The sequence below is a fragment of the Stylophora pistillata genome, chromosome 9 (assembly GCF_964205215.1).
Source record: "Stylophora pistillata chromosome 9, jaStyPist1.2, whole genome shotgun sequence".
In the NCBI taxonomy this organism is placed as follows: Eukaryota; Metazoa; Cnidaria; class Anthozoa; order Scleractinia; family Pocilloporidae; genus Stylophora; species Stylophora pistillata.
This window is the reverse complement of record NC_142527.1, coordinates 8,085,031-8,150,200: the sequence shown is the minus strand read 5'-3', so window position 1 is coordinate 8,150,200 and position 65,170 is coordinate 8,085,031. Positions and strand designations below refer to the sequence as shown.

Genomic DNA, 65,170 nt, shown 5'->3' with positions numbered 1-65,170 from the left:
TATCCCGTACATTTTCCGCATAATGTAACATGGAATTTGTGAAACACCTTCAAAGCTTTCATCAGTCGTGTAATAAATCTCTTATTAACCAAGCTTGCTCGGGACCGTACTGGAAGAATATCGGTCCTCGGTCTTTCTTGTACGGACCTCGCTACGCTCGGTCCGTACTGTCAAGACCTCGGGCCGATATTCTCCCAGCACGGCCCTCGCGCTTGTTTAATGAGATATATATATATCACCATTGCATCCAGTAACTTAATTGGAGATGAGATTGAAGAAGGGAAATATTTTTATTCATAAAGTCCAAACCAGAGAACACTCAAAAGAAAACATGCCACATTGCACACAGCAAGCTGTTTGTAAACATCTTTTTCACGCGCCTTGCGAAATATTCAAAGGATAATATTCAAAGGATAATATACACAGTAGCATCTATTTTGAGGGAGAACATGCTTGTATATTCTACCTTGAACATTGTCTGTTTCTCTTTGCTTACTTCATTTTCCGTAAAGTAATTTTCGTAGTTACTGAATTCCACGCTTAGGCAGTTTTTTTGGTCGATCACATACTCTACTAATATAACAAAGTTGGTCTCTGGGTTTCATCTCCTTTCAGGCCTGATTTTTTTTTCAAGTCTGATTTTCGCTATTGCATAGATAGCGCTCTCTACTTCGAGGATCGTGCATCATACGTATCTATAGTCGAAGTTCAAAATATACGAACTTCATATATTCATCATTTCTGATTTATCATCACGGGTTTATTACGAATCAACTTAACGGCCTGCTCCCAGTTGGCTTGTTAGCTCAATTGGTAGAGCGCTGCACTAGTATCGCAGAGGTCAGTGGTTCGAATCCCGTACAGGCCTGATTTTTTTTTTTCAGGTCTGATTTTCACTATTGCATAAATAGCGCTCTCTACTGCGAGGATCGTGTATCATACGTATCTCCTTTCATGTTGATTATTTTTCCAGTTCTCAATGATCTTGTAATATAATCAAAAAGAATAATTTCATAGGCGCACTGAGCCCATCCGCTGGAGTGCGGTTGAATTGTCTGCTTCATTGGGCCTTCGGCGTTAGACAGTCGAAATTTAAACCCAGGTATCGGATGGTGTCCTGTTTGTTTCTTTCTTTCATATATACCGGTTATGAAGTAGAAGACAGAAGAAGCATTCGATTCTGTTTAGAGAGTTATCCAATTAATCAAGTTGAATGAATTCGGATTTTTCAAGTAAAATCCATTCTCTGTAATCAGAAATCAGACTTATCTGGAAGACCACATCTAGAACTCTTATTTTACTGAAGTATTATGCCAACCAGTATGGCTGTTTCCATATGTTTCCGCGCAATAGAAGGATGGCAAAAAATACCACAAAACACGATTTATCGATTCTTACTATTAGATGTCTCTCACAATGAGCTCAAACTTTAAAAACGAAATTCATCGTGATTTGCGTTATGATATAGGTATCAGGCACTTAAGCACTTATCGTATTTGACGTAGCCGTCAGCACAAGGAACACACTCATGTGTTTTGGACAGTAATGCAGTAATAAATTTATCGTTAGAGCGAATCTGGAAGTTTCCTTGGCAAAGCTTTACAATCTTAAGTAACTCAAACCAATAACTGGTAACAATATACTTGCTCGGCAGAGATTGTTTCAGCCGTGTTTACTGCAGTCGGCGTTCGGCTTCTAAGAACCTCTTAGTCGTTCATCTTGATATTAGGAAGGGGCGATTAAAGACAATCTTGATTGATATGCGAAGTCGATTTTTTTTCAGCTTAAGACCACCGTTGACTCAATTCTTGGATACTAATTCAACAAAAGAAAACAAACAAAACGAAAGGGAGTGGATAACTATCGTCATGATGACAAAATATTATATAACAAGCTTGGCTGTAGTAATAATCTCCATCTGTTTCAAACAGTAGCATCAGCATTAATCTAAGAGTGAAACAAATCACTGCATACTTTCTTTGGCTAAATATCGATTTATTTTCGAGAAAATCGATAGCAACTGAATTCCGCCAAAATATGGCTTTTCAGGCTCAAACTTTCAGACGCATCTCGGAGCGTCGCGTCACAAAATGAAAAAACCTGGCAAAATAATTAACTAGAAATCTGGGTTTTGGTGGTGGAAGTTAGTTCTTTTGGATCTTCAAAGGATTTTTTTGGGAAATTATTAGGGGCGATTTAATCAAATTTTAAAGTTGGATAAAATACGCCGATTCGACGGTGTCGTCATTAATGGATAATTAGTGAGGCATATGGCATTATGCTATGTGCCGAAGTAATTATCTATTATAATTATTGATCCCCATGAAATCCTATTGTTCTGTGTCTGTTTTCAGTCGCACCTATGTGGGATAATTTTGATGCTCATTGCTGTATTTCTTAGTTGTGATGAATATATCTTAGATTTTAATTTTGCCGAGGGTTGTTATTGTAGCTCGTTGTTATAGTTGTTCAAAAAAGTTCAAGGCGTGTTACACTGGTAATTTGCATACTTTATAAGACAGAGAATCCAGTCATTTTACTCAGTGCGAACCTGGGTTTACAAAGATGATGGATTCGTCGGAAGACGAAGGATTATTTATTACACAGAGCTCTACGAAGGCAGGTATTTCAGCAGAAATCGAAGATAATGTAGTGTAACCTTTGGACATTTCTGTCAGTGCTTTAATTCTTTATCGACTTCTAAAGGCGGCGTTTCCATTTTCTTTTTTTTAAATAGAGCAAAGATTTAGAACGCCAATTACAGCTTCAGAATGCGAGAAATTTGACAAAAGTTGGGTTTCAGACGCTAGCCGCCGGAAAAGGGCGTGGGTTTTAAAAGTCTTTAAGTAGGGGAAGAAGCAATATTTTTAATAATTGTAACCTGCACACTGCAATATTTTGATATTGCAGCATGCTTATTTAGCGCGTTTAATTATATTACCCCTGTAATTTCCCTGCAAACAAAAAGGACCGCCTCCGCTTTCCTCATATAGTTGTTTTGTCATCTTAAAGACGACAATCATTGATTTAATGCAGAGAGAGAAGAATAGAATTTCATGGGGATCAGTAATTATTTTAGTCGAAAATGTACAAATACTTACGCAAACTCAATTTTTCCCATTTTAAGTCCAATCTACTGCTTATTTAACATAATATGCTCTTACCTTCCATGTTTCTGAGGATTGCAGTCCTGTAATTGTTGTATCTCCCTCACAATAGCGATGTTACTTAGAAAGATAGTCAACGCCTCCTAATAATGATTGTTCACAAAGCGTATCCTGTGGTTTTTCATTTGAGGTTTCTCTGTTCCCATTTCGTTGAGAAAGAGGCTGTAATTACTTCACGTATGAGATCTTTGCTTAAATGTTAGTCCATAATGTATCCCTGGCTATTTATTCACTAGTTTTGGCTGTTTAATTTAACAATAACTGTTGTGGTAATTCTGTCTAAAAATTTTAAGCTAAATTAGTTTCCTGGCTATTTATTCACTAGTTGACTGAATAATTTAACAATAACTGTTGTGGTAATTCTGTCTCATTTTTTACGTAAATTGGTTTGAAATCTGGATATTTTAGATTATGGTGACTTATGAGCATACAAAAGTAACCAAAATGACTATTGTGTTTATTGCAAGGGATTCTGTAAATATTTTGAAGTTTTATGGAGAGACTGTTGCTAACTTTGATTTTATCACTTCAGTCAAATAAAATCACTGTAAGTCGCCTTAACTTACCTTAACCCGCCGTTAAGGAGGCTCGAAAGAGTTTTTTTGACCGCGCGGAAAATGGATTCCAAGATACACGCAAGCAAATTACTCGCGAGAGAAATAAGCGATGGCGCGCGCGATCAGATCCGTTGGCGAGTTGTAAACCAAGATGGCCGCCATGAGCGTTTCAAAATTGCTGGGTACCTCTATTGTTTCCAGCGGAAGTGGTTGTTTGAGAAACAAAAATTGAAAGTTTACTTCTTGAAAGTAGGTAGGAAAATGTTTGGATGGCAGGACTCTCGCAGAAAGTGGTCTAAAAAATTAACGAGCTAAAGGAGGGTGGTGAAGTCGACACCCCATCAATAAAGTCGGGACTAGCAGGTCGTACTTTATTCCGCGAAAAATTTAAGCGTATGCTTCTAAGTGCTATCATTTGTATCGCATTGAATTTGATTCTTAATAAAATGAAATGGCCGAGAACTTTCCTAAACAACTCTCTGGAACATGAAAAAGAAAATGAAATCATTGTTGGCTCCAGGATTGTAAAAATGTACAGTTTTATGAATGGAAATGGAGAAGTGTAAGTGTTGCCATAAAAATAAACATAATTTTCAGTAAACAAGAGATCGTGAAAATGTAGATGAGACTTTAATTCTAATTCAACCACAGACGGTAAAATTAAAATAAAATACTCATCTTAAACTTGTGAGAAAGATTGTTGATATTTCCCCCGATAAACTGTAAATTACAACTACGAAAACGCAAACTCGCATTTGTTAAGAAAGGATTGCAGAATTTGTTCTGTTTTCCATTAAAACGGAATAATGAAAGTTCACGGTTGTGACAGTGGCAAAGAGAAAAAAAGAAAAATTAAGCCAAGGCTTGTTCATACCTCTTATACCTCGAAAATTAAAGAAATTTGCGAAATCTGTGACGGCCAACAAATTACCGTTGAAACTCTGATTTCCGCTAAGTTTGACTCTCAAGACAATCTGGAAGACGTCAACGCAAATAATTTTCACTCCAAATTGTTTTCACTCCTCCACTTCAAATTGCACTTAAAAAAATGATATCGGTCAATCATGGTAAATGTGCATCGCCCAATAAGGCCTTCGATCAACTCATCCTCTCGGAACAACGACAAGATACCATCCAGACGTTCGATGGAAAGCTTCATCTTTCGACAAACATGGTCCGGAAGCTGGCAGATGCTGGTTTGTCGGCAAGTAATTTATGGCAGTCCCCATATAGACTCCCTGGTCCTGGTACCCCTGTGTACCCATGTATACTGTTATGTTACCTATGTTACCAATGTACACCTGTGTACCCTGTGTACCCTGTGTACCCTGTGTACCCATGTATACCCTGTGTACCCATGTATAGAAATGCCACACCGATGAACAATATTGGAAGTACAGTAAGATGAAGGCCTTATACAATTTGACCAAAGTGGCTTTAGAGATCAGTTTTCTAAATCTTATCGTGACATTTAACTGATTATTGATCTTTTTGCATATCAAAGATACGTGTTTATCAAACTGTAGTCTATTGTCTTCTGAAACTAAGGATTTCTTAAATTAATTTTCTCATCTACTGCTTTGCGTCAGGGTGGACTCATGAGCCACAAACACCGACTACTACACGTATCAAAGAATCAACAACGAGGGCGACAATACGCTCCACCCAACCAAGTGTTGGAACAACTTCTGCACTGCAAATCCGATCTACATTTAATCAACCAACAAAAGGTACAATATAACTATCTTCATGTCGTCTGTGTCTATATTATAAATGTTTACATGCCTCTGTATTAGCTGTATTGTACGATCGATTGATCGATTGATAGATTAATCAATGGATGAATTGTTTGATTGACTTGTTCACTAATCGATTCATGAATTCACTCCTTCCTTTTATGAATGTCTCATAACCCTTTTGGTTAGTAAACTCCATTTTAAAAAAAATATGTTTCGATTCATTTCTATTTTGGTAGCATATAAGTGAAATAAATCGAGTTATATGACCGTGAGGCACGTGGGTGATTCTGAAAGTAAGTAAATAATTATAATAATAGTCTTTATACAGGGGGTTCACATCACTGGAGAGTGGTATTCTGTGAGGCCCTGTTAAAATAAAATTAACTAAGATAAAATTCATCGTAAATAGATTATAAATTATAAACAGTTTACGATCAATAGATTGATTAGTTGTGAGATTAATCGTTATTTTTATCGTTGACTGTGGTTCGCGGTCGACTGCCTTTCAAGAATAAAGATTCATGCAAACAGTCAACTTTGGTTTGTAATTTCGATCTGTAAAATAGTCCCAAACATCTCGTTAATCGTGTTTTGGAGTGACACCCCCTTGAACTTGAGAATTTAGATTTTTGGTCGCCGCAAACGCTACAGAACACAAGCAAATGATAGGAAAACTCCGGTGTCGCTCTTTCTCTGAATGATAAGGTATCAGTAGTTCATACTTGGCATCAATAAGTAGTCCATTGAGGGATGAATAAACCTCAGTCTGGCGCGGGTTTACCCATCGACGGTAATGATGACGATTCTTGGTCACCACTAAGGGCCCTAAACAGTTTTGTCTAAGCCATTTTATTTTGACTTAGATTTTCGACATTTTTCGCTTGTAACAATTGAAATTAAACAGCATCGTCCTTTTTTTTTAACCTTCATACACACCTTTTCCCCTTTTTCTTTGACCTAGTTTCCTGCGAGGGTTCAATAAGGTTACCGTTGGTCTTAGATTAACGGGGCAAGAAAAGAAAAAAAGCTGTTCAGCGTAGAAATTGAAACATAAAATACAAAATCAACCGCTATCGTTAAAAGTTAACTGTGAAAATTATTCTGGTAATCCAAAGGAAAGAATTAAGGTGGCTAAACACAGTTTTTGATACCTTTGTTACTTTCACCATTTTCTCTAAAACCCTTGATCTCTCGGTCGCCAAAATTGGCAGCAAGCAAGTTAACAACACAAACTTTGTTTTTTCGATAGTTTGGCTGACGCATATGCCGTTGCCATGGCGACATGAATAGATATAAAAAGGCAATTAAAATCGGTTTTGTTTCTTTGTAGAAAATCTAGTAATAAGATTTTCTTTATAATTTGCTTGAAGCGAGCATGTAACAATACTCACAAGTTAACACAATTTTGCTAAGAGTTTAACAGAGAGATCTTTGATTATCCCTTGTTCAAGGTTCACTCGATTTTCTAGAATTTCCTTCGTTCAAAATCTTTTTTTTTCAATACTCCAGTTACTTATTTCCTAAAGAATTTTTGTGCCAAATTTCGTTAAATTGTAATGAGTGGTTCTCAAGAAATAGGCATGTTTCCGAGAAAGCAATTCCATTCAATCGCAATTTTTTTCACTTGCTACGCATGCGCTGCATTTAACTGGTTTCGGTAACGACAAAAAAGCGGAGAACTGCTGGGTTCTTTGCACCTTTTCTAACATATCTTTGTGATAAAAGATTAAATCCCTCTATACACTCGCCAACTACAGAGAAAAAATAGTACAGATAGGGCGGGTACGTGTTGTGTAAATGAAATGACCGCTCTGTTGACGGCATGTTTGTTTTTTGCAATCCTTGTGCGCGCGCTGAGTTGCATCAGCAAAAGCACACGTGAAAATTGTGTTCAGCCACCTTAACTGCAGCAGTGAAACAGTGAAAATCTCAACATTTAGCTGTAAAAGCCATCACCCCATTGCGACCAACCTGTTTCTTCTCTCTGGCTAATTGAACTGTTTTCTCCAAAAAAACCTTATTTAACCCCCTCCCGGTTAGCTCAATTTGTTAGAGCGCTGGACTGTTGTGCGGGAGGTCGAGGTAGATGGTTCGAGCCCCGGCCGACTTCTCAATTAATCTGCGTTTAAAAGCTTCGATTGGGTTACAAAGTTTAAAAGAATTGTCCAACCTAAATCAAGTGACTATACGGAAAAAAAGGAGCATGGTTAAAAAGAGACGATAACATGCCAAACCAAGAACTTGCCTCCATCAACTGGTTGTGCTAGTAAGAGACAGATATTACAGTGTATTGACATGAAATAGTCCTATTCGCAAGGTACAGAATAAAATCATTTAACCCTATTTCGTATAAACAACCGAAAAATTCCAGTTCGACCAGGTCATGCACACTGTAACATGATGAGAAAAAGGGCACAGATTTCGTCATTTTTCTTTCATTATCACAACTAGTGATAAGCTCGCAGTAATTACGCTATGCATTTTTTGCGTAGCAATTGAAAGAAAGTGTAATTTGATCATTCCAATCCCGGTCAATCAAAAGGACTCAGCAGAATTAATCACTTTTAAATTGCTAAAAAAAAAATAGTAATAAAAAACCAGCAGGTGATCAAACAGACAGACCCATGAGCTAAGAGATGACTAAAGCTAAGGGTATTTAAACATTTATAAGACTTGTAATACACAATTGGATGACATTAGGTCATCATGACCTTAGATATTACATTTACGTCGGTTTATTACATCTACGTCGGTTTTTGGGTAGATTCACCCGATTGTGATGCGCTGGTTACCCACTTGTAGCCTTTTCAAATAAGTCATTGTAATCCTAACATACAGGTAATTCTCTCAAAATTTTTCAAAATCAGTTGACTTTGAGGAACACAAAAGTAGCATAGATTAGAAAAAACCTTAAAATGCCGGGAAATGAAAATGCAAAAGTCTATATCTTCATAATCTCTTAGGGGAATCCCATACGTCACCGCATCAGAACGAGATGGTATCCCTGTAGTACACATTATCTCTTTGCTACGGTTAATCGCCAATTTATTTTGTTTGTTATTGGCCATGAATGTGTAATAACCATTTAAAATTGACATAATGCTTAAAAAGAAGAGAAATAATTAAGCATGGCGTATAGACATAATGGAGGCTTTCCCATAGTGCAAGATCTTCTGGGGCCACGGATAGATACTAGTGTACTTTACCTGGAAATTCTTCGATCATCACTTACCTGCTGTCAAATTACACCCATAAAGCTCAAATTTTAGAGCAAAACTGTTGGAGCAGATTGTTGGGTTCAATCTTATGTGCTGAGCTACGAGTGAAGTATTGAAAAGAACTCTTTTTGTATCACCTATGTTGCCTTGAAACACCTGAAACAAAAATATTTCAAAGAATGAAACTCATTTTGAACCGTAAACCTACCTTTCATAAAATATATGCAGTTACTGAACCTCACACTGCACCTAAATACCTATGAACGTGTTCGCCAAATAAATATTATCCTCTCTTAACCAACACCGCCCTCTCCAACCCCCCACCCCCACCCCACGACCCATTGAAAATAGCACAAATAAAATAACAAGGCGTGTACCAGACATATGTCCAGTTATAAGTGAACTATATATTCAACTAGTACCTTAAGTTTCCATTGCTCCATATGGTTGTTCCACTTGTTTCCATCATCACTGCAACTCACTTAATAGCGATTAACAAAAGAGCCAGAAATACCTTGAGTAGCAATCGCAGTGATATTTCTTGAATGCTGTAAATTCACTTGTATCCATGGAGCTGTCATTTTTATCAGGAGCCCACGCTTTGCTTTTGCTTAGCCGTGCATAACGAGGAAATGAATCAGAATTCTGTGCTGATGACGCTATGATATATTTGTTTGGAATTGTACCAATTCAAGGTGAGGAACAACCTATAAAAGCAGTAATGTAAATTACAGTCACCCTAGCCTCTACAATAGATCATGAAATTGTTTGCACTCACGTACCAGGAGCTCACCCACATAAATAGACCCAAGCTAGTGGATGAATAGCAATCAGATGCAAACCTAACGTAAGAAAAGCCATGAAATAGTTGAAAAATATATGTCCAGTGACAGTGCAAGTTCGCACTTTTTTTTTTTTTTTTTTTTTGAAGACATGGTTTTATATCTATGATGTTGGTCATATTCGAGATTGGAAATTCAAAGTACGATTATGGAGTCTAAGAAAAATGTGCTTACCATTGGCAACTTGCTCTTCAGTAATATTAGTAACACCAAAAGTGATAAGAAATATAGTGCAAATAGCAGTCATCATGATACTTTGTAGATTCCAACTTAACGCTGGTATGGTCGACATTGTTCACTGTTGTTGAAATCGAAATTTTATAAGGTGTTTAGGGAACAAAGCTGACAACAGGAAGTTTTTAATTCTTTATGACGACTTCCTAGAATTATTTTTGTGAACCACGTGCTTCAGTTTGGTGAAACAGAAGCTGCAAGAAAAAAAAAAAAAAAAAAACCGAAAAACCGGATTCATCCCGTTGGTTCTGTCGTTATAGCAAGTTTCGATATCATCGCTATCGTCCAATAGAAAGTCTTCTCCGAACATAAGTCAGTCACCACAACTGTAACGTACGTAGCCACAATTTGATGGAATATTTCCCGAGCGGAAAAACCTCTTAAATTGGACAAAGCAGGTCTGGAATCGAGTTGTTTCCACGATTGAAGAAATGCGTATCAAAATAGATTCAGCAATAACGTTAAAATTATTCAAGAGCGTGCGACACTGGTAAATCGTAATTGAACACTCCCAGAACTTTATTTGGCAGTTTCTATTTTAATTAATCATGTTTTTTTAACGTCCTATGATGCTAAATAACCATGTGGTACTCAGCCTCTTTATAGATGAAAGTCCTTGTGGAGTTATAAACAGTAATATCAATCAAACCGGATTCAAAAACTGACTGAGGGAACCGATAAACCGGTGAGTAACGCCTGCGCTGTTTCATTTTCTTTTCTCTTTATTACAGCCTGTAAACGTATTTAAGCACATCACGTTGGTTTAAACTAACACAAAATTAAAAACAAAGCTTCAGGGGAATTGTTTGAACAGCATGCTTCCGGCCAAATTAGCTCATGGTGGCAATCATTTCTTAATTTGTATTTGTACTATCTTATCTTTATCCAGTGGAGACCTTTTTTTAAATGTTATGATAGAAAACGCAAAATTCTGGACACCATGATGGCAAAATGTCAGTGTTTATGATCAGTGAGGCACTTCTATCTGAACTTTGAAACTATTCCGGGGGCATACGTTCATTACCATGACCTTTGATTCCTTTCTCTTCAATCTAAAATTTTCATTGGAAAAATGACAAAAAAAAAAAAAAAAAAAAAAAAAAAAAAAAAAAGAAAAGAAAAACAGTGTGGCCCCTTAAAAGTAGAATAACTTAGTGTATCATTGTAACAACAGAGGCAGCTGATTGAAGCCGGTTTTTCGTTTGTTATGTGTTATTAACGTCGTTGTTTTTGTTTTGAAAAAATAACGCGCATAATACCTAAAAATAAATCCAGGTAGTATTATCACCTCGGAAAAAAAAAAAAAAAAAAAAAAAAAAAAACTTCCGTCAGCTCTGTTCCTTAAACACGTTATAAAATTTCGACTTCAATCTTACTGACCATTTTCGAACGCATCGGCAGTGAATTGGAATCTACGGGATATTATGAGGACCACTGTTTGCACTTTTTTGCTGTTTGCCTTTGGTGTTACTATTACCACTGGAGACCAAGTCACTAATGGTAAGCACATTTCTCCCTAAGTATTCTATAAAACTTTGAATTTATCATTGTTAATTATAAATTGGAGGTCAGCAAACATGTACAGTGTAAGAATATTTTTCTCGAGAGGATTCCACTCCGATTGTTTCAGTGCTTTCCTTTGAAAGTTTTGTATACATTCGACAAGAAAAAATGTCTCACGTTCTCGCTACTTATACATGTAAAACCAGCGCAGAGTAAATTAGGCGATAGTGTTAAAATTACTCAAAAGCGAGACAGATCATGGTTAATCATATGATCGAGTTCTTAAAGATTTCATTTGGCATTTATCCATATTTATGATCATGAAATGCAAACATTACATGATACCAAACAACCCACCCTCGTTATAAATGAAATTATTAATATATTTCTTTTAATTAAAGTTTATTGCTAGTTTTTTCGCCGTATATAAACAGACTTACAAACGCGTGATTGGATAAAGGGCTCTATTTAGTAACATCAACCAAAGCAAATTTAATAAGTAGCTATGAGGGAAGCAATAAACGGTTGCGTAACTACAAAGCCTGTTCTGTTTTATTTACGTTTAATATAGCTCCATCCTTATTTACTACGGCCTAAACTTATTCAAGACCAAATCAATTTAAATGAATACGAAACCTAAAAAAAAAAAGCTGCTTAGAGAAACTCTTTGAGTATTACGACCTATCTATCGTCCCTGTAAAGCGTTTTTTTATTGAAGGCTAGTATCAATCAAAGTGAGGGAACCAATAAACGGGTGAGGAACGCCTGCATAGAGAGCACAACTGATAGACACCGTGTAAGCAAAATGTTAGTGTTTATAGTTAGCGAGGTACTCCTCCTATCCAAACTTTAAATAATAACCTTTCCTATAGCATAAGGTCCATTACTACAACTTATACCTCTTTGATTCCTTCGCATCATGCTGAAATTTTTTACTAAAAAAAAATAATAATGGCAAAATCAGTCTTAGCGCCTTTAAATAAAAAAAAAAAAATATATATATATATATATATTAGTTTTACATCGTAAAGCAACCAATTAAGACGGCTTTTCGTTTGTTTTGCGTTGTTAGTGTCACCGTTCCTGTTTTGAAAATATGAAGCGCATAGTTCCTAAAAATAAATCCAGTAAGTATTGCAACATTGGAATAAGAAAAGCAAACTAACAAACAAACCAGCCGAAAAAACTTCCGTCAGCTCTGTTCCTCAAACACCTTATAAAATTTCAATTTTAACCTCACTAAACATTTTCGATTGTATCTGCCCTAATTTTCAATCTACGGGATATTATAAGGACCGCTGTTTTCACTTTATTGCTGTTTGCTTTTGGTGTTACTGATGCTACTGAAGACCAAGTCACCAGTGGTAAGCACATTATAATAATAATAATAATAATAATAATAATAATAATAATAATAGTGATGATGATGATGATGATAATAATAATAATAATAATAAACAACAATAATAATAATAATAATAGTAATAACGGTTTATTCACAGTACATCCACATAAAAAGGTGTGGCTCTTCATCTGTGAAGGCTTACGATACTAAAATTTAATATTAAATCTAAATTATAATGACTAACTAAATTGTAATAGAAACTATACATGAAAGTCAATATGCACAATATATTGGTTGGTTGTAGTGGTTGTTTCTATATCTTTAAAGGAAGACAAAGCGCACGCCTTTAAGAACGCCCTGCAGAGCCTGCAGTATTCTTTAAAATCTGTACAATTCCTTATATTTGCTGGAAATTCGTTAAAAATCATGGCTGCTGAATGCTGAAAGGTGCTTTGTACAAATGGAATATAAAGCCTTGGAGCAACACTAGAACGGAGATGCCTAATGGGTTTTACGACTTGGAAACTTTAATGGGAGGGCCAGTTATCAGAATACAGTGCTTTAAAAATAGCCTTTAGTAGCGAGTAGTCCCTTAGCACCAGGATAGGTAGCCAGCCAAGATCCAAAATGGTAGATATACCGGTTTACCTATTTACAAGTGATGAAACTAGCCATAGCGAACTGGAGCCTTTGTAGTCTAGCTGAGAGGAACTTTGGTAGTGGATAAAAACAATGTCGCAGTAGCTTATTTGAGACAGAATTAATGTTTCTACCAAATGTTTCCGCAGTTTAAAATTAGTAGACTTCCTTATTCTTCTTAAGGTTCTCAGAGTCGCATAACATGATTTAAGAATAGAGCTGATATGCAATTCCCATTTAAGATTTGAGTCAATGTGTACTCCCAGGAGTTTTGTAACATTTATACGTTCCAGTGGTTTACCGGAGATTTCTACTCCCAACTCCAGATTTCCGAGAGAATGTAAATGAGCCTTCTGTGAATAATGTACTTTGAGCCATCTGTGGAGAATGTACATTAGCCATCTGTGGAGAATGTAATTTTAATCCATCGTTGTGTAAATAGAAGCTGAAGGCATGATCAAATATGTACACTGTAAGTGTATTTTCCTTGCGGGGATTCTGCTCAGACTGTTTTGGTGCTGTCCTTTCAAAGTACGTTTGGTTTGTATACATTCGGCAAGGAAAAGCGAGCAGGGTCGACGGATTGGTTGGGAAAAGTTTTGAAAAGGAAATGAGTCTTCAAATGATAATCAGCCTTACGAAATCAGCAAATCAGCCTTGCGAAACTTACAGAATAACGTTGTACGTGACTTATAAAACCAGCAAAGCGTGAGACACTATGATAAATCACTGAGTTCTTCAAAAATTGAATTTGGCGTTTTCCATATTTATGATAATGAAATGTAAACACCCCATGATACCAAATGACCATAGGCGAGTTACCCATCCTCTCTTCGGATGAACGTACTTCTGGATTCTTTTAATTAAATTCTGTAGCCAGTTTTTCTCGACAAATACAATCTGACTTATACACGTGTGATTGAATAAATTGCTTGATGTTATAATATGAATCAAAGCGAATTCAATAAATGGCTGAGAGAACCAATAAACGGGCAAGCAACGCCTGTGCCATTATATTTAAATTTTATATATAGTTTTATTCTTGGTTGTTGCAGCCTAAGCGTATTTAAGATCAACTTGATTGAATTGGATACGAAACGAAAACAAAAAAAAAAAAGTTGCATATCGTGGGAAATTATTTGAGTATCATAGTGTATCCACCTTCCCTGCGAAACATAATTATTTCATATGGGTTTGCGGACAAAAGCTTGTGCAAAATGCTCCAACCAAACAGCAACAAAATTTTAGCTCCACCAAAATAGTACATTCAGGAATACACTTTTCAGTTATTTCACTGAACATTTTCGACGATATCTGCGCTAAGTTAGAATCTAAGGGATATTACGAGGACCTTTATTGGCACCTTATTACTGTTTGCTTTGGTGTTACTAATCCTACTGAAGACAAAGACAACAATGGTAAGCAAGTTTCTCTTTAAGTGTTTAGTTAACTTTGAACTCATCGTTGTAAACTATACAGTTAGAAGTCATCGTTGTAAAACATAGACTGAAGGCCATCAAACATGTACACTGTAAATGTAACTTTCTTGCGGAGATTCCGGTCCATTTTTTTCAATGTCTTCGTTTGAAAGTGCATTTGGTTTTATACATTTGACAAGAAAAAGCGAACAGGGCCGACCGATGGTTTGAACAAAAGTTTTCAAAAGGATATGAGTCTACAAATGATCGTCAGCTATGTGGAACCTACAGAGAAACATATAAGTTCTCGCTGCTTGTAAAACCAGCGCGTGGGTAAATCAGTTGTACGTGACTTATAAAACCAACAAAGAGTTAATTAGGCGATAATGTTCAATTTATTTAAAAGCGTGAGACACTATGATAAATCATATGATTGAGTTCTTCAAAAATTGAATTTGGCTTTTTCCATATTTATGATCATGAAATGTAAACGACTCATAATACCAGGTAACCATATCGGGATTTCACGACCTCTTTATGGATGAAAGTCCTTGTGGATGTCCTTTAGTCAAAACTTATAGCCAGTTTTTCGCGACGAATATAACCTGACTTACACACGTATAATTAGACAAAGTGCGTTATCCTTAACATAATGTGATTTAAACAACAAACACATGAAATACATATATATGAACTGCGGTTATGAAACGTATCTGTCCACGATCCTTCGCAGTAAGGATAATGTGATTTTATTGTAAATCACATAATGGGATTTACAATAGAAAAAGGCAAGAAATAGAAATAACTTTTTAATGGCAAAATGGTCGAAGAGGCCGAGAGCCAATCAGATGACGCGTATCGCTTTTATCACGTGTGAATAAAAAGTTACGCCAAATCAGGAGCGGTGTAGCATGGTTTTCAACGTATGGAGCGTATCGAAGCGATTCACCGAAAGCCTTTTGCTTTTTAAATCGTTCGGAAAGTTATCAAAAGTCGCTGTTTATTAAGTCAATTTACTCACAAAAGATGTCTGAGGAACTTCTGCGAGGAATATGTGGAATAGAGTGCATGCACAACAAAAACACAAAAGAGAAAACAATAAAAAAAATCTAAGCGGCCAGATTTGAAACTGTTCAAATAGTTTTTGCGACGAAAAGCACGAGACTCTTCACTCCTTTTGACGAAAAGAAAGAGAAGATTACGAACTAGTAAGCTTCGTATGCTTTTTTTCAATTATTGACAGTTACTTAACTATTTTAATTTTTCTATTTGTTTTTTTACCTTGCTGTCGGTAGTGTTGCATTGTTTCTATCGGAAAGGCTATAAAAACTGGTTAAGTAAGTATTCCTACATCGACCAAAAAAAATAAAGAAAAATGCAAAGGGAAAAAGCCTTCGCAGTTCTGCTCCTTTAACGCTCAGTCAAAATTAGATTTCAACCAAATGAACTATGCCAGACCAAATAATTACGCGTTGTACATACTCCTCAGATGCATGCTCTCTTCTGTGCTGGTCGTGTATTTCTAATAGGCGCCAAACTTGTTTTTATCAGCCTAGAGTCCTTGGCTTCAGCCTACCTTATTAGAAGGGAGAACGGTAGACTAACGATACCGAAGGCAGATGCAAACTTAGAATAAAGACCTTTCCCTTCAGTGGGGGGTAAATTTTTTAATGAGATGTATGCCTACTGGTATCAAGAAACTGCAGACGTGTAGACTTTCCGTCGCTGCGAAAACACGTGTCTTTTGCAGTTGTAATTTTTTGAGAAGTTTTGGAGTAAAATTAAATTTTGAATTCAATTTATCAGTTTTTGACAAATTATAATCTTAACTTAGTTTGGTACAGGGTCCCTATGAACCTGTGAATACCATCCTTAAGAGGGAAGGGGAGGAGGGAAGGGAGATAGTGGATGCCACCGCTCGCAGGTTTTTTTTTTTTTCTTTCAGAATGATATTATTCAGGAAATTCTCAATTTCATCACCCAATTCCTTTTCCACCAGGATGGTTTTTGCTCATTTCTCTTTCTGTGTTGCTACTTCTCATTCTTGAATGATACATAATTATAATTGTAAGTAAATTTAGATCGTAAATGCTTTTGTTCTTGGGCCATCGTAATTTGATCAAAAATAAGACACAAAAAGCAGTGATAAAAATATTGAACTTGCACATCTTGATTATGACTTGACGTTTCGTATGCACTCAACATACATTTTCAAAAGTAACCGTTGAAATTTAAAACAGCTATGTATATAACTCGCGAAAAATGAGAAAAATGACAATACTTCAGCCATTGCTGACCATGTCAAAGCCACTGGACATAATATCAAGTGGGATCATTTTGATATTTTGGCGAAGGGCAAAACAGACTACCATTGTAAAATCAGACATTACTCATTCAGGAACTTGAGCCAGCTTTCAACGTGAACATCGGAAGTGAAAAGCTGTTGCTTTATTAATCTGCTCTAGTGTTATTGTTTATTGTTAAGTTTTATGCTTAATCTTGGTTCCAGTCCCCTCACCTCAGTTATATATATACATAGCTGTTTCAAATTTCAACGGTTACTTTTGAAAATGTATGTCGAGTACATACGAAAAGTCAAGTAATAATCAAAATGTGCAAGTTCAATATGTTTATCACTGCTGTTTATGTCTTTTTTTGATTAAATTTAGATCATTTTTCTTGATTTTCCTTTTTTTTTTTACCTCAATTGGTTGGCTTCCCATAACGCAGGAGTCATGATCTGCTCCAAGTATACTTTTCACACAGAAAAAGGTAAGTGGAGTGTAGCCATGAACAGTTGTAAAAAAAAAGGTGGTTCTCTTGTCTCCATGGAAACCGAGTCAGAATGGCATTTTGTCAAGAACTTAGCCGGGGAGCAAGATGAAAAAACACCGCGTTGGTTTATTGGCCTACAGAGGGTTGAAGAACCTCAAACGTGGTGCTGGTTGAGTAAAAAAGTTGCCTGCATCGCTGGAACAGCAAATGGAACAGCAAAGGGAACATGGCGTTGGAATAAACACGAACCCAATCATCCTAAAACAGAAAAATGTGTAGAGATGCTGAACAATGGAAAATATAACAACATACAATGTCAAGCAGAAAACTATGATGACAATCCAGGATATATATGCGAAAAGCATTTCAGTAAGTAAATGATTATGCCAAACTAATTTTATTAAAGTTGCAGTGCGTAATAAAAAGATCCTATCGGACTTTGATTTTAAAGCAAGCCTGATTTAAACTCATATTTTTGTTCTAGATTGTTCCATAGTTTCAAAAAACGAGAGTATTTTCGTGGAGGAGAAGACAGGACCTGTATCAACCAACCAATCGATCGCAATCAAGGCAACTGCCAGTTCTCCAAGAACACAATTAACAGATGGTCATAAGATGCTCTCAGAAGGTAGGATTGAATTCGTCGAAACTTGGATATCTAATTTGTACCAAAACTACTGCAGACGTCATGTTGGAAGTTACACTTCAACCTCTTACCACCCCTATGGATGAAAAATTAACACAAACAACTAGACAAGCAAACAAACAATTGAACAAACAGGATAGAATATTCAGTTATTACAACACCCTATGGTCTTCCATAATTAGCGCCTACTCCTACTACACGCACTACAGCGAAAACACACACAGGACGATGAATATTTTTATATGCATGTTTTGATATAGAGATTTTGACGCTAGGAGAATTAAAAATATATCTATATAAACAATATTTTTAGCATTTTACGGGGCTATTTTGCAAGCGCAAACGGCTCGAAGTGCACAAGACAAAAAGTCTCTTCCACCACTAAAAGGAAATATCTTATACTCTGACCATCCGGGGAAGGGACCGTTCTTCAACCAATTTATGATTGGTCGCCCAAGCAACGACTGTCCGATTCCATTTTTCATCCAATTTCGATGACAGTTTGTTTCGAAAGGTATTAGTAATAGTCTCGTAATAATTCATTCCGAAAGCCTATTCAAAGCTTTTTTCATACATGGCGCGCCATACAACAGCATTCAAACTGAGTCCTTGCCGTACTGACCAAACGATAGCGAGGTCAATATGGCTACGCCGAGGTTTGAGATTTCCTCTTAACGACCGAACGTCGAGTTTATTAGTTAAGTTATTTGTTAAATGGCTAATAACTTGAAGAAACAAAAATGTTCATACTTCCACTCAAAGCCAAAGTCACACGATGAAGATAACTATCAACATAGCGATGACTATTATTATTCTCGTTATTATAATTGGATCAGTTTTCCTCAAATTAGAAAAGTCCGGAGAATATCTATGACAACTGGTGATTCATTCTAAAGAACAACCTATTTGAATTTTTCCCTTTACTTTGCTACAACTTTCATGGCGCGTTTCAGCAGAATAATGGCATTCTTATGTGCAGGTTGAATTATGTCCGAGATTTTTCCTGGCGAGATTTTCTTTAGCATGTTTTTCTCAAAGCGAAGTCCTGTATGGTGAATAGATTACAATATTTCGGGAAAGCATAAAGGATAACACTATTTTGGAGGATTGATACCTTCAAGTGAAGTATCAACTCTTATGAAATTGGTCAAAACGAATCATCCAAGTAGTTTGGACACAATACCATTCCAGTTTGGACCTGAATCACTGTAAGCAAGGCCGACCGACGGAATTACACCAGGCAAGTATGATTTTACTTGTTACTAATGTGGAGGTTGTATTTTTACTTTGTTAAAGAAAATCTGCACTCCTTTAAACTTTATTGACTTTAAATATTTTTATTTGACACTCGTACGCTGCATTTTTTTCTTTTTGCCTTTAAATTGGATATCACGTCTCAGCAGAACTTGTCACACGTGTTAACTGACACGTTCGCTACCCATATCATAACACGAATCGCTTAACCGTTTGAGAGGATTTCTGAACATTTTAAGAGAAATATTTCTATGCCGAGATGGAAAAATTGTTTGTCGCATCCTATCCTTTATTTTAAAGACACATACACACGATCAAGAGTGAGAAAGTTGAGTAAAACTTTTATGATTGAAGTCTCATGCTTTATTGATTCCTTTCTCATTTCTGTTTGATTCCCGTCCCTTTTGAATGACTAGGGCTTACTAATTAAGGGTAGTCCGGAAAGACGGAGGCTGTAAGGAAGATGTTATAATTAGGCACTTTAGCCTTTCCTTTTACCTCTTAAGGCTCGCCAAAAAAAAGAAACAAGAACAACAACAATAAAAACAGTAAGGTTTATTTTCCATTGCTCATTATGTCATGTTCAAAGGTGTCAAAAGATGTCGAACTAGGGGTTCGCTGAAATATGGGGTTTGAAAGGTAAAGGGTGTATTTTCACAAAATAAATAAATATTTTACTTATAAGATATCCTAGTACATGTACAGGAAATTACCTAAATTTACTTTACTACGGAAAAGTCTTAAGGGTGTTCACTTCGCTTGCTGGTGGCTAATGCATGCTGTGCTTTAGGAGTGAAAATAGGAAGTCCAAAACAATAGGGAAGGAAATGCGAATCACAGGTGGTACAAAGTAGGAGAGTACATGTATTTTGTTTATGTTCAGCACTCTAATTTGAAGCTGCTGCCTCCTGTAACAAATAAAGTTAAAAAGATAATGAAGGCATTTCCATGCTTCTGTTTACTTGCAGCCTACAGAGGTAATTGCACACATGTATTCAATGGTTCCAGTTACGTCTTTCACCGAAACAACCTGACGAATTCTTACTTCTGGTCCAACAGCAGAAAACCATGCAAGCATACTGGATATGATCTTGTTTCTATTGAAAGTTATGGGGAATGGGGCTTTTTAAAGCGAACTATCCAGGATTTTGAAACGGGGGTATATCATTGGGCTGAAGAACGATATAGCGTCCGGAGAGTGGAGGTGGATGAGTGATAATAGCACAGTGACTGCGTCAAGAAATGAAGCTTGGCCTTGGGCAACGGGTGAACCAACCAGCCACACCTCTGAGTATTGTGCACAAATGTACAAGACGCACGGAGGCTTTGGTCGGTATAATAATATAAGATGTCACAGAGGAGTGGAAGAATCAGGATATATATGTGAGAGGGCTAGTAAATGTACCTTTGAAAAAGTTGGTTGAAAAATCCACAGAGCTTACAATAGGACGATTGTAAATACTGAGTGCATATGCTATGCGCAGCGTTGTCTAGTGCGGTTGATTACCGATAAAGCTATTCTGATTACTTTCTGAGGCCCAGTTCAAACGTCGAACTTCACATGTTCCGTACTTAACTCCATTCTAGTCGACTAAAATGGTTAAATACGGCATTTTATTCAAACGTCGAATTTAACTCTGTCGAGTTTAACGCTGTTCGCTGTCAATATCCCCAGGTACACTACTTCTTTGTAAGAAGTATTAAGCGTTTGCTTAATTTCTTTAATGATGCTTTTGTTTCGCTGTTTGTTTTTGCTTCGTCGTCTTGGCGTTTCGTGATATACGATACTTTGACTTGATTCACGTTCCATCATTTCGGTGAAACACGACCCACAAAATGCCACAGATTTTCCTACTTTCCACCCAGGAGTGCCTTTTTCGTTTTAAATAACCAAACACCTCATACAATGGTAATTAACACGCGTCAAACAACTATATTTGTCTTTTTAAAGCAAGAAATACAAATTCCTTCATCTCCCACCATTTTTTGTGCTGTTTTGGCTTTTTCGCGCGTGACATTCACAGAATCCTTGGCGAGTTGTTGGTAATAATTGAATCATAATAATTTCCTAGAAATCATGCATTAGGTTCGGCACATGTCAGATGCGACGTTTGAATCAAAATACGAGACTAAGTCGAATCCTCGACTGTTTCAGTCGCAGAAACGGCGAAAGTCGCATTTAATTTAAAACAGTCGAATTTGATTGACATCGGATTAATACTCTCGCATTAAGTTCAGCACATGTGAAATTGGACGTTTTGAACTGGGCCTAAATTCAAAAGAGCTCTTTGATAATCTTCAGTCAAATAGAGAATAGCACTGGAAAACATAACGCAAGAAAACGTCGTTGAAAGTGTCGGTACCGTGGAATCGATCAACCTTCGATCCGACGAAATACAAGAAGTATGTTCGCTTCTGACAAACCGAGACCAAAACAAACAACTTCACTCGAGATTCAAACTGATATGACATTAATAGACTTAGAACTGCTCGAGGAACAGGCAAAATCTGCCCATTTAGCCTCTGAATTAACGAGAGAAAGCTTGGAGAAAGACGACAAAAAGCTCAAGTCTTACACTAGTTTTTGACAACTATGTCTGTGTTCCTTGCTGTACTTGATCTCATTAGTCCTAGACTTCCATGCCGTACTTCACTAACCAAGTTCCAAGAGCTCTTGACAACGTTAATGAGACTTCGTTTAAATTTGCATGTTCAGGATTTTGGATATAGATTTGGCATACATGCTTCTACAGTATCAAGAGTGTTTCAAAGTTGCATTGTAATGTACTCATGTATGTATTTCCTTGTACACTGGCCTGACAGAGATGCATTACAACTAACCATGCCTGCAAGTTTTAGACAAAAATTCTCATCCTGTGCTGTGATAATTGACTGCTTCAAAGTCTTCATAAACCGTCCATCTGATTTTTTGGCCCGTGCAAAAACATGGTCCTCGTATAAGCATCACAATACTGCCAAATTCTTGATTGGGATAACCCCTCAAGGAATTGTTTCATTTATTTCCAAAGGATGGGGAGGAAGGACCTCTGATATATTTATTACAGAGCACTGTGGGATCTTCGAAAATCTACTTCCTGGAGAGTTGGTTCTTGCTGATCGAGGCTTCGACATTGAAGACAGCTGTGGACTTTCTGTTGCTAGATTAAATATTCCAGCCTTCACTAGAGGAGAACGACAACTAGCCCCATGGGATATTGAAACCACACGAACTATAGCGAATGTTAGGATAAATGTGGAAAGAGTGATTGACTGTTTGCGACTGAAGTATTCCATCTTAGGACGTGGTATAATTCCAAATGATTATGTTAAAACAGAGAATGTTGGAGAACCATGTTTACTTGATAAAGTAGCATTTGTTTCTTGTGCCTTGACTAATATTTGTAAGTCAGTTGTTCCACCAGATTAAAACCAGTTAATAAAAAAAAATCACTAAATGTATGGTATGCGAAATGTAATATCATAGTACTAAGCCAGAGGGGAGTCATTGAATGACATTGGATTAGATGGATTCAGATTAACCACACATTTTGTGTTTTCACTCATCTTCGGGAACCCAGGGGCTACTTAGTGGGGCCAGGGAGACTTTCACCCTGAACAAAAATTTAGTTCAGTGATATAGAAATGTTTCAATAACCTACTTTTGTGGCACTAAATAACATAAATTTCAATAGTTGAATGGTTTAGTAATAAAATATTACAAAAATATTTGCAATTGTCATTACTCCATACAAAGTATTTTAAAATTTGAATATTAATAAATAAAGTATACAAATAAAACCAATAAATTAATGTTCATCAGTGCTGTCTTGATTCTGCTACTTTCAATCTCCTGCAGTCTGAACAAAGCCATGTCTTACTAGATGGTTTCTTAGATAGTCCACAGCATTTTATGTGGAATTTGCGAAATAAGCACCTGTTATTAGTACAACTTATTATAATAGAATCCTCAAATTTAATTCTACAATAACAATATAAAACATCATCATTTCTCTAAGGCCTAGTGAAATGCTTTCTTAGAAGTTCTGGAAGAATGCCACAGAGGTAAACCTTCTTAGCCTTTTCCAGGTAACTCTCAATGAATTGGCTGTCAGCTGTAATTCGCTCTCTATGTATGCCCAGTTGTCTCCAAACAATAAAATCAGCAAACTCAGTAGAAGTTAATGCAAGTTGTAGTTGCACTTGTGCAAAGTACGGATGGGTACGCTTGAGCTGGAACTCGCCATCACATGTCTCTTTCACGTAAAAATCCCTCTTTGCATGAGCAGCATCTGGAATCATGGAACTTTGGATGCTAGATGGGCACTTAAACTTCTACAACGCCTTGGCCACAACAAGTACATAACGACATGGAATCTGGGGATGCACCAAGATGAGGGTACTGGGGACTGACAACCAAACCACAGTCCTGTACAATAACAATATATAGATGAGTAGGGGAGCTCAGGTTGACAAAGTATAAAATATTTTTGAAATTTACCTGCTCATACTCCTTTAATGCCTGCTTTTCATGATCACAGCCCCACTTTGTTGCATCTGAGGAGAAATGAGATCCATAGCAGATACCCTTAATAAAGCTGACAGAGGGTGTATCAGGACTGGTAATGCAAGCTTGATGAAATTTGCTTGCTATTATTCGACCACACCTCATTTCAAACCACAACTTTGACTTGCTCTGCTGTCGTGTTGTTTCTTCGATTCGCACAGATTGTTCCTCAGTAACTTTTAATGGGTTGAAGATTCCCTTTGATTTTTCGACTAACCCTTCAAGGTCCATCGTGGAAAGTTCCTCTTTATAAAGTATAGTCAGTGGTTCTGGTAAGTTGACATTCTTTGGAACATAATTCTTGCTGTAGGGTGAAAGTAATGACAAAACTGCTGGAGAAGTATTCGACTTGAATAAGCGAAAGTTTTGATTTGATGTTTTGAAGGAGTATATATACCGGGTTTTGTCTTATTGGCCACAGGTCCCAAGGAAGTTGTTGGGGTCGTTGGTGTCGTAATATTTTCGATTTCCAAATTCAGCTTCTTTTTCTTTGTTTGTGAGGATGTAAAGTCAATGTCTCTTAACTCTTGATAATCAATATTAGCAACTGGAATTGGCATAAGCCATTTGCACGGAACGGACGTACATGTTTTGGCTTTCATGATACGAACTCCACCTTCGACAGCAAACAACATCGCTCCAACATATGAGCATACTTTTCCCAAACCCGCCATACAGTTGCAATTGGCTGTTAGAATTGTTCCATCGCTTTTAGCTACAAACCATGGCTTTACAGCAGTATCAGTTAGTCTCTGTGAATGATTAACCTCAAGGAAAACATTGATACACACATTAAGTTTAGAAACGACTTCAATTGTAGTGACCATATCGAATACCGAACTTAAAAGAAAAATGCATACCTTTCGGAGGAGAATTTTCAAATTATCTGTTGCTTTTCCTATAAATATACATCTTACAAAGCCCGCAACAGAAAATGGTATGCTTCGAGGCTTTTATAAGCTTTAACTTGCTCTTGAGTGTAAGTACTCGTCGATAGCAGCAGGAAGTTTACCATATCGATGTATTCGAGATCGGGACACTTCCATCGAATCGGTGTAAAACTGGTTCGTTACATTATAAGGATCGATATCTGCTATCATTTGGAGCTTCTTTTCGTATATTTTTCGGTCATCTGGCGTTAAAGAATCGCGATATTTCGGCAGATAAGGCACACGCTTCTTCTCTTTCGCCGCCATGTTTGCTTAGCTTACCCCCTGTCATGGCGACGTAGTAACGGTTTGCTATGATGTCACGTGACCGCGCAAAGCCTCTATACCTCATTCTAGATCGGGGCGGGATCGGGTCGCGTAATTGCATTCTCAATGTCGTACAAGCAGAATCACTACATGACGCTTTTGTGACGTTACATCTGCGCAATGCGTCACAGCAATTGAGTGGCAGTAGGAAGAAAACAAATAAAACCCCCCAAATGCATAACCTCACTATTTAAATTTGGTGTAACAATATTAATAAACACATTTGCCGAATCGTTTTATTTCTTCTGGGAGCCTAGTTTAAGCCTCGTAGTGTGTCATTGGTCGGTTGAATAGGGATTCATCCGTTGGATAGCGTTATCCACTCTTTGAACAACCGGGCCCAGGTGACATGAATTATGTACAAGTACTGGTACGGGTTTCATAAGGCTTAGATGATCTAAAGACGCCAGAACCAAAAATATCCGTGGGGCAGTATTTTTTTGCACAATTAGTAACTCTAGTGGCAACAATCTTTCGCATGATTGGTTGAAGTAACTTTGAAAACGGGATTTAAATAATAGACCTTTTTTTCTCTTTGTAACTAAGAAATTAGGGAGTGCAAAGAAACCATCGAACAGCGAAGCATATATTATACGCACGCAACTATACTTGAACTACAGCGGTGCAAATTAAAAATTAAAGTAGCTATGAATGTACATAGCTGTACCTTTATACTCCGTTTTCCGTCACCTTTGATTCGCTGAAGAACATCTAGTTACTGGAGACTGATCCACTATCAGTTCAACAAAGACAGTTCCGGAATCGAATAAAGTTTGATATAACACCTTCACAAAAACCACATTATGTAGAGAGTCAATTCGTACAGTGTTAAGGCATATATCGAAATGAGAAAAGAGGAAATAAAAAAAAATTGAGTTTGTTTTGTTGGAACTTTTTTAAGCGTATAAGTGAATTGAATCAAGAAATTTAAGAGTTTTGTGGGTGATTCTCAATCTAAGGATTTCTTGAATTTATTTTCTCATCTACTGCTTTGCGTCAGGGTCGACTCATAAGCCACAAACATCGGTTACTGCTTTTTTCAAAGAATCAACAACGAAGGCACTAATACCCTCCACCCAACCAAGAGTTGCAACAAGTTTTACACTGCAAAACCGACCTACATCAAATCAACCAACACAAGGTACAATATGGCTATCTTTGCGTCGTCTCTGTCTGCATGATATATGTCTACATGCTTCTGTATTAGCTGTATTGAACGATCGATTGATTTTGGTCATGAAACTCCATTTAAAGCAATTAGGGGTCGATTTATTTTTATCTTGGTGGCGTGTGAGTGAAATAAATCGGGTTATATAACCGTGGGGTACGTGTGGGATTCTGAAAGTAAAGATTTCTGCAAATGACTATCTCTATTGCTTTGTGTCAGGGCCGACTCGTGAGCCAAGAGCACCGGTTCCAACTCGTTTGAAAGAATCAACAACAAGGGTGATAAAACCCTCCACCCAATCAAGAGGTGCAGCAATTTCAACACTACAAAAACAACCTCCATCAAATCAACCAACGCAAGGTACAATGTGACTATCTTAACGTTGTCAATGTCTTCATGATAAATGTGTACATGCCTCTGTATTAGCTGTATTGAACGATCGATTGATCGATTTATCAATTGTTTGATTGACTTGTTCACTTATCAATTCATTGACTCATTCCTTCATTTATCACAAAAATGAATAAGTCTCAGTACTATTTCGGTCATGAAACTTCATTTGAAACAATTAGGGTTCGCTTCATTTTTATTTTGGTGGCATATAAGTGAAATGAATCGAGTTATACGACCATGCGGTATGTGGGTAATTATCTAAGTAAGGATTTCTGCAAATGATTCTCTCCATTGCTTTACGTCAGCGTCGACCCGTGAGTCACAAACTCTGGAAACAACCACTCGTTTCAAAGAATCAGGTGTGGCAAAACTTCATAGATAGCTAACAATAGCAAACATTTTTTACAATGCAAAACGGACCCACAATTAACCTCCCAACGCAATGTAAAATGTAGTCGCTTTAGCCTCTTCTATGCGTGTATGATAATCCTTTACATCCTACCAGCTGTATTTATCCAGAACTTAATCCATGTAATTTTCTATTTAATTGCCATAGAGTTTTACTTTTGTTTCTTTACTTCCAATGTATCGTTGTTAACGGGAAATAAAATCCAATCATAGAACACTGCGTTTTCTTGCATTGTTTTCTTTTCGAAACACAAAAGCAACGTTATCATGAATGCCAACTTCGTACTTCGCAAAAACTTTGTTATAAACGAGAAAATACTCTTCAGAGTGACATTATGAGGTATGCCTTACACTCGATCTGATATCTTTAGAATTTTAGAATTCATTAAGCTTCGCCGACCGGCAGAGACACCGTAACAGCTTGCGCCAATTACTGCGAGCCCAGTAAACCCACCCATCCCACCCCGGGGCAGGACATCCATCACACAGTAATCTCGTGTGTGGGAAATTAACGTCTCCTGCCCGTAACCCTACAGGAGACGGGACCTCCATTTATTGTTCCCTATCCGAGAAGACTAGAATCTCTAACCATTTCTTGATGTTATAGATAGGTAGCAAATTCTTCTCAATTATTTTAAGACCCTGAGTGTTGGTCCGGCCGGGGCTCGAACCCTCGACCTCCCGCACAACAGTCCAGCGCTCTATCCATTGAGCTAACCGGGAGGCAGTTAGCTCTTCTTCCATGAGTTGACCAGGGTAACAGAAGAGATTGTTTTTCGCTATTGATTAACAAAGCTTAAGATCTTGAAAAAAATGTCCCGGGCAGGGAGGCGTAGAAATGTAGCACTTGAGCTTATAGAACCTTGGAACCTATAATATTCCAAAGATCGATCGCAAGAGACAATAAACTGTTTCTAGTCCCTTGTCGATCACAGTTCGTGAAAAGTGACATTCGATTTTTCGACATTTCTTATTTTTCATTTTAGTGTCTACCAGAACCTTTTTCAGTTCAATCAGCCTTCGCCTCATAGAAAACCAATGATATGACCATTTTCCTTTTTCTTCTTTAGGGACTACGTTTGAGAATACCGTTCGTAAATCTTCATGGCAAAATTTGTCATTTGGTAAAATAAACTTGGTCCTGATCATCATAGTGCTATTGGCCGTTTTTATCCTTGCAACTGCAGTCGTATTTGGGATATTGTTTTGTCGACGCCAGAATCATAAAAACCAAGGCAAGTCGTTTGGAACATTTGCATCTTTAATTTTCTTTGTTTTTTTTTCTTTGTTTTTTTTTTCTTTGTTTCTTTTTTTCTAAATCATTTTTTCTTTCGCCTCTTTTTGAATTATTCTACAACCTTCATCCTCTCCCTTTTCCAATATAAGTATAATTACTGATATTCATATAAATTGTTTTTTGATGCCATAGAATGTAAAAGAGTTTCCTAACATTTCTCAAGTTTGTCGATTCCTTTCGTTCATGTGTCTGAGATAGCCGATGAGCTTCTTTAATATCTCCAGTTTTTTTATCAATCAGAAAATATGGTAAACATGTGAATAAAGACATAAGATATTTGGCTTGAAAACGTCTTCAAAAAAATAGAAAAAGTATTCAAGCTAAGGGGGAGCCAAACACCCTTCTCCGAATGTTACCCTTGAAGATGCTGTCCCTTTCATGTTATACCCTGTAAGGGGAGGGGGGCTTTACATCGGGGCGCGGTTTGTACCTTATCTTGGCTTGCTATTAACATGCATTTTCTTCCTTTTTTTTCCCGACGGCCACGACGATAATGATATGTTTTATGATGAAAACAACATTACGGCAAGTAGTATAGAGTAGAATACGTTAATCTTTAGCACTCCGTTTATAGTTCTTAATAAACTCATCATATCTTATTCATCCAGGTTTTAAACATGGAAAGACAAGGGGTCTATCGATAAATTATCCGCAAAACTTGACTTTCCGTGAGAAACATTTTGAGTGATAGCAAAGCATCTCCCATTTGGCTCTGGATTAAATGACACAAACAAAATATTTTCAGATCTACATAGTGGTAATGGTACTAATATAATGATAATTGTAATATTTTTTTCCCTTCCAAACCTCATTCTCTGCCCTTCCATCATCACCTTTTCTCAGTGGAAATTTGACTGTCACTGGATTTGATGCATCTTGTTTGCTTCAAAGTATACATGTGACTCATATCATTAACAGCACATTACTTTTTTTCCTAAAAATATCGGTTCGAGTACAGAGTACAACGCTACACGAAGAAAAAAGGGCAAACATTTCAGCTATATAAACATATTCTTCTATATCATAATCCTACTGAAACCGTGTTTCCGCTTTATGAGAGGTAAATATCATTTTTCCTAACAGTTCACGTTCAGATCACCTTCACGATCGGGTTACTTGCACTTACGAGGTACCTCCGAGTACCGAACTGCAATCTACTGATCCTGTGCATGTCCAACAAACACATAGCTCCACCGAACTTACCGTACACTTAACCCTTTCACAAACGGAATCTGGGCTGGCCACCTACGAGACAGGGAGCGACTGCAAAAAAGAGAGCGAGTATGATGAGATGGATGAGACCAACCGAAAGTCAAGGTCAGGAAGCCAGGGATGTTCAGAAATTCAGGAAACAGAACGAGAAAAAGCGATGATGGTTGGTGGTAAGAAAGGAATAGAGCAGCCGCCCACTTTGTGTGACGAAAAAGAAGAAAACAAGGACAATGTTTACGCCATTGTTCATAAAGAAAGAAAAAGCAAGGTCAATTCTGAAGCAAGTGTTCTCAAAACATCTCCAGGCCGCCCTCAGGAAGGAGCAAGTGGGTTAGCTGTGAACAAGGCGTTAGGTGTCGATTGTACTGGTCGTTCGTCACATCAGACTGATTCAGGGCTCGACAACATCGCAAAAGCTGCAGAGAGCGAGACACCTCAAGCTGGCGGGAACAATGAATACTTGTACGCAGCTGTTGACATGACAACGAAGAAGAAGAAGCCGCCACAGGTATTGCATCTAACAGATTCCGACAATAATTCTTTTGTTATTGTTGTTGTTGTTTTGTTGTTGTTTTTGTTTTTTTTTAGTTTTGTTATGTTATGTTTTTAAGAAGGCCTGTTTCGTCTCCAGCGCTGTTTAATTTAAGGGAAAAAATCCTTATACATTCACTCCTTCGACTAAAAAAATTTCGATGATGGTCAAGCTTGCAGCTGGAACACGGCAGCTGGACTTGTTTTTAAGTATCTAGAGGGTCTTATGAAAACTGCATATTGTAGATCAAAACTAACAGACAAACGAGCAAAAAGAAAAAAAAAACAACCAAATAAACAAACAGACCAAAAGCAAATCACGGCTAATAGAAGACAAAATCTTGGGCGAAAACTGAATAGGGCAACACCAGTTCTGTTGGCTTATCGTATTCGTTTATAAACTTTATTGGTCCTCAATCTTCCTACTTCCTTTCTTCTTCTTCTTCTTCTTCTTCTTCTTCTTCTTCTTCTTCTTCTTCTTCTTCATCATCTTCTTCTTCTTCTTCTTCTTCTTCTTCTTCATCTTCTTCTTCTTCTTCTTCTACTTCTTATCATTATTATCATTATCATTATTATCATTTATGAATTCTGTTTTTAGTTCACTAGTTACTATGTTGCTAACATTATTCAGTGTCGGTGCTTTCACTTTTTTCCTATACTTATATTTCTTGGTTTAATGTTTGATCTAGATGCCCCCTCCCTACCGTGGACTTGTGTATGCAGATCTGGCCCATACCCGGGAAAACAGTGCGAAGCTTTTTCAAGAGCAGTCCCAAACAGTATACGCCCAAGTTGATCACCTCAAGACAGCAAGCGTGAAGATATCGCAGCAGAATCTGGAGGAAACAAAGGAAGGGGAACATAAGTGAGCCATGCCCGTTTGCAATCCTAGAAATTATTTAGCGATAAAAAACATAAAAAACTAAGTCAAAACTCTAAGAAAATGACTAGAATTCGCAAAAACTTTATCGAAACAGCTGTCAGTAATCATTTGTTTTGTCATTGCTAACTTGATAAAAGTAACTTCAATAGATTGTAGCATGATAATTGTATTAACATCAACTGTTGTGTACCAGAATAATTAGCATGTTTCACTTTCAGTCACCTGGAAAACCAAAAAAAATCAATAATACGTACAAGCGATAAGTTTGTACGACCGATGAGTTCAAAAACGGGGCTCTGTGCGTGGGCATCCTGAAGGAATACATTTCAAAAGGTTAACGAACTTTGGATGTGGTGTGTTTGCAAGAGCAAACTTTTAATTTATAAAATCTCTTGGTAAAGTATAAACTTTGAAAATGTCCTTACTTTTTTACAAATAAAACATCGATTCCCAGGGTCTTATGACATTAAATTAAACTGCAGCGTGAAATTGTAAAGCCCGTTTTAGCGTTTATATCTTTGGTATGGTCTACCATAGAAACAAACAAACAAAAAAAGAAACAATAACAACAACCAAAGAATAAATAAACAATTTGATTTAATCAATGTGAAATATTTGAAAGCGTGATTATTTTTTTCGATATATTGATCCTCGTAACCAAAGCTATCTGAGCTTTGAAACTCAACCAATCACCTTTCCTCCAACTGAATTTTTGTGCAAAGAACATCAGCGTCATTGCCTTGGCTACCACAGAGGTAAATTGTCTGGTTTACGTGAGGAGATTGATCATTTATAAAGGAAAACACTACACTTTTAGAAAACAAAGAGTTTTGCGCTTTTTAAAACCACGGCTTCCTGGGTCACGGTAGTTGTTTGAAACTACCACAAGACAATTTGGTTCTGACAGCTAGAAAGCATCACAACCAGTCAGTTCAAGGTTCACATATGCGCGAACGTTTGAAATCTGTGTACACTCGGCTGCGCTTCGGGAGCCAGTTTGAGTTTTATCGTACCAAAATTTGTCTCATCCGCGATTTAAACTTAAACATAGGTACAACAACACGGAGTTAATTTGTTAAGTATATAGTCACAACTAAAAATCTTCTCTTTGCATCGATTGCGGACTTTCTCACGAAGCTTATGACCGAGAAAGGATGTGCGGAATCGTGTATCAGTTAATAGCGACAGCATATCGAGTTCCTGTGATAAGAATCGTTCCCACCCTTTCTATGAATGGTAAGCGCAAAAATAATTGTTCATAATTGACATCCATAAATATTAATAATCCATTTATGGATGAATAAACCCGAGCCTGACTCGGTTCACCTATCGGTGGCAATGGTGATGACTTTTGATCACCAGTACGGGACATAGACAGATTTGTCTGTACTTTTTCCTTTTCGGACACAGATTTTCGTTTTTCCTATTGTGACAAACAAAATCAAACAACAGCTTCCTTTTTTCGGCCTTCATACACACCTTTTGCCCTTTTTTTCCTTGACCTAGTTTCCTGTTTGAGGGTTCAGTGGCCCGATCAATCATTATTTGCAAAGCGGTAACAAAACTAACTGTTGGGCGCAGAAATTGAAAAAGTTTAACCGTCGGTCGTAAAAAATTAAAGCATGAAAACTTTCTGTTAATCCAAAGGACAGAAGACTAAAAGAAATTAACTGATAGTTGTGAAACAGCCAAAATTTCAACCGTTAGCGATAAAAGCCATAAAGCGTAAAAGCGATAAAAGCCATCACCCTTTTGCGACCATTCCGTTTCCATTCTGTGGCTAACTGTTTTCTCAAAATGACCGCATTTTCCACAAGTCAAGTTATCGTCAGCAGTCGGCAAGAATTATAAATCGAAGAAAAGAAACATATCTGTAGGAAATGAAGTACGTCAGGCTTAGGTGGAGCCGCGTCAAAGCACTTCCTCAGTCAGTTCAAAGCGTGACATAGCAAATCAGAAATCCCGCTGAGTAGTAAAAAGCGGGTCGTCGCAACGGATTATTGGACTAATTAGTTTAGCGATAAAAGATTATCCTTTAAGCTTGGAGAGCGAGGAAGTCGAGATCGGGTTCATTCGACGAAATATGTCCGGTATTTGATAGGAATCATATGACTATTTGCGTTACGCTCTATCATACACTACATATAAAATACTCTTATCATAACAATTAACATTTTGGATGAATTTTTTTAGATTGACATAGCACGCTGCGCTTATTCTTCTTACTCGCTGACGATCTGCATCTAGTTCCCTGACTCAGTGATGAATCTCAAGAGGAATTTCGAACACCACTTTGTACAGTCTTTGTTAATAAAAAAGCCACAGACCCAGATATAATTTTTTTTTTAATATTGGGCAATAAAATGTAAACAAAATGCAATTGAAAAAATGGATAGATGCAATGCGTTACGTAATTTAAGAAATCAATAAGCTCGAATTCAGTCAAACGGCAAAAAGTGCTCAAATGGGCCATGTGGCCCAATACAAACAGAGCAACCATTGCGCAATTCAGACAACAAGTTGCCATGAGCCGCTATATCTCGAGTCCCCCTAAAGAGAGCGAGAGGGACACAGAATGGAATTCAGAGTAAGCTAAACTTTTGAACAGCGGATTATTTGATCATCGAAATGTTTTTTCTGGTCCAACCAGTGATTTAATGTCAATGACGAGAAAGAACTAATTAAATGGATTTTTGTAACTAGTAAAAATTATACGTACAACGAATACTTAGTCTCCCTCGCATCCGTTTTATTGGATGTCACGCAACGCTCCCCCAAAAGAACGGCTGCTGACAACCGAACTACATTCCTTACTCATTGTCCTTGCAGTTTGTTCGCGGTCTATTGAACAGACCAATCACATACCAGAAAATCTGAATGACGTAAGGTTTCACGCGAAAATGTGGATGTGGCAGATGATCTAGCTATCATGTCGGGAGAAACACAGAAGAAATTTGTCAGTGAGAGCTCAAAATGTTTCACATGTTCATCGTTGTGCCCTGGTAAAGATAGAGTATATATTTTTGGGAAAAATTCTCACAATTTCGTTGAAATTATAGAATCTACGCTTAACATAGACGTCAACTGCTACGCCAACGACACGAACGCTAGATTGTTTGAGCGGTTGTTAAAGTTTCAGCGAGCAACTGAGAAAGTAGAAGAAGCTAAAGACTGAACTGAAACTCTTTTTACGCACTACCTCAAGAGGTTACTACAGATTATAAAAGTCAGAATATATAAGAAACAGTAAATTACATCACTAATCACAACAAAATACAAGACGCCTTTCAATCGAGTCTAAGGGCTAAACGCTTGCTTCGACCTACAGATGGAGATCAGGAGGAAAAAAAGCGCGTGCTTGCCGTCAACAAACCGGGCGAAGGCTTCGAGAACACTGCAATTTAGGTCGGCCAACGTCTCCTACACTACTTGTACTTCTTCATTTGCCAGTCCGCTGCAAGCTGGAGCAAACCCGATTAGTTATGTTCGTGGCTTCTTATCACCGGTACAGGAAATCGGCCCGAATTATCGAGTGTTTCCGCACGTTCGTACAACGCAACAACAATAAAAATAATATGACCACTTTCATCGGTAACATGGTCAAACACGAGCGGGAGTGCTTGATATATTGACGATTTCCCGGATCCTGTAGGCAGCTTAACAAAAACATTTTTTTTCTCGACTAAAACTTTTCTATTTGCAAGCTTCTGGTGACCATTAAACTCGAAAATTTTGAACTTTGACGACGCTTTGCGAAAAGCTACTTCAAGCACCGCCATTTGTTTTGTGTTTTCCACATGAGGATCGCGATAGAAAACGATATCTGATTGGACGAGTCTTAAAAGGTGAGTCTGGCGCGAAAAGGTTCCTAAAAATGGAACCCGAGCTGTGATTGGCCAATTCGGAGAAAGGAATGTAGTTCGGTTGTCAGCAGCCGTTCTTTTGGGGGAGCGGTGCGTGATATCCAAAAAAAACGGCTGCGAGGGAGACTAACGAATACTAGGCCGGGAATTTATTTTAGATAGAAAGAAGCAGTGTTCCTATTACACCTTTCATAGCAGTGATTCAAACTAGGAACCCTCGTTACCATTTTCACTTCTGTAGACATTTCAAACTCCCAATGGTGTTGTGTTCTGTCACGCGTAACTCGCTGCGTTACACGTTTTCACGTATTGTTTTCTTAAGCATTGTGGGATAGCAGGAGGCATGCTGTCAAAATAGAAAACTGTAATTTGGAGGTGCTCCGGTGAAGACGCTTTCTCGTTTCACCTTAAACGTTTATTTTCAATAAACCTGGTTACACTGCCGAAGAAGAGTTCTGACCTCGTCTATTTTTTGGGTAATGGATCAGAGCTTGAAGGATCGGAACATGTTGAGAGCATAACCCCTTGAAATCGCCAGGATGCCATTGTAATATGGCGAAGAAAAATACAAAAAGAAAAAGATAGAGCGCTATGAAGAGACTCTTGCAATCTCTCCTATAATATCGCAATAGATTGTTTGGGGTAAAATTAGACTGAAGTGCTTCACTAGCGTGAACGCAAAAATGCGTGCATTGTAACTGTTTCATCAAAGAGGGTATATTAAATGGCCAAATATGTAGCCTTTAGGCGTAACAAATTCACAAATTTTAACCGTTAGTCGTATAAAGGGTTAACCTTAACAAAAAGGTATCGGGTGACAACAATAAAAGGATATTGACCCGTTTGCCGTAAACTGTCCAAAATTTTTAATCTTTAGCCGTAAACGCCATTACCTCATCGTAACCCTCTTTTTATGTAATCACCCAAGTTTTATTTTTCACACCCCTTAAAAGGACTCACTCGGCAGAAGCGGAAAGAACAAGCTTACTTTACGAGTATGCATTAACTGCTGTCGAGTAAGAGAGACACATGGAGTCAATACTCTCCTAAAATCCTGTGCTTGACAACTTTACATTGCACTTGTTCCAATCTTTCTTTATTGAACAGATAACTGTATGGGAGTGCGCATGAAGCAGTCAGTTCCGAATATCACAAGACTACCTAATGACATGAGACATTTTTCATCACAATAGAAACTTTTGCGATTATGGAATCCACGAGGCCTTTGAGGTTAGACAGCAAATCGATTATTGACAATTAGCAATTAACACAACTGACTGCTACTTTATGAAAAGATGTCTATTTATGTTAAGAATTACTAAAACTTAGTTTGAATAATAAATTTCATGATAAGCATTTTAATACATGTATGTTTATCTCTTGGTATATTTTGTATAGCATACCTTTTATTGAACCAAAGTTTTAATCCTCTAAAATTACTCCTTGTTTTAAAATCTTTACATTCAAGATATTGAAAATTTCTTGGAATTATTTGATTGTCATTCAAGGGACACGGAATTAACTCTGGTGACTTTCTGAGGAAACCATTAGGTCATGAGAGTAGACTTTAAAGAAATTCATTAGTCATTAAAGTGGGCTTTTAAAGAAATTAATGGGTCATGGAATTCATTCTGGTGACTCTCAGGGGAAGTTAATGGGTCATGAAAGTAAACTTAAAGAGATTGATGGGTCACGAAAGTAGACTTTTAAAAAAATTAATGAGTTATGGAATTCATTCTGGTGACTTTCAAGGAAAATTCATGGGTCATGAAAGGAGAGTAAAAGAAATGAATGGATCATGAAAGTGGACCTAGATAAATTCATGGGTCATGAAAGTAGGGTAAAAGAAACTCATGGTTCATGAAAGTAGGCTTTTAAAAAAATTAATGAGTCATGGAATTCATTTTGGTGACTTTCAGGGGAAATTCATGGGTCATGAAAGTAGACTTAAAGAAATTCATGGGTCATGCAAGTTGGCTTTTAAAGAAATTCATGGGTCATGGAATTCATTCTGGTGACCTCCAGGGGAAATTAATGGGTCACGAAAGTAGACTTAAAAGAAATTCATGGCTCATGAAAACAATTGCTCTAATTCACGGAAAATTCAGGGTTTAAAATAACCCCATGAATTTTCATTTAGTAGTATTCATGGCCATGAAATGATATTCATGGTTTTCCACTAGAAATTCATGGAATTTTCATAAAACTACAGTTCATAGTGTAACCATTACTATGAACACGTAAATCAAAAATTTTGGGAATATGATATTTACTAATTGTTTGTTCTTCTATGCTTTATTTGTCATGGTCGTGGCTCTTTTCTTCTTTTCTTCTGTACACAAGAAAAAAAAACAATAAAGTTGTCCAAAGGTACGTTGCTCGGACACCACAATTGATCTGCAGCTTTCTGGCAAGGCAGAGAGTTTGAGAAGGGCAGTCAATTCTTAGTCCTGGGCACTGTATCGTGTCCGGTTTGGGAACTGATTTGTTGAACTTTGCATATGTAGTAGTTAAATTATATATATTTTATGAATAGTCTCAGCATGTCAGTTTTAGACTTAACCATCACTATTGTTAAAGAACGGTTTTCCAACGCTTCCGTTAACTGATAAATTTTGAGACATGAAGAAATGTTAACGAACATCGTCATGCTCATTTAAACATTTCTATCTTTATTATTATTTTTTTTATACCCAGACTTCCTTTTGGGAATAAAGGAGCTCGGCTCGAAGAGCCTGTCCCCCAGAATCATGACTATGCTGACCTGTGTCCTCAAACAATGATGGTAATAGCACTTAATTAGAATTTTATTCTCATCATCTTTATCATTAATATTATGTTTAAAATAAGTTAAATCACTTTTATCTTTAATTAAACTAATCCAAGAGAATCAGTCAGATCCAGTTTTGTTTTCTTCGCAATTTTCTTTGTTTTGACTCTGAGCCTCTCATGCCAATCTTTGTTCTTTCCACGTTCTTGCGTCATCTGGAAATCTATATGTGCTACTGAAAAGATCCATGGCAAGTCTGAATCTACAGTACTGTGTAGAGTACAGTAAAGTTATGCAATCGACAATCGCCGAATGTCGCGATCATCGCCTTAATGTTTCTTTTATAATTATCATTATTACTATTATTTTTTGCTATTATTATTCTTAAGTCACAAGCACGATATACGTATAAAAAAGGAGAAACATTGAACACTACTTACATCGTATATTAAGTTAACAAAACAAAGAAAAACACGTCATAACATGCATTGATGACGGATTTACTTGGTAAATACGATTTTAAAATGCTTTTGTAAAATACTCAATCTCCATGGCTGGGAAGATCCTTTGATCATTTTTCTCAACCAAAGATATTTACTAGATAAAAGGATCACATTCGCCAAAACATGCCTGTCGAGCACAGAAGACCACTATTAACCTCTTAATACTACTCTATTCAAATACATACCTGCTCATAAACACGGTTGGCGATACATATTTGAAAAGGTGGACCGCAAAGTTATCCATATAAGAGGTCCCTCTTGAGCCTAGTTATCCCCTTTTTGTTTTTGTTGTTATGCAAGAGATTATGAATTGTTTTTATCCTCTTCTGTTATGTTATTCGCATGTTATATTTTTTTTGTCTTTTATATCTGCAGGTTCCTACAGGAAATTGCTCACTGTCGCGAACGCGATTTTTCTTTATTCTCAACTAAACACAACGGTTTACACGGAGGACAAAATCCTCCTTCGTTTCGCACATGGTCTGAAAAGGAGCGGTTACTAATTCTCGTGGAGTGGTCGCTCGGCCCTCCGCGACACTCCCCAGCCGAGAAGTTCTGACTGTCAATGTTCGGGATTAAAGGAAATCTTTTTTTTTTTTTTTTTTTAACAGAACGAAATGGAGTTGTTATGGCCAAAAAAAATTTAAGAAACGGGATAACAATATGCGATCAGGATCAAATGTTCAACAGTTTGTTTAGGGCTTGTCTTGCTTTAATAGCTGCCTTCCGGATTGGGCGCTCAGTGGTAAGTCTTTGTTTGCTTCTTTGGTGGCTTGCATCATACTGGTCATCCTCACTTCGGCTGGGCTGGATTGGGCTTTCTCGTTGTTCAGCACATTCCAGGGGGTACAAGAAGTTGAGCGTACGGTTTAGCAACTTTCCTGTAGCTGTTCGGATTGTTGCGGCTCTGATTTTTCCGTCTGCACTTGAAATTAGTTCCTCCACAATGGCTAACTTCCAGGTACCTCGTGGCGTGTTTTCCTTCAGAAGTACAACGTCTCCTTTAGTGGGTTGGGTTGAGGATTGTGTCCTGGGAGCTTTTAAGTGGTTCTGAGTCCGTTCACGCAAACTCAGAACATACTCGTTGAACCATAGGTTCCAAAACGTGTCAAGATGTTTCTGACCCTTACGCCACGTGTCAAGGAGTTTTTGTGAAGAACTCAATTTGCTAAGGAAATCTGGGTCTTGCTGTCGATCTTCTTCTGCTAGGGAGGGTACGCCTGTTTTTGGGTTAAGGCTGAGGAAATCTCCTGGGGTGAGTGTGAATCCAGAGCTGAAGTCAGCTCCTACGTAGACTAATGGCCGGGAATTGATTACTGCTTCGACTTCCTTTGCAACAGTTTCTAGTTGAACTATAGTAAGACAAATCTTTCCAATACTCTTTCGAAGAGACTGTTTCACAAGACCGATAAGTCTTTCATAGAAACCACCCATCCAGGGCGCAAGTTCAATGGTGAAGCTCCACTTTATGCCCTCGTTGGCCAGGTAACTTTGTGTGTCAGGACTTGTCATGGAGAGTTGCCATGCTTCTTCAACAGTCGACTTTACTACTTTGAACTGGGAAGCATTGTCGGAAATTATCTGTCTCGGTTTTCCACGTGTGGCAATGAATCTTCTTAGGCAGAACAAGAATTGTTCGGCGGTCATGTCATGAACGACTTCTAAGTGAATAGCCCTAACAGCTAAACAAGTGAACAGACACAACCAGACTTTTTGGGTTGCTGATGGCTGACTGACTTTCACATACAAGGGTCCAAGATAGTCAAGACCAGTGTATGTAAGGGGTGGAGATTCTTCTATTCGTGATCGTGGATAGGGAGCCATTGCGGGCATTCTGTATGGTCCTCCTTGATATCGTCTACATCTCAAGCATTTGAGTAGAACTCTTCGTACAGATGATCTTCCTTGTGGAATCCAGAACTCTCTTCTGGTAGCCGCTAAAGTGTGAGATACACCTGCATGCATCAGCTTTTCATGGAAGCTGTTGATGACTAAGCTTGTGAAGTCATGGTTCTTTGGAAGGAGTTTTGGGAACGCAGTATGTTCTGGGAGGTTTTCACTGATTAATCTACCATGGCACCTTAGTACTCCGTGTTCATCCAACTGTAGGCCCAATTGGTTCGTCAGATTGTTTCTTGAGTTTTGTTTGACTGCATTGATTTCTGGTGTAAATACACTCTTTTGGACATACTTCTCCCACATGACCTTTGCTTGACTTATTTCGTCTGATGTAAGCTGTTCTTTGGTTGTGCTCTTGTTCTGTAGTTTTCGGATAAACCGCAAGGCCCAAGCGCTCACTCTAAGTAGTTTGGTAAGCGAAGAGTAATTTCTTTCGATGATCCCAAAGGGCGCAGCTGGCTTGTCGAGTGATGTTTTGCTGGTCTCTCTCGGTATTCCAGCCAGTGTTGTAGTCTCATACATAACACGTGGGCCAGGAAATTGTTTGGTATTCTGTTCAGACATCTTGCTGTCAAATTGTGTTGACTTCCATGACGGCCATTGTGATGGATGATCAGTTAACCACGATGGGCCATGCCACCACAAGTTGTTCTGGATAAGTTCATCTGCTGAGACACCTCTGGTAGACATATCGGCTGGATTTTGTGAAGTGGACAAATAGTCGAACTTGATATCCCTGTGTGAGGTAATCTCTCTAAGTCGGTTCTGAACAAATACAGGTAATGGCTTACACGTTGTTATCCAGTGAAGTACACACTGTGAGTCGGTCCACAGGAATCTATCTGCCACGGACAACTGAAGTTGCTGAGTTACATAGTTCAGGCATCTCGTTCCAATAAGAACACCTAGCAGCTCCAACCTTGGAATGCTGAGTTGTTTGGCTGGTGCGACGCGTGCTTTCGAAAACACCAGGTTGACAGTCGCTTTTCCATTTACTGAAGAGTAGAGGTATACTACTGCTGAATAGGCTTTGGCAGAGGCATCTGTGAAGCAGAACAGTTTGTGTTCATCTCCACCAACATATCTGGATAATGGCTGTGAGGACAATGGAGTCAGGCTCTCATATATCTTGTTCCATTCTTGTTGACTTGACTGACTGAATGTCTCGTCCCAATGTTTTTCTTGTTTCCACAGTTCCTGAATGAACAGCTTTGCATTCAGTGTGGCTGGGGAAAAGAGGCCCAATGGGTCGTAAATTCTGCTGACAGACTGCAATGCTTCTCTTTTGGTGTTCACGTTGGAGTACAGATTATGAGATCCATTGATAAAAATGGTATCTGTAATCAAATTCCAGGAGGTTCCTAGGACTTTCACGGTTTCTGCACTGGTTCTATCACATTCTGGGATGTTCTGGAGAAATTCAGAGGAGTTTGAAGCCCACTCACGAAGATTCATTGATGCAGATTGGAAGAGAGTTTTGGCTTCCTCGTACAGCTCCTCTGCTTGTGTTGCTGTTTCAACGCCTGTAATCATGTTGTCTACGTACATATTATCTGCTATCTGATGAGCGATGGGGGTACCAGCCTTGGTTAGATGATTCTTGATCGTTGCAGCCAAAAGAAATGGACTGGATATCATACCGAATGGGACTCTGGTGAATCTCAGTATTTGAACATTGTTCTCAACAGTAGGTTTGGAAGGGTCTTTTAACCAAAGGAACCTTGTTACATCTCTATCATCAGGTTGCAGACCCACTTGAAGGAATGCTTTCTCTACATCTGCAACTAGAGCCACTTTGTGAAGCCTGAACCTCAAGAGAAGGCCACATAAATCCTCCAATATGACAGGGCCACGGTGAAGGCTTTCGTTTAGGCTTTGATTTTTCTTCCTGGTCTTTGCGGAGGCGTCAAACACTATTCTAAGTTTTGTTGTTGTCTTCTCGGGTGTCAGTATTGCGTGATGTGGAATGTAATGTTTCAAGGTGTTTTTACAATCTTCATCTGGGACGACTTCCACAATTCCCTTCTGCACTTGGTCCTGGATTACGGCATCATATTTCTGGAGATGTTTGTCATTTCGTGACAGTCTATTGACTTGGGATCTCAACCTTCCCATTGCCAGTTCATAATTGGTTGGTAATGATGGAGACTCTTCTTTCCAAGGCCAGGTTACTTGGTATCGTCCGTCTTCAAAGTGGACTGTTTCGTTAAATTTTTGCAAAGCTTTGTCATCTTCATTTTCTTGTACAGGCTCTCTGATGCCCAGGGTCTCAAGCTTCCAAAACTCTTCAAGTTGTGTCTTTTGTGCAGCTAATGGCTGCTTGTCATCAGACTGAGCACTCAGATGTACACTGATAGGACTGGACGTGTAGGTCAGCATTGAGATGGAGCTGTCTGGTTTGTCATCATGACATTTCACTCTGCCTGTTAGGATCCATCCCAACTTGGATTCCATGAGGTTTAATCCTGGACTGACTGCCTTCATTGCAATGTCACCAGAGAAAATATCACAGTAATAATCATTTCCTAGCAACAGTTCTATGTTGGCAGTTTCTGCGGTTGAAGGTACTGAGTCGGCAAGGGGGATATCCTTCAGTAGGTGACTGAATTTCTCTGGGTTGAAGTACGTTCGTTGTAGGTTACCGGTTATCGTGGGTACAACATTGACTCTTAAATGCAGAGATGGTCCACCCTTTGTTAAAAGCCGGAGTTCAGTGATAGGAGTGTGAAGCTCTCTGGGTTTTGATGCACTGAATGTATACACTGTTAGTGTTTCTGATCCTGTGATTGGCAACTGGAGTTTTTCTGCTAGCTCGTTGGTGATGTAGGTCCTTTGGCTGCCCGTGTCTAGAAGTAATCTGGTGGTCACTTTTCTTGATTTTTGCAAGTTTTCTACTTCCACGGTGGCAGTTTGCATCAGCACTTGTTCGTCAGAGGACAGCAAGGTATGTTCTGTAGCAACAGTAGCAGATAAGGGTTCAGTAACAGAATGTGCCATTTCTGAGGACTTCTCAACTGGAAACCTCTTAATGCAGAGGCTTCTGTGGTGACGATTTCTTTGTTTGCAATAAACACACGTCTTCTTCACTGTACAATTTTTCTGTTGGTGACCTTGTTTGAGACAGATAAAACAGTGCCCCTTGATCTTTTCTTTCCTAGCTGTCACAGTTGGGAAGGTTTGACACTCATCACTCCAGTGTTGTCCATTGCAATAAATGCAAATCATTTTCCTTCTTCCTGTGAGATTCTGCGGTTGTTTGGTTTCAGACAGTAATGCACCTGTAGTAGTGTTAGAACCAAACTGGGTGACTTGTGATGTAGACCACATGTTTCCAACCGAGCCTTTGTAGTCAACGTTGTAAGAAGTTTGCCTATCTGCATTTTCTCTGTTACTAATGTACCTATGCAACTGATCTCTGAGTAGCTGCACTGTCCATTCATCACCATCATTTTTCTGGTCAGTCAGGTGGATGAGAACATCTTTGGGTAGTTTAGCCATTATCAGGGACACTAGCATTTTACTCTCAATATTTTCTCCAAGAGCTTCTAATGATCTAAGGTGTTTTTCAATGAGATCATAGTTCTTACGTAGGGCTGATGTTTGACTTGAGGAGGCAGGTAAATCCATAAGACTAGTATAATGAACATTGACGATGACCTCATTTTGTCCATAACGTTCCTTCAACAATTTTATAGACTGTTCGTAATTTGCATTAGTCAGGGTTAGACCTGAGATAACATCTGCAGCATCACCTTCTAGCTGAGCTCTGAGGTAATTCATTTTTTCTGCTGGACTGAGAGATGGATTAGAATGTATAGCTGAGTTAAAGGAATCCCAGAATTCCTGCCAATTTAGGAGCCCTCCACTAAACTTCTTGAAGTCAAGCTTAGGTAATTTTACAGTGTTAGGTTTCGTACCTGGTTTAGTGTCAACTTCTAATTTCTTCCTCAGTTTTTCTTTCTCCAGGGTAAGTCGTTCTGCCTCAATTTGTAATTTTCGGTGTTCAATTTCGGCCTTCTGTTGTTCGATCTCTAACATCTTCTCTTCGAGTTCAAAGTTCACCTTACTTGTCCCTCGTTGTAATTTGAATTCCATTCGGTCCTTTATCATGGCCATTTTTGAGCTCAATCCTACCACGGCGTCTTCTGCTTCCAAAACTAGATTAACAAATTCATCATAATCTTTCATGACTTTATCGTGTTCTGATTTACTAGCGAGTTTTGCGGCAGCGTCAAGTTGCACGCGAAGGCTTTGATAAACAGTTAAATGCTGCTGTAGGCGGTCTCGCTTGTCACGGGTTTCGTCCAAAAGTTGCTCTAAATCACCATCGATGGGACGTTCCTTCATTTCTGTCGCTGCTTCAAGGTTGATAAGGACATGCCTTTTCCTTGGGCCAATAAGTCTTCTTATGTCGCCCAAATCTGTCATCTTGTCGGCGGTTTCGGTTAAGAGGACGGTTCAATTCACGGCTGTTGTTGTTGATTTCGTCGATCGAGCGAATTCGTAATTTTCGTCTCTTTCTTTGTTAAGATTCTTCTCCGGTTTAAATCGGGCTTTCCTCCTCGGAAGATTAACGTCGGAGTTTCGGCAGTGGATGTAGTCGCTCTGCTACCATGTCGCGAACGCGATTTTTCTTTATTCTCAACTAAACACAACGGTTTACACGGAGGACAAAATCCTCCTTCGTTTCGCACATGGTCTGAAAAGGAGCGGTTACTAATTCTCGTGGAGTGGTCGCTCGGCCCTCCGCGACACTCACGTCGCTCCTCAAATCTGCCGATAACGACAAGGACAATGACTACGTGAATCAAATACCGACTCCTGATTACGTAAATGTTTAACCATTACAAGACAAACCCACACTAGATACATTTTAATTTGACTAAAAAAGAAAGTAATTTTGAGGCTAACCGTATTAGCATAACCATATTAGCATAACTGTGAACAAAGCTAACAATCTATTAGATTTAAGCAAACGTTCTGTTGACATCTTCAATGTAAATGTTATCTCAACGCTGTATTTATCTCTGGTTGGACCAATTCTTGAATACGCTGTACCCGTTTGGTGCCCTTACCTCCTCAAGGACATTCGCGCCTTGGAGAGTATACAAAGAAGGAGATCTAGATTAGCACTTAACCAACGCAAAGGAGAAATGCCTCATCTTTACAGTTGTAAATTGTTGAATTGGCCGTCGTTATCCGATCGTAGAGTTTACGTATCTTTATTTGAGTGCTGCAAGTTCGTCTTTGGTTACTGTCATTTTAATTTTTATGATTTCTTAGAATTCTCAAAATTTGCGTCCACAAGAGCGAATCGCCCCTTTAAATTGTATGTTAAAAGCGCAAGACTCAATTGTTATAAAACGATAAAGGCTCTCAGCCCGTACTATTTCTCTTGGAAGATCGTTCCATATTGGGACTATTCTAATAAAAAAAAGGAATACATTAAAAATAAGCTTATCATTATCTACTTAACTTTAAACTAAAACTATGTTTCAAATAATGTCTAGATTTTTGAATGATGGAATTGTATTTTCATGTTTTTATTTTGCTTTTTCTATTTCTGTTTGGGAGTTTTAATATAAGGCTTAACTCTCTTTTCAAGATGTTTTAATCTAACACTAAGTTTTTTTCCTGTAATTAAGCTTTTTTACATCTTGGATAAAGTTACTATGTTAAGTATGTTATGTGATGAGAGCTGGTCATTTAAAAAAAGCCAATTACCAGAACGTTCCTGTTAATCTGGGATTTCGAGCTTTGATTTCTATTGTTTTGTGAAGTATTTAGTTACTTATGATTCAGTGGCTTGTTTGCATCGTATACTAAGTACATTATGTTAATATTTGAATTCAAAGTCCGAAGTTATTCGGGCTAATTTTAGCTCTCGCGATGAGAATCCTGATTACATACCACCCCTTTTTACGCTCTGTACTGTAGAGGTGCCACGTTTGTCTAGTGACCTTGCCTTGGACCAACACTAAACTTCTTGTACCGGTTTTTGCACTCCTAGGCTGATTTTTTTTAATTAAAAATTTGTTTCACTCATTTTTCTGACTTGAAATCTTTATTCCTGACTACGAGCTCAGTTGGCCGGCATACCTGTCCATACCTACCGATACTGAGTACAAAAACATGGCCAGAATTGTTTGATGATAGCTAAATCCGACTGTTCAAAGGGCGCGTCATAAACTGTTAAAAATGTTAAAGGTCAGTTAATATCTTGAATTGCGTAATGCTGGCTATCGATTAACAAAGAATTTAACCCAAGAGATTTATCCTTCGCTTCCATGGACCTGAAAGTAACCACGACTTCCCCATTCATTTTTCGCTACACACATTGATTCTCCGTCGGCTCGATATTCAGAAGAGCCAAAACGTCGAAAACGGAGCGAGCAGAGGTTTGCCTGTGCGGCGTAAAAAAACCCGTCTTAGGTCGTTCTGGTATACGGTTTTCGTTCTCCCAGACTTGCTGTACCAAATCATTAACCGGAATATTCCCTATTCCAGACGTACAACCGCACAGGTTGTCGAAACGTCAATCACTACCACCGACAACAGTCCTTCTCAGGACTACACTCACCTGAATGATCAGACTACATCTTCATATGTTACCCCCGGGTTCAAGCCATTTACTGCATTACGTTCACTTGGACGACAGAGCGAAAGACTTGCGAACGACTACATCACCTACGTAAGCACTGTCAGTCGAATACGGCAACAACTCTGGTTCAATCTACGCTGTAAAGATCACGGCCTTGTTCCGGCCGGGCTCAAACTTAAGTCCCTGTTGAACACACAGGAGGCCTACAGATGACTGGTCAAAGCGCGGATAAATGATTGCCACAGAAGACTCAAACGCCACAGAAACAAACTACGACAACTACACGACCAACTGAAACAACTGATACCAACTGACCTACTTGACACCGTTACGACAATTGCCGACAAACGAGCCAGCAAGACGACTGAACACACCCGCACTGGACATCAACAAAGATTGACACGACTGCTACGCGACAAAAAAGAGAGACGAGGCAAACCGGACGACAACTGGGTAAGTAACATTTGTTCTCGTTCCTTAGACAAGACTGAAACTCAGGTACCATCACACGGACTAAAACACTCAGTAACACCTAAACGTATACCAACCGAGGCTATTGTATCTTGTGTTGAGGTGGCCATGTCTCGGCAACGAGAGCTATCTGAGCCGACCAAGGATAACTTCAGAAGCAGAATTGCCTCCACTATACAACCAACGTCACTACATGACAGCAACCTGACTAAAGACGAACAACGCGCACTGAAACGACTGAGAAACGACGAGAACATAGTCATCCTACCAGCCGACAAAGGACGCGTTACTGTTTGTATGGACAAAACTGACTATCACGACAAAATGGACGCACTAGTTAACGACAAACGAACCTACGAAGAACTCAAAGCATGACCCAACTCCTGCACTTCAACGTAAACTCAACAGTAAACTACCTGACACTCAAGAAAACGAACGCCTTTGACACCCAACGGTACTATCGACTGAGGTGCTCGGTACCACAGCCACCGAAACTCTACGGTTTGCCGAACTACACAAACCTGATTTCCCGATGCGACCTATTGTTTCTTTCTGTGGCTCTCCCACATACCAACTATCCAAGTACCTGACGACAATACTACAACCGCTAACCGACAAATCCAGATATGAACTACAATCCACTGAAGAGTTCATTAACGCTACCGAGACTGTTCAGATACCTGACGACTACAAAGTAGTATTATTTGATGTGAAATCACTGTTCACAAGTATTCCACTTCAATTGGCATTACAATGCACTGAGACTGCAATCCGACAATCTACCGACCCACTGTCGCTACTGACAGACGACATCAAGGACTTGCTAAACAAATTCCCGACGTCTACTTACTTTCAGTACAACGGTAAACACTACAAAACAGTTACACGGCACTGCCATGGGGTCTCCAATTTCTGTTTTTATAGCAGAGATTGTGATGCAGAACATCGAGGAACGCGCTCTTTCGACTTTCCGACAAACGATACCGCTTTAGTTACGTTACGTTGACGAAACATTCACCGCCGTTCGCCACGACGAAATTAGCGCATTCCATCACCACCTTAACGAACAAAACACTGACATACAGTTTACCAGAGAAGTCGAAGAGGATGGCAAAATTCCTTTTCTAGACTGCCTGGTAAGCCACAACGAAAACTCATTACGGTCGACAGTTTACAGGAAACCGACACACACCGACAGATTACTAGACGAGTCATCCTACAACCCTACATCACACAAAGCCACAACTATAAGAACTCTAACACGACGCGCACGACTAGTATGCGACTCGACGGACAGATTATCCGACAAGAACAAATACCTTCAGTGTGTTTTTACGAAGAACAACTACAACAAACGACTTCATCCGAGGAAACGCTCACCGACCCACTACCACTACCGAAACAAACGACACCGCAACCCCTACGACTACAGCAACCGTACCGTACATAAAAGGCATGTCTGAAAACATCTCGCGCATCTTACTACCCTTCGATATCTGCGTCGCCCACAAACCCATCACCACATTACGTCAGTTACTAACCAACGTTAAAGACAAAGACGAACCGAGGAACAGACAGGGAACGATTTATAAGATCAATTGTTCCGACTGCCAAGCCTCCTACATCGGTGAGACTGGCAGAAACCTCCCAACAAGACTGACTGAACAAAGACGGCAACGAGGAAAGGTGATGTCAGCAATCACATTGCTGAACACCATCGACTTACCAACCACAACATTGACTGGGACTCTGCGCAATGCCTAACCTACAGCACTGACAATTTTCAACGTCTGACTGTGGAAAGCTGGTTTACTAACTTAGAACAGACTCCCCTAAACAGATCTCAACCACTACCCGCTCCATACAAACGACTTATTCACATAAACAACACAAACGACCAAAAAAGAACGACCTAACTTTACCGACAGATCGAAACAGACCAATCACGACGGACTTACGTCACTTGAGTCTTACAGCCAATAACATCACGGCAAAATCAACCGATCATTTCACACGAACTGGAATAAGAACATTCGACTGACAACAATTATTCACTTGCCTCTGATGATGACTTCCGCATAGGTTGTCGAAACATCAGTTACTACCTCCGACAACAGTCCTTCTCAGGACTGCACTCACCCGGACGATCAGACTACACCTTCACATATATACACACACACACAGATATACATATTATGGGAGGAAAAAGACAAGTAAACTACAAGTTCATCCCTACAAGCCTGCTTCGTGGTCGCCCACTCATCAGGGGATTTAATGAGAATAAACTTTACCATTGCTTATATACAATATAATTTGCAGGATCTAACTAATCTAATTTATGCAGCGCGAAATTGACAGTTTAGTTGTTGCGTAGAAGGGCTTTGCTTCTGTGGTGGCAAGAAGACACGAGTTCATTACGTTTGTTTAGTGTTGATAGTTCGGGCCGGCAGATGATTAGGAATTTTTCTTTGAGGCAGAGGTTACATCTTTTACTTGAGCTGTTGTACGGTGAGTGCGATGAGAGAATGCGCCAGGAAATAAAGTGATCGATGTTGTTCTCTTTGAGGGTCCAGATGTGCTTGCTGAGTTCGGTAGAGTTTCTGTGTTTAGCGTGGCGGAATGATGCGATGTGGTTTCTGTATCTTGTTTTGAAGTCTTTCTCTGTGAGTCCGATGTACGTTTCTGTCGTGTTGTTGTCTTTGCGTGCAACGGAGGCTTGGTAGATTACTGATGGTTGCAGGCAGTTTCCATCGAGCGGGCATGTGTTCTTTTGTCGGCAGTTGCATGTCTTGTTGTTATCAATGGTAGTGGCGGCGGCGGCGGTGTCACTAGACTGTATAGATTCTGTTAGGATGCGTTTGTTATGGTTGTCGATTATCTGTTTCGTGTTGTTCATGCAGCTGTAACTGATTTTGATGGTGTTTCGGTTAAAGATTTTTCTGAGCTTGTGATCTTTGGGAAAGTGCTTGTCTACTAGGGCGAGGAATTTGTGTCCGATGTTGGTGCTGGTGTTCTTGCTAAAAGGAGGGTTGTACCAGAGGATGTTATTGCGTTGTCGGTTTTTCCGTTTGCTTGTTTTGGCTGGTTCGTACTTTAGGGTGTAGTGGTATGCACTTTCGTCGAGTGCTTTCTGGTATGGGGGTGCGGCTTGGTCAAAGGATGCTTTGTCAGATGACAGGGAGGACAGTCGTTTGTTGATGCCGGCGGGAATGTTTTTTGTTGTCATTGGCGGATGGTTGCTCTCGCGGTGAACATATTGCAGTGAAGTATTCGGCTTTGTAAATGGTTGATAAGTGCTTCAGTTAAGCTTAAATGTGACGTCTAGGAAGTCGATTATTTGTTTGTTAGCTTCTATGGTGATGCGTAGTCCGTTGTTATTAAAGATGCGGCATATTTCCTTCTTAATGTTCTCTGTGTCTATAGGTGTGGCGTTTGTAATGGCTAGTCCGTCGTCTCGGTAAAGTCCTACGTTTATATTAAGATCCTGGAGTTGGGAGAGGAGAAAGTTTCCCACGAGTTCACATGTTTCGGCGCCGTCGTAGCTTCCCATTGTTACGTCGAACGTTGTATTACCTTTCTTTTGCCAGGGTATGTGCTTGTGGATTAAGATGGAGTTTTTAGCGTGGATTATAATGTTTCTTTCGTCGGTGGTAATGATGTCATAGTCGGAGGCGAAGTCGAGTGCTTTGTTCAGGAGGTCTTGGCTAATGGATGGATAGAACTCTTCAATGTCAAAACAGATGAAGCTGAAGTGTTGTTTGTTTTCGATAGATTTGAACCAGTTGATTACGGCTGTGGTGTTATTCCATTGATTGAGGCTGTGTTTTTTCGCAATTATGCTGTTGATGCGGTCGAGGATCTTTTTGCTGACTCTGCCTATCTCGGACTTCGTGGGGTTGATGAGTCTGCAGGTCGGTTTGTTTGCGAAGTTCGGCTTGTTATCCTTAATTGTTATGAATGCGTCTTTGTCGGCTGTAGTGTCCACTCTGTCGTCGATTCCCAGTTTCGTCGCGTGTCTTCTTGCCGCCACAGTAGCAAAGCCCTCCTACGCAACAACTAAACTGTCAATTTCGCGCTGCATAAATTAGACTAGTTAGATCATTCAAATTATATTGTATATAAGTAATGGTAAAGTTTATTCTCATTAAATCCCCCTGATGAGTGGGCGACCACGAAACAGGCTTGTAGGGGTGAACTTGTAGTTTACTTGTCTTTTTCCTCCCACAATATATACTTCGCTCTACTTCTATGTACTGAGCACTGTTCTACGAAAATCATGTCACACTATATATATATATATATATATATATATATATATATATATATATATATATATTTTAGATCAAACCAGTTCAGGACTTCAGGAGTGATTCATCGTTTTATTGCTGCGACAGTCCTGTTTCGTATGGTCTAAGGTTGACGAAACTCATCAGGCAACATCAACGAATGACCGTTATATTTAAATGCTGGCAGTTAAATTACCATACACAATTTTGGGGGGCGGCTTTCTCCGGACATTTTTGCGTTCCTGATTGTGGATTTGGTATGCCCGTCGGTGATCTGTTTCATATTGGGCGTTCACGAGTACCTCAGTTTAATGGTGTTCGTATTGAAAATTTTCCTCACTTTGTGGGTGACTGGAAAGCACTAGACAATAAGGTTAATGAATTTTCTGCCAAGGTTGGACTGGAAGTTTCTGTTAAACGGTGGGCAAAAGATTTTAAGACTAGATGGCGCAACCACCGAATGTCATTAAACCACGAGAAACGGCGAAATGATACGGAGCTGAGCACGTACCTGTGGAAACTTAAGTAGAAGAGGGAAGACTATTCGATTTCATGGAAAATTATTGCTAGGGCTAGAGCATATTCCAATGCCACAAAACGTTACAATTTATGCCTCACTGAGAAGCATTTTATCTTGTCTTATCCACATGATAAGCGAAGTAAAATAATATCCAATTGTAGACATCGGCGATAATATATTCTCAAATATTCTTAACGGTATTATCGGCGCACGCACTGTTTTCATTGTTTCCAAGATTTGAATTTTTTAAACAATGTCATGTGATCACGTTGCTGAGTTAGAGTTAACCGTCACGATGCCTCAGTGGGTATGGAATTTGACTGATGAGTGGATCAACTTTTGTTGGTCTACGAAACAGGTTGTATTAATATCCATATGTGCGTAACTTGAGTAGCCCGTTTGCTACTGCAATCGCTCCTTCATGGTCGAGCACTGTCCTGGATCCTACGTTGCCTATTTCGCTTGTATAGCTCCTATTTTGTTGAGCACTGTGTGACCGAGGATTCGGATATGGAACGTGTCGCGTTCCACTACTCAACGAAGAACATTCCTTTGGCATCAAGAAGGGAATTCACAAAGCAACTAATCGAAAAGACCGACAAATTTTTGCGCCGCATGAGATGAAAAGCATTCCAGTTTTTGAGCCCAGAACAAGCGGGAGAGAAAGAAACTTTCGGCTTCAAGACAAACAACTACCCGCCGGTCATCGAAGAGCTGCGCGATTACGAGGGCGGCATGCAACGATTAATCCAAAGCGTCCGATTCAAGATTATAATATGCCAGTTTGAGAAAGAATTGAATGAAGATATCAAGTCTATTAAAACCGTAAATCACTTATTCGTTAAAGCCGACAAATCTACCAATTTTTACAAGCTAGAGGCCACGAAGTATAACCAACTCCTGAACGACAACATTACTAAAACATACAAGAAAGCTGACAACAAGCAACTCAGAAAAATTGGCGCCGCAGCCAAAACAATCACGAAGAAACTAGGTATTGACTACCGGGTCGAATTTACCGCCCAGAGGGACGCGTTCGAAACACAAAAGACCATAAAGACAATTTCTTAAACCGACCAAATTGTCCTTTGATCAACCCATTAAAACAGGAAATTGGAATAATTAGCAAGAAAATGCTCGAAAATATTAACCAGAAACTTGCAAATGCAACAGGCGTTAATCAATGGAAGAACACATCCTCTGTGTTGCAGTGGTTCAAGAACTTGCCAAATAAATACGAATCTGCTTTCATCAGGTTCGATGTTGTAGAGTTCTACCCCTTAATAACGGAAGATCTACTCGGACGTGCCCTCGACCTCGCGTCTAACTACATGAACATCCCCCAGATGATCGCTTTCGTTCTACTTGCTAAGGAATCACTAGTATTTAGCAATGAGACCCCATGGAAGAAGAAAAATTCCAACGGACTTTTGGACGTTACAATGGGAAGTTATGATGGAGCGGAGACATGTGAACTAGTCGGCTGCTAACTCCTATCACAGCTTGCGACTATACCAGAAATTAACATTGGACTTTACCGTGACGACGGCCTTCCGCAGACGGAAGCCACTATCCATACAGAAAGCTCAACAACGAAACCCTTTACACCAACACCAATTCCAGCCACCCGCCAACAATAATAAAACACATACCTGCAACAATCGGCCGACGAATCTCCCACATCTCTTCAAGCAAAGAACTCTTCAAAAAACAAAGCCATACTACGAAAGTGTACTCAAACAATGCGAACACGGCGTAAAGGTAACCTACACCGAACGCAAGAATCCTGAAACTCACAACCGCAAGAGCAGACAAAGAAACATAATTTGATTTAATCCGCCCTACAGCATGAATGTGCAAACAAACATCGGCAGAGAATTCCTGAAACTCGTCAGCAGGCATTTTCTAAGAAATCACCGGTACAACAAGATTTTCAACGGGATAAAAGTTACCTATAGCTGCACTGACAACCTGCAAACCATAATTAAGAGACGCAACAGGAAAATCCTTGAGATAAGCAAGACACCCCTACAGAAAACAACTGTAACTGGAGCAAAAAAAAAACAAAACAAAACACTGCCCTCTGAGAAATAACTGCCTCAGTTCAAGCGCCGTCTTTAACGCCAACGTAACAACTGAAAATGACACAACCGGAAAGAGTTACCTTGGACTAACGGAAAGAACATTTAAACAACGCTACACGCAGCACAAACTTTCTTTTCGAAACAGAAACTATTCAAGCAGCACGGAACTATCAAAGTACATCTGGACAGTAAAAGACAGCAACATCAACTTCACAATTAACTGGAGTATTTTAGCGACCGCCCCGGCTTACAACAAGCTGGGGCGCCCCATTCCTTGATCATATAAATATATATAATATATATAATCAAGGAATGGGATGAAATCCTCATCAACTTGAAAGTGCTCGGTAGCTGAACTAGAGCAATGCATTATAATCCAATAGTTGGTTATTCGGTCATTTATTCGCTACTCTTAGTTTCATGCTTCGTGCGAAGCAATCATCAGGCGGCAGTCAGAAATAACGGTTACAATCAGAAGTAGTTGAAATACGCGATAGCTGCTGAACAGAAGACATGATATTCGACATGTTTGTCGAATATCCTATGATTTTCAGAACACTCTTGATTACTCATTTAGGAAAGTTCTAATAGTTTCAAAATGGGTACGTGACGTCTATTTATAGAAACGTGACTTGTTTACCATAAACTCTAGGAACTTCTTTGATGTAAAGTTACGAAAAATAGTCGTGTTGTAAATCTGTAGAATCTTCTAGAAAGATTGTTAGGAACTATATAAGACGGTGCAGTAGGTTGTTGTTTCAGTTGCTTAGAAGAAAAGAGAGAGAAAAAAGAAGAAAAAGAAGAGAAAAGATAAAGGAAATAAATGAGTTAGCGAAGACAATTCATTTCAAGGTTTATCACGAAACCAGTTGCCAAGATCGTTGCGTGAAGCGCGCGCGATCGTGGTTAAAAAAAAAAAGAATTTAGGATAAACTTCCTAGTATGTCTGCAACCCGATGTGGGCCCATTTCTGCTGTTGAGAGTCGACATTTCTGGTCTACATGAAATGAAAAACTTCTCCCACAAACAAAAATTACATCTCTTATATACACGCGAATAGGAGCAGCTTGTTTAACTTTGCGCCATTTGATTTCATACGCAATTTTCCTATCTTTTAGGCTCCATATGAAGTTACCCATTTCCGTTGCGTGTCTATACCGCTCCTTACGAGAAGAACACATACGGTTCCTGTATCTTAGTTTAAAGGTAGTGTAACAGAGTCCGATATATGTTTCCTTCGTGGCTATAGTTGTGACTTCAGCCTGGTAGATGACATTTTCTGCGTTGCAGTTTCCATTCATAGGGCAGAAGTTAGGTTTGCGGCGATTACAGCTCTTCTTGTCATCGTTGGTTCGTGCTGATTTGTTAATTAAAGCTTTGTTATGATTAGATATGATTGTTTTGATGTTGCTCCTGCAGCTGTGGCTTAGTTTTAGTGTGTTGCGGTTAAAATTTTATGAAGGGGGTTAGATTTAGGGAAACGCTTAACGATAAGTGAAAGGAAGTGTTTGCCGACGTTTGTTGCCACGTTCATGCTGAATGGCGGATTAAGGCACAGGATGTTTCTTTGTCTCGTATTACGAGGGTGGGATGGCTGGCTTGATGTGTAGGAGAGCTTATGGTGGTAGCCACTTTTGTCGAGTGCCTCCTGATAGATGCCTTTAGCGCTGTAGAAGCATTCTTTATCTGATGATATTTTGTTAATGGATTCAGGGACGTTCCTCAGTATGGATGGGGGGTGGTTAGATTCTTTATGGACGTATAATGGGATGTTGCTAATAATTGACCGAACAACCAACTCTTGGATTATAATTCATTGCTCTAGTTCAGCTATGGAGCACTTTCAAGTTGATGAGGATTTCACCCTATTCCTAGGTTATTTAGCTCCTACTTGCTGAGCACTGTGACTTACTCAGCTGCTACCAATATGGACAAGGTTAATTTGGACTATTCTACGAAGAAAATCCCGCTGTCGGAAAAGGACGAATACTTGAAGACATTTATTGAAAAGACTGAGCATTTCATACGTCGACTGCAATGGAAAGCCAAGTATTTCCTAGACGAAACAGAGTTCACAATGAACCAATCATATGGTTTCAAATCAATAAACTCCCCTCCACAAATCAGAAAACTGCTACCTTTCGAAGGAGATATGACCTGTCTCATACAGGACATCAAATTCAAGGACACTAGATCCAGCTTCCAGAGTAAACTGAACTGCGAATTAAAAAACAAAATGAAAAGGCAAAACACCCACCTTATCCCGGCCGACAAGACGACAAATTTCTATTCCATGAACCCCTCTTCCCACGACAAATCGGTTATAGAGAATGTCACCAAGACCTACAATAAATCACATGATAATCGTGTAAGAGAACTTGACGCAAAGTCTGCCAAAATGGCTAAACAACTTAAGTTAGATGACTGCATTGAGAAACTAGCTACGAATGAAGCATTTGTCACGCGAAAAGACCATAAACCAAATTTTTACGACCACCCAACCTGTCGCCTAATAAGTCCATCCAAGTCCGAAATTGGTGTCATCAGCAAGCAAACTCTGGACGACATTAACCCCTCCATTATCAGCCGCACCAACATAAATCAATGGAAAAACACGGTAAGTGTGCTGAAGTGGTTTAACAGCTTAAAAAACAAGAGCTCACTCTCGTTCATATGTTTTGATGTTTGTGAGTTCTACCCCTCAATAACCGAGAAGTTGCTATCTAAAGCGCTCAAATTTGCCTCTGAGTACCGCCAAATAGCCAGTAGCGAGCGTGAGACCATTCTGCACGCAAAACGATCACTGTTGTTCCTTGACAATTGCCCTTGAGAGAAGAAATCAGCAAATCGCTAATTTGACGTCACAATGGGATCGTTCGATGGTGCTGAAACATGCAAATTGGTTGGATGTTACCTTTTGTCTCTCCTCACCAAGAGGTATGGTCAAAACACCGGCTCGTATCGAGACGACGATCTTGCAGCCTTAAACATGAAACCACGAGTAATGGAAAGGTTAAAAAAGAGATATGTTCAATCTTCCGTGACAACGACTGAAAGATCACAGTCGAGGCAAACACCACCAAGGTCAATTTCCTGGACGTAACCATTTCTGACGAAGACCGCCATATCATCACATATGCGAAGCAGTCACTGCTTCTCAATAACGAAACCCTTGGGCAGAAGAGAATTCCTTGTATCTGATTTATCGTCACGGGTTTATTATGAATCCACTTAACGGCCTGCTCCCAGTTGGCTTGTTAGCTCAATTGGTAGAGCGCTACACTAGTATCGCAGAGTTCAGTGGTTCGAATCCCGTACAGGCATGATTATTTTCAGATCTTATTTTCGCTATTACATAAATAGCGCTATCTACTGCGAAGGATCGTACATCATACGTAAAGTTGAAATGGTAAGTTGGCCACCGTAACGATTACAAAAGCTGACGTTTCGAGCGTTAGCCCTTCGTCGAAGGGCTAACGCTCGAAACGTCAGCCTTTGTATTCGTTACGGTGGCCAATTTACGATTTCAACTTTGTTGATATAACCAGATTATTTCGTTACCCCCACCGATGCAGCCCCAAACAGTTTCTTTAGAAACTATCAGCCTTTATTCATTTGTATTCAACAAATTCAAGCCCACATACGAAGACGCCCTGAAATCAAGCGGATATCACACCCACCCCTCCTACTTCAAGCCAGCCACACCTTAACCCTCTAGTTTCCGTGATCGCTCAACAACAAAAAGAAGAAGACAGCTAAACTGGTTCAATCCCCCCTTCAGCAGTAACGTCCAAACTAACGTTGGTAAAAAATTTCCTTACACTTGTTCAGAAGCACTTCCTCACCTCTCACAAATACCACAAAATCTTTAACAAAAACACCACCAAAGTCAGTTACAATTGTATGGACAACATGGATTCTATTATACGGAGGCAAAATCAGAAAATCCTGAACCCTCCGTCGACCAGCCAAGACCGCAAGTGCAACTGCAGAGTAAAATAGGCCTGTCCCGTACAGAGCAACTGTCTCGCTTCCTCCTTAATTTACAAAGCTAAAGTTACCACAAAGAAAGACCAAATGGTCAAAAACTACATCACCCTAACAGAAAATTATTTTACACAAATATACACGCAGCATCCCCTCTCACTCCGAAGGAAAGCCTACGCTAACAGCACCGAGCTATCCAAATACATTTGGGAATTTAAGAGCACCAAACTTCCCTACTCCATTCATTGGTCGACAATCCACAAAGCCGCATCTTACAAAGGAAATTCAAGAACATGCAAACTCTGCCTTGCCGAAAAATTCCTCATTATCACCGCGGACAAATCCACTTCATTAAACAAACAATCAGAACTAATTTCCAAGTGCCGCCATGAAAACAAGTTCCACTTGTGAAACCAATAGAAACAGTCCCTTTTATCTTCTTAATTGCTTCCTATTATTTTAACTATAATTTCTATTTATAAATTGACTTTATAGCATGGTATGTTTTCCACCGGTAATAAACCGTCTGATAAACGATCACAGTGCAAGCTGCGTGAAACTCAGAGTAATGGTGAAACGACCTTCTCGTCATTAATTTATAACCACTAGATCGTTCGGGGTAGCCATATCGGTTCTCCCCCATCCTAGCATCAGCACTGCACTGATGAGGCCCAGAAGTCCGAAACGGTACTGTCTGCAGTTAGTTATATAAATATGTATATATAATATTATTAACAACGCATTGGCTTATTTGGTCCAAGACATTTAATTGCTACTCAAAGTTTCATGCTCCATCAGGAGCAATCATCAGGCAACTGATGATTGCAACTGATGAGTTGCCTGATGATTGCTCCTGATGGAGCATGAAACTCTGAGTAGCAATTAAATGTCTCGGACCAAATAACCCAATTCGTTGCTGATAATATTATCTACTGCTCTATTCCAACTATTGAACACTTTGATAGTCGAAAAGGAGCATTCCAGCGTAATAATTGGATATTTATAAATATAACCGCAAAGCTCATCGGCTCTCTGGACAATATCCTATTGAAGTTGAAAAAGTCTCACCGTCTTTGCTATGTGCCGTGCAAGGGACATTAAATGATATCAAGAGAACATAAGGTTCTCTGGACAATATCCTATTGAAGTTGAAAAAGTCTCACCTTCTTTGCTAAGTGCCGCTCAAGTGAAACAAACATCTATGTTCATCTTTATGCTAATTTTTTTATTTTTTATTTTTGAGTTCACAAATCGCCTAAATTAGTAAACAAACTCGCCTACACAGGCGGGTTCACCTTTAGTCGTAGGCGACTTGGCGTAGGCGAGTTTGGTCGTAGGCGAATTGAGCGGTTACCGACTTACCTTATTGCCTTGTTGTATGCTTTGTTCTTACCAGCGTCTGAGGCCATTTTGAAGCGTTTTTAGCGATTTTATAGCGCTATTTTGGTGCTGTGGAACACCACGTGTTCGCTCGTAAATATTGCGCGTACGTGCTCACTCCAAAACTTCTGACTGCATTACGTCATCAATTTTTTTCACCGAAGTGGTATGACGAGTTTATTTGGCTTATTCAAACAAGCTAATTTATACAGAACAATTTGTTGGGCCTGATGTTTTTTGCTTTATTTTACTCAGTAACAGTGTGGATTTAAATCGAATAGATTTCACAAATCTCTCATGAGACTCCTGTTGCACAGCAAATAAACTGCCGTGCTTGTTTTCTGTTTACCCCAAGGACCCGTGAGATATTTTTTTCCAAAATGAAGGCGGGGTTGTGCAATTTATCCAAATATCGCACATTAAATACCATAGCGCTATTTTTTATACACTGAAGAACAAGGCAGAGCTCTGTGTTCAGTATAGCTCGAGGGTTGTGCGATTATATGTTGTCTACAATGCCGAGATCTTCTGACGTCGAGAAACTGTGGAGCGTTACGGTGCATCAAGGCCGTGTAAAAGTCTTGCGGAATGGCCTTCCATTGAAAAGTAGAGGTTCAAGTAAAACTGCAACTGCACATGAGTATGGATTCCTAACAGGAATAAGTTGCAACGTACCAAAGGGATCAGACAAAAAGATGATTCAGGTAATATTCTTTTTTAATTTGAATTCGTTTTTGTTCAAGTAGGCTCACTCTTTTTCAAAAAGCGGAAAGAGTACCATATAATCCCATACATTAATTATGCATTCAATTTCATTAAGTATGTATGCGCTCCATTGCTTTTAAGACAATGACTTATTCCCGTGGGTTTAGCATATATACATTACTAAGATACAATGAAATATATGAAGTTCATATATTTTGTACTGCGGTAATAGATACATATGATGCACGATCCTCGCAGTAGATAGCGCTATTTAAGCAATAGCGAAAATCAGACCTGAAAAAAATCAGGCCTGTACGGGATTCGAACCACTGACCTCTGCGATATGTATCATATGTATCTAATACCGCAGTACAAAATATATGAACTTCATATATTTCATTGTATCTCATTTATCACTTTCACGGGTTTATTACGAATCAACTTAACGGCCTGCTCCCAGTTGGCTTGTTAGCTCGATTGGTAGGGCGCTGCACTAGTATCGCAGAGGTCAGTGGTTCGAATCCCGTACAGGCCTGATTTTTTTCAGGTCTGATTTTTGCTATTGCTTAAATAGCGCTATCTACTGCGAGGATCGTGCATCATATGTATACATTACTAATAAGTACTTACTGCTTCAATAAAAGAGAAATTGTTTGAAAGCGGCTTTTTCGTCTCCATTCCTTTCTCATGTTCTTCTCCCTTCTCTCCTTTGTTCCTAACTTCTCAGTCCTCGGTTTTTTTTTCTTTTCTTTCCTTTTTACCCTCTTGGCAGTTCTGCTGAGCCTTGAACCATCGCTTTTCAGACAACGCGTTATAATCACACCATTATCAAACCATAGCCTTACCACTATGCTACGCAAAAGCTACTTTTTCTTTTAGCTTTCAGTAAAAAATTTTCATAACAATATGTGCATTGATATAATGCTCCAAAGGGCCCCTTTGCACTAAAGAATGCATTTCTTCTTCTCTACGATTGGCCAAATACCACACAGAAATAAAAATTTATTCATACCTCTTTCTGATAACATCAAAGAAAGAAGAAGATAGAAGGAAGAACAAAAACAACTCGGAGATGGTGAGACTGAGTTTATTCGACTTTCTCGAATATTAGGGACCTTAAGCATCGATGACTTTGGGTGTCACGGACGTTCGATCGTTTGCAGGAGGGGGAACCTGGGAACGACGTTGTCGCCAACAGAGTTTGTGACATGACTGCGTTAAGCAAAACAATTACGCTAATTTACAGACGTTGCCGGTCGACCGTGAAAATGTAAACACATCCTTGGCGTGCTCTCGATCTTGTCGATGTCCAGTTTAAAGGAAGCTCGAGAAATGTTTTCTCTAGCATGGAGTCATCATTTTATTTCCGAAGAAGAATTTTTGTTATTGTATGACGCTAGTTTCTCCAAAAATCCATCATTTCCTCACGCCGACTACGATCGTTTTGATCTCGATTCTATGGACGAAGCAGAGTGTTTTCAGGAGTTTCGAGTAAGAAAAATGGACATTGTTAGACTTGCTGATGCCCTTGGATTACCTGCGAGTCTGTGCTGCCACCAACGAACTAAGGCCAACCGCATAGAGGGACTGTTGCTAAAAAGATTTGCATACCCATGTCGTTTGGGTGACATGATCCACAGATTTGGACGAAATTAATTGCTAATAACAGGACAGACAAATAAAAAACTAATATCAATTTGCTTTTTATGTACTTACAAGTTTTTAAAAATAACATGATAACTGTGGGGACTCTGGTTGTCTAATCACTTAATCTTCTGTACCAAAATAAAAATAAGGGCTTGTGTTATAAATGCTCATTACACTGTATGGCAAAGTTCATAGAGTTTTTAATCAAAATCTTGTTTCAAAGTAATGTGCCCAGTTTTATATTATAGCAAGTCATGTAAATTTTAAAGTTCTATACATGGCATTAATTTCTCATCAGTAATATACCTTTTGAGGATAAGTAATTACAATGTATATGCTGGTGTGAATAAATTGTGTCATCAACAAATTATATAAAATGTAATACAGAAAGCAAGAAGACATCACAAGCAAGAAGACATCACAAGCAATAAAAAATATGTTAAGCATAAAAAGTATGTAAGCAGTCAATTTCATCACACTAACAGACTCCAACTGAAGTAGATGGTGATTCTTTTGATCAATGAAGTTAATATGTACCGGTCTGTTGCTTTGGTCGGGGCCAATACAATCATAGTTTAAAAAAAATGTTTTAAAAGAGTAGCTCAAAAGATATCCAACAATATTACAAAAAATAAAGGCATGAAATATATGTTTCATGGTATAATATTGTAAATCTGCAAATAAGTGGTGTCCAGGGTACTTATTCAAATTTTGAGTTAAAACAGTAGGGTGCTTATTCAAGAGGGATCCTTTTCAGTTCACTTTAAACATGTTCACAAGCTGAATTGAAAGCAAGTATTAATGTTCAAATCTGGGCCAGGGAAGGGGGCAGGGTGCTTATTTCAAATTTTCGTGGATAGGAGAGTGCTCTTCTTTTTTCAATTTTTCTTTTCTAATATTGGCATAAGCATTTTATACTGCTGTTGTTGCTGTTGAGCCATGTAGGTTTGCATTTGTAGCAACTACTGCTGTTGTTGTTACTGGAACTGTTGTTGTTGTTGTTGTTGTTGCTGCTGCTGCTGTTGTAACAGCAGTTGCATCAGGCTGTTATGCTGCTATTCAAGCAATTGCTGCCTCTCAGTCTCTTTCTCCAACTGCACAGATCTTATTTCTATATCTCTCTCTTTTAGCCTGTTCTCTTCAGTTGCCTGCTCCCTCAAATAGGCCACCATTGCAGTTCCATTGGATTGCCTCTTTTGGCCTTGTTTTGATTTTCACCATCCCCATCTGAAAGTGACTATTTCTTTGTTTCACTCAATGAGTCCATGGCTTTGAGCCTGATATCCTTAGCTTGCTCTTGTTCTTTCTGTTATTTCTCTCTTGTGTTTTCATCCTCCTCGTCTCTTGACTGATCACAGGCCTCAGCTCTCTCTATGATTTCTTTGAGTAGTCTGTCCAGCTTGGTTGGCTCGGGACTGATGCCTTTGGCTTTTAACTATTGTGAAGTCTTTTATTTTTTAATTTTTCCACCAGGACCATATAATGATCTCTTACAGACCTCTTGTTAACTTTAAACTCTGCTCTTTTGTTGAGAATGTTGGCAATTTTCTCCCATGCCTGTGCTCTGCCCACAGTCTTCTCTTTAGCCCTGTATGGCTCAGCCTGCAAGACTTCATGGCACAGGAGAATGTCTTTCTGTTCACTCCATTCCATTTTACCACTGTTTTAAACAATGCAAGAAATTTCAGCCTTTAAAAGATAACTTATACAAGTACCCAGTTAGCTTACATGAACATCATGCCCAGTTGATCTGATCTGATTAAAAAATGCAGTGTTAAACTTCTCTGTAGCATATGTAAATCTAAGTCCCCCCAATTATACATTACTTCCAGTTTTCGAGCGTACACCCTATTTATATTTATATTTTTCATTCCCAAGCTGAAAATCCATCGTTTCCCAGCGATTTTAGGCTAATTTAAATGTTCTATACAGAGGATAGTAGTACGTCAGTAAAGTAATTAATATGAATTCTACCAGTCAGCCAACAAATGGCTGACTGGTAGACAGAATTCAAGACAGTTGCAAACTGTCTTCAATTCTCCCAACCAACCTCGTGTTTAGATGAGGCTATATAAACACGGAAAAAGTGCTCTATTACTTAAGCTTAAATAACATGCTTTACGTGTAAGAGTAAGTTTAATAGCTGCAACACACATTTTATTTTCAAACCAGTTTGGGCGGTATCACGGCTACCTATATTCTTTAATTTCCGTCAATCTCAGATAGTCCTTTAAGAAAGATTGCTAGAGAAAAAAGTGTGTACATTCGTATAGCTAGATGTCGCACTTTGAGCCGGGCCGGACAAAAAAGATAAACAAAATAGGAACTGCCGACTGCTTGTTGCACAAAACTAACGACTTTTGATATTTATCTGCTGTAGCGAAGTTAAGACTTCAGAGATTTTCGTCCAAAACAAAATTAAGCTGCATGACAACTAACCTCGAGGATCTGCTTCGACCACCGTAATTTCCTCCTTCACCGGGAACTTGCAAGCTTGACATGACTACAAGTACAACAGCCGAGAAAATTTAATGTGGTTATCGGAGTGAATGACATCAAATCATCTTCGAAGTACGGCAATTTTAATCTCAAATCCACCTGTATTTCTACGTTTTCTACAGGACGTCAAACTAAGTGATCCTGCGTTGTCGACGTGACCTTTCATCACGGACGGACGGTGTATCCATAGCAACGGCTAACGACAGCTGAAAAATCACTTCCGGCGAACGTCCGTGACACCCAAAGTCATCGATGCTTAAGGTCCCTATTATCGGATCACGACCGGTACATACAGTGGTGTAAGGGTCACAACCTGCTTGCGACGTCGGTAAAATGTCCTCGAGCTGGGTGCAGCAATGAACTTAGCTGGACGCGACGTGCTTCATCCCGAGACGGGTACGAGTGGCGATGTTCAAAAAGGGGTTGCGATGTAATGGCTTCAATGCGCCGGAATCCACCGGTGCGCACACACAGGACATCGATACATGGTGGGGAATCAAGCGAGGTTTGCCTCAAACAGGAACATCGAAAGGACTTTTCGATAGCTACCTACAAGAATATATGTGGCGTTAGCACTACGGAAACGATCCCTTCGGAAACATTATCGAACATAATCGCCCAACTTTATGAAGTCCAGAAAGACTAGATTAAAAAAGGTTTCTTTGCATCGCTGTATGCTCCGGCCTTCACGAACAATTTTCATCACTAGGACACGAAAGTATAATGAAAGAATCAACCAAAACCACAAGAACAGGTAAGACACAACATTTATTTAAACTTTGCATTGACAAACTTCAAAGCTTGACCGTAGACTTGACGTTATTTTCCGGCCAATTTTACGCTTTCAAAGCGAAACTGGACATTAAATTATATTTCAAAATTTAAAACCTCTGGAAAATGCCTTAA

General features: G+C 39.0%; 3 protein-coding genes, 1 long non-coding RNA gene and 2 pseudogenes across 4 annotated transcripts; 3 read left to right on the top strand and 3 right to left on the bottom strand.

Moving 5' to 3' along the window:
* Positions 1-9,322: 9,322 nt before the first annotated feature.
* Positions 9,323-29,585, top strand: LOC111346576 (uncharacterized). The gene is made up of 8 exons (XM_088732142.1): positions 9,323-10,247; positions 10,353-10,442; positions 11,159-11,257; positions 17,393-17,806; positions 17,922-18,065; positions 26,158-26,298; positions 26,545-26,685; positions 28,197-29,585. Exons 3-8 carry the CDS (start codon positions 11,182-11,184, stop codon positions 28,442-28,444), a joined length of 1,164 nt encoding a protein of 387 aa, XP_088588268.1. The 5' UTR covers positions 9,323-10,247; positions 10,353-10,442; positions 11,159-11,181; the 3' UTR covers positions 28,445-29,585.
* LOC148723061 (uncharacterized) lies at positions 21,687-22,930 on the top strand (annotated as a pseudogene).
* Positions 24,162-25,097, bottom strand: LOC148723060 (uncharacterized; annotated as a pseudogene).
* On the top strand, positions 28,922-31,661 carry LOC148723059 (uncharacterized). Its single transcript, XM_088734393.1, has 3 exons — positions 28,922-28,948; positions 29,484-30,143; positions 30,856-31,661. The coding sequence occupies exons 1-3, from the start codon at positions 28,922-28,924 to the stop codon at positions 31,033-31,035; spliced, it is 867 nt and encodes a 288-aa protein (XP_088590519.1). The 3' UTR covers positions 31,036-31,661.
* Positions 31,662-38,573: 6,912 nt separating this feature from the next.
* LOC148723058 (uncharacterized) lies at positions 38,574-44,734 on the bottom strand. Its single transcript, XM_088732138.1, has one exon. The coding sequence runs from the start codon at positions 44,510-44,512 to the stop codon at positions 38,861-38,863; it is 5,652 nt and encodes a 1,883-aa protein (XP_088588264.1). The 5' UTR covers positions 44,513-44,734; the 3' UTR covers positions 38,574-38,860.
* Positions 44,735-61,949: 17,215 nt separating this feature from the next.
* On the bottom strand, positions 61,950-64,558 carry LOC148723057 (uncharacterized). Its single transcript, XR_015991365.1, has 2 exons — positions 64,205-64,558; positions 61,950-63,425 (listed from the first exon to the last, which is right to left on the bottom strand). It is a non-coding gene; the product is annotated as an uncharacterized LOC148723057 (long non-coding RNA).
* Positions 64,559-65,170: the final 612 nt, after the last annotated feature.

What these genes read in the sequence shown, in the direction of transcription:
- LOC111346576 (XM_088732142.1), top strand. Translation starts at nt 11,182, where the DNA reads ATGAGGACCACTGTTTGCACTTTTTTGCTGTTTGCCTTTGGTGTTACT. An exon ending in ATCAAATCAACCAACACAAG is followed by an intron (nt 26,299 to 26,544) that starts GTACAATATGGC and finishes GCTTTGTGTCAG; the next exon opens with GGCCGACTCGTGAGCCAAGA. An exon ending in ATCAAATCAACCAACGCAAG is followed by an intron (nt 26,686 to 28,196) that starts GTACAATGTGAC and finishes TTTCTTCTTTAG; the next exon opens with GGACTACGTTTGAGAATACC.
- LOC148723058 (XM_088732138.1), bottom strand. Translation starts at nt 44,512, where the DNA reads ATGACAGATTTGGGCGACATAAGAAGACTTATTGGCCCAAGGAAAAGG.
- LOC148723059 (XM_088734393.1), top strand. Translation starts at nt 28,922, where the DNA reads ATGTTTTATGATGAAAACAACATTACG. An exon ending in ATGATGAAAACAACATTACG is followed by an intron (nt 28,949 to 29,483) that starts GCAAGTAGTATA and finishes GCTTTATGAGAG; the next exon opens with GTAAATATCATTTTTCCTAA. An exon ending in AGAAGAAGAAGCCGCCACAG is followed by an intron (nt 30,144 to 30,855) that starts GTATTGCATCTA and finishes TGTTTGATCTAG; the next exon opens with ATGCCCCCTCCCTACCGTGG.